The 60,948-nt window shown below is 47.0% G+C and overlaps 3 protein-coding genes, 2 long non-coding RNA genes and 1 other non-coding gene across 10 annotated transcripts; 4 read left to right on the plus strand and 2 right to left on the minus strand.

Moving 5' to 3' along the window:
• Positions 1–7,829: 7,829 nt before the first annotated feature.
• On the minus strand, positions 7,830–20,399 carry LOC115341739. The gene is made up of 3 exons (XR_003923511.2): positions 20,350–20,399; positions 9,378–9,556; positions 7,830–8,194 (listed from the first exon to the last, which is right to left on the minus strand). It is a non-coding gene; the product is annotated as an uncharacterized LOC115341739 (long non-coding RNA).
• Positions 20,400–28,807: 8,408 nt separating this feature from the next.
• LOC115341277 (medium-chain specific acyl-CoA dehydrogenase, mitochondrial-like) lies at positions 28,808–42,693 on the plus strand. The gene is given in 12 exon segments (XM_041123472.1): positions 28,808–28,824; positions 29,621–29,962; positions 30,108–30,221; positions 30,374–30,492; positions 30,668–30,780; positions 36,567–36,691; positions 37,855–37,963; positions 38,873–39,013; positions 39,090–39,185; positions 39,677–39,814; positions 39,817–39,927; positions 42,613–42,693. Coding segments are annotated over 12 exon segments (1,497 nt in total). The 3' UTR covers positions 42,685–42,693.
• Positions 42,694–43,064: 371 nt separating this feature from the next.
• On the minus strand, positions 43,065–45,687 carry LOC121233350. Its single transcript, XR_005932533.1, has 2 exons — positions 45,301–45,687; positions 43,065–44,802 (listed from the first exon to the last, which is right to left on the minus strand). It is a non-coding gene; the product is annotated as an uncharacterized LOC121233350 (long non-coding RNA).
• A 411-nt stretch (positions 45,688–46,098) lies between these two features.
• LOC115341736 (outer dense fiber protein 3-like) lies at positions 46,099–52,329 on the plus strand. Of its 5 annotated transcripts, none has more exons than XM_030015137.2 (5): positions 49,980–50,632; positions 50,856–50,957; positions 51,310–51,431; positions 51,860–52,000; positions 52,084–52,329. In XM_030015137.2, the coding sequence occupies exons 1-5, from the start codon at positions 50,569–50,571 to the stop codon at positions 52,216–52,218; spliced, it is 564 nt and encodes a 187-aa protein (XP_029870997.1). In that variant the 5' UTR covers positions 49,980–50,568; the 3' UTR covers positions 52,219–52,329. The 5 variants fall into 5 exon arrangements, 2 of the variants coding, with proteins under 2 accessions (XP_029870997.1, XP_029870998.1); XM_030015138.2 differs by having other exon boundaries at positions 50,211–50,632; positions 52,074–52,216; XR_005932531.1 differs by lacking the exons at positions 49,980–50,632; positions 50,856–50,957; positions 51,860–52,000; positions 52,084–52,329 and adding exons at positions 46,099–46,407; positions 47,442–47,661; positions 49,384–49,482 and having other exon boundaries at positions 51,310–51,334.
• Positions 48,625–48,709, plus strand: LOC115342354. The gene has a single exon (XR_003923741.1). It is a non-coding gene; the product is annotated as a small nucleolar RNA SNORD45 (small nucleolar RNA).
• Positions 52,330–54,329: 2,000 nt separating the features above from the next.
• LOC115341278 (olfactory receptor 10C1-like) lies at positions 54,330–59,983 on the plus strand. Its single transcript, XM_030013997.1, is given in 3 exon segments — positions 54,330–54,357; positions 58,555–58,674; positions 58,677–59,983. Coding segments are annotated over 3 exon segments (681 nt in total). The 3' UTR covers positions 59,210–59,983.
• The last annotated feature ends 965 nt before the right edge of the window (positions 59,984–60,948 follow it).

Consider the following 60,948-nt stretch of genomic DNA (forward strand, 5'->3'; position numbering starts at 1 on the left):
AGGAGTTTAGAAAGCAAGGGGGTCTTCTCTGGACCTTGTGACTCAGCAGGAGGGTCTCCCCTACCTTTTTGCATCTCCGATCTCTGTGCAAATCGCAAAGAATCAGTTCTAACTCAATTTGCCTTTGTGTGTTTCTCCCTTACCCTTTTGCATCTTTGGTCTCTGTATAAATCGTTCTAGTTTGATTCTAACTTGATTTTCTTTGTACACGCCATCCATGTATTAAGCAATAGAGCGAACCTTGCCATCGAACTTTGTGAAGTCATGCTTGTATAAATTCCTTTTAAACCCCTTCTTGCTGATGCCTTTGACGGTGATTCTTGAAGTGGTCGAAACCACTCATTCGCGACATGCGGCCAAAACCAGCATATGGTTTTCAACTAAAAGGAGGTAGATTCAGCCTAGGTATACGGAAGAACATTTTTACGATGAGGGTGGTGAAACACTGGAAGAGATTGCCCAGAGAGGTGGTAGATGCCCCATCCCTGGAAACATTCAAGGTCAGGTTGGACGGGGCTCTGAGCAACCTGATCTAACTGAAGATGTCCCTGCTCATTGCAGGGAGGTTGGACTAGGTGACCTCCAACGTACACAAAACTGCTTGGGTATCTACCTTGAAGGAATCTGGGGATGCCGCCCAGGATTTTTCCTCCCTCAACAGAATGCAAAACTATTTTGGGAGCTGCCTGGGAGGTTTCCTGGGCATTTACAGGGCACGGGCCTTTCTCCTACCTCAGCTAAACTCCCCAGGTAGCTGCCTCGGAGGACTCTGGGGCTGCTACCCAGACATGTTCCTCCCTCAAAAGGAGGCTAGAAGAAGCTGGGAGATGCCTCAAAGGAGTTCCGGGGAGCTACTGGACATGGGCCTGCCTTCTGTATCAACAGACTCCCAGGGTGGCTTCCTTGGAATAGTCTGGAGCTGCTACCCGGGTTTTTTCCGCCCTCCACTGGAGGCTAAATGTTTGCAGGAGATCACTCGCAGTGGTCCCACGGGGGCTACCACGTGTGGAACCGCCTCCAACATAGACAAAATTCCTTGGGAAGCAACCTTGAAGGAGTATGGGGCTATTACCCTGGAACTTCAGCTGTCTCCAGGGAAAGCAAAAAAGACACCAGGAGGTTCCTGGGAGGAGTCCCAAGCAGCTACTGGGTATGGATCTTCCTCCAAGATACACAAAACTCCGCGGGGAGCTACCCGGAGTTTGGGGACGCTACTCAGGATATTTCCTCCCTCCACCGGAGGCAAAAAGAAGTTGGGAGATGCCTGGGAGGAGTCCCAGGGAGTCACACATCATGCACCTGCCTCCTACAGCAGCAAAGCTATGAAGGCCAGCTATCAAGACGTTCAAAAAGCTAAGTGCCTGTCATTCAGAAGGGCAGGTGAAGGATTTAATTTAACCGAGCAAGATGACGACAGAGGAACTAGAATTGCTGTATGCGATTTTAACCATAGTTCTCCTCAGTGAGAGTGGACCACTAAAGCTCACAGATGAGGCCAGCACAGGAAGAAACATTCAGGAAGCAGCCACTGATGAATTTGGCCTAGCATTTAAAAGGCTTCCAGTCCCTGAAAAGGAAATTCTGCAGGCAGCTCTTGATCAAGGCAATCTTTGAAAACGGAGCTCAAGCCAGTTTGCGGAAACAATTACATACCTGCTCGTCACAGGGTAATTAACCTACGTGGTACAGAGGACTCTTTGTGAGCTGGGACGGCAAGAAAACAACAGGCAAACAGCCATCAAACCTTGAGCCACACTGACAAACGGTGGAAGCTATATCGGGCCTTTCTATAGCCTGTCAGCAAACCAAGCTTTCCAAGCAAACATTTCCTTGTGCAGGCTGAGAAATGGGATGTCAAGGCAAACAACTCAGTTGTGCCAGTGCGATAGAAGGCACCGGGCAAGCTCTTTGTAAGGTTGGAAGTGAAAACGCAGGCCCAGAAACAGCTGTTTTTAAACTGCATCCCTTCAAAAATCATAAGGCCGTTCAGAGAGCGTAGCAGAAGACACGTATTTCAGCATCTCACTGCTGTCTCACGTCTTCTGAAGAAGGTGTTTCCTCCACCCTCAGAGGAATTCTGTAGCATGACCGTGCCGGTAAGATGCCAAGTTATAATCCTCGAGAACAAAAGTAAATGTTCTTGTAAATTGCGCTACTCTTCGGAAGCAGTTAGTTCAGCTACGTTAACATTACAACTAAATCCCTCTCCTGTGTGAAATACACGGCTTATACAAACCAGGAAAACAGAAGAGTTAGTTACTTCTTCTGCATCACTCAACACCCCCAGGTCGCTCTTCTAGAGTCCACCACTTGGCATCTAAGCATCTTCTCTCCTGGCCCTCCATTTTCCGTCACGCCACCTCTGCAGCACTCACATAGGACGCTGACGTAGAAAAGCAAAGAAAGACAGGCAAGTACAAACGCAGGCGTAAAACAGGCCACGCCGTCAGCACGGCATTATAAGATCGCACGCGCAAAGCCGGAGTCGGTGCCGGTGCAACCGGTGCCAGCACCGCAGCCCCAGACGGGTGCAAGAGCAGCCGCCCCCCCAACTCGTGCGCCAAGGGCTCGGCCCCGGCCTCGGCATATCGGAGCCACCCCTGTGAGGCGGTGGCCGTGTCACAGGGGTGGCAGGTAGCCGAGGGCACCCCTGCCCACGCTGGGGCCGCGCGCAGACGGGCGGTGGCGACGTCACGGCGGCCACTGTGACCCATCGCCGAGGCGTGGATGACAGGCTGCTGGGCTCCGGCCGTGCATCCGTGCGACCTGGCGAGGTGAGGAGAGGGCAGAGGAGGAAGGGGCTTGCCCGGGGCTGGCGAGGGAGGAGGGGAGCCTCGCACCTCGGGGCTCTGGGGCCTGTGTGGCAAGCTCGCTGTGTCCCACTGCTCCCTCAGGCTTGGCAGAGGAGCGTCCGGAGGAGAAACCCCGGCGCTGCTGAGGCGGAGGCTCTCCAAGCGCTCACCGTCGCTGTGCACCGGGTTCGCCATGAAGCGGCAGGAACCCGACGCGAGGGGGCAAGGTGAGAGCAAAGTATCCCTCCCCACGGCTCCCCGTGGCTGACGGAGGGGTCGTCGGGGCAGTCTGCCTGCGGCCAAGAGCAGGGCGAGGGGAAGGCAGGAGCTCCCCAGCCGCCCTGGGGCAGGGTCCCTCCTCCCCTCAGCAAGCGGAGCCCAGGCTGGGCTGTGGGCACCTGCTGGGGCACCTGTGCCTGCCATGCCCCCTTCTTCTCCAAAGGCCCCAGCCCTGCCCTTCAGCCAGCTCGGCAGGGACAGAGCAGGGCCCTGGGGGCAATCCCGCAGGGACGCTTCCCCAGCCCCGCAGAGGTGCCCGCTCCCAGCAGCGTCTGCTCTCTCCCCTCCAGCATGCATGCTGTGTCGCCGGGCAGAGGCTGATCCGGCTATCTGTGGGTGCAAAAGAGCAACGAAAGGGCTCTGTGCCCACACGTACTGCCTGGTGAGTTCTCCCTCCAGCTTTCTGCCAGGGATGGTCCCTTCCTTGCTGACCTAACGAGCTCCCGGCCTTCTCTGCTCTGCAGTTTCTTGCCAGCGGGCTTTTTGCACGAGAGAGTGGGAACGGCTTTCTCGCCGAGGACACCAGACGTGCAATCCAGGTGGCAAGCCAGAAGGTGAGGACCTGGCAGGAGCAGGGAGGTTTGCAGCAGGAGACGCTTGCGGGAGCTCCTCCTGGACCCCCCGACAGAAAGCCAAGCCCCTCCACCAGCTCTGGGACAAACGCCTGCTCCCAGCAGCTCCACAGAGGCTCTGGCACAGGCACAAGCCTCGTGCACCACGCAGGTCTGCGGGCTGTGAGCCAGCAGCGCCCACAGCCTGCGCCCTGCCCGGAGCCAAGGGGTCGGCCATGCAGGCCCTGAGCTTGCCCCTGAGAGAGGCTGCTGTGCTCTTTCCAGCGATGCTTCATTTGCGGCGAGATGGGCGCCGCCATCACCTGCGGGGAGAAGGGGTGTGACCGCAGCTTCCATCTCCCCTGCGCCTCACGGGGCGAATGTGTCACCCCAATTCTTCGGGCTGTACAGGTAAGGGCTGCCAGCCCTCCCGCGGGAGCCTCCTTGTCCTCAAGCCCTCTCCCGTCAGCAGTGGACACACAAGTGAGGAACCCACAGGGACACTTCCCAGCAGCCTGCCACAGCCACAGCCAGGGCCAGAGCCCAGACAGGCTCTGGGGCTCCTTCACAGCTCCTCTGCCCTCCTCCCCATTGCGGGGGAAGGACTCAGCACTTCTCGCCTCACCTCGCCCACCCCTTCCATCTTCCCCCCAGGTCCTTCTGCTGGGAGCACCGCCCAGAGCAGGCCGTGAAGGCTAAGCCGGGGCAGAACAGCACCTGCGTCATCTGCCTGGACCCCGTGGAGGACAATAAGTCCTACCACACCATGGTGTGCCCAGCATGCCAACGCGCCTGGTTCCACCGGAGCTGCATCCAGAAACAGGCTATCCACGCTGGCGTCCGCCTCTGCTGCTTGCATTGCCGAAACCAAGATCGGTTTGTGATGGAAATGCTCGCCATGGGGATTCGAATCTCCAAGAGGTGGTTCTTCCTCTTCCCGACTCACGAGGCATCGGGCACAAGCGCGCAGCGCCAGGCCAGGGACGGCCCCAGCAGGCCTGCCCTGCTGTCCCCCGACTCTTGTCCTCAGCTTCCCGGCGGAGCTGGAAACAGGGTGGGGGCAGAAGAGCAGGGACAGCCTGGACCTGCCCGATGCTGGGGCCAGCAGGGGCTCAACGCTTTTCCCGTCCTTCTCCCGCAGACAGCCATCATGGGAGAGTGACCAGGCATTCGGACCGGTCTATCAGAGGCACAGACGCTGCAACGCCAGCAAGTGCCTTTGTCCAGGAGGCAGCGAGCAGGCAGAGGAAGAGGGGTAGGTTGCCAAAGCAGCCAGCTAGGGCTCTGCACGGGATCTCTGTCTCCACACGGGCTCGGGGAGGAAGGGACTAAGAACAAGGGCTCTGCCGGGCAATTCCTTGCTTGCGTCACTTTGTCCTCACGACCAGCAACCCCTTTGCTTCCCCAGGCCCTGGCAAGTGCTCCTGTGCAGCTCCTGTGCTGCCAAAGGCACCCACCGACGCTGCCTCTACTTGAGCAACAGCGCAACCACCTGGGAGTGCAACTGCTGTGCTGGCCCGGGCGCTGGTAAGAGGCAAAGCACCCGGGTTGCCCCTGTGCTGCTATGGCCAGTGTCCCAGCTAGGCCTGGGAGCAGGGGCTATGGGTGGGCTTTGGCTCCAGGAAGGCTGTGGGCACCACGATGGCCTCTCCTTCCCCAGGGCTGGGTGGCCGTGCTGCTGACTTTCCTGCCTCCCCTCACAGCCTCCGGGGACAACTCCGAGCTTGCCAGCCCCAGCACCACCAGCCAGGCGGCATCGGGGCTGTCCCACAGCTCCCTGGGCTATGAGAGCAGCAGGCCCAGCACCATCAAACAGGCGCCACTGGGGCCATCCTGCAGCTCCCCTGTGCCTGAAAGTCGCAGTTGCTCCAGCCACCCTGGGCCAGACCGGATCCGCTACCGCTCACAGTTTCAAAGGCAGGCGCAAAAGCCATACAGCTGGCCTGGAAATCACCGCAGGACCAGCCATGTGCCAGCCCCGAGTGCTGAAAGCAGTGCCTTCGGCACTGCCAGCCAGCTGGCATTGGGACCGTCCTGCGGGTCCCCAGCACTGGAAAGCAGCAGCCCCAGCACTGACAGACAGATGGCACTGGGCCTGTTCCAAGGCTCCCCAGTGCCCGCGAGAAGCAGCTGCTCCAGCCACCCTGGGCCAGACCGGATCCGATACCGCTCACGGTTACAACGGCGGGCGCAAAAACCTTACAGCCGGCCTGGAAGACGCTGCTGACCAGGCATGCGCCAGCCCCAGGTGCTGGCCCCTATCCCCCAGCACAATAAAGCTGGCTGCTCATCTCATCCAACACAGAAAGGGACTTGTGATTGTACCACTATCTGTGTCTCTAATGGTATCTGTAATGGTACCTGTAACTGTAGCTGCACATGGACTTGCAATGCTTTTTGCAAGTTTTGTTTGGTTGTTGTGGTTTAACCCCAGCCGGTAATTAAGCACCACGCAGCCGCTCACTCACTCCCCCCACACCCGGTGCGATGGGGGAGAGAATCGGGGAAAAAAAGGTAAAGATTGTGGGTTGAGATAAGAACAGTTTAGTAGAACAGAAAGGTATCATAGAATCATTTAGGTTGGAAAAGACCTTCAAGATCATCAAGTCCAAACATTAACCAAGCCCACTAAACCATGTCCTGAAGTACCCTGTCCACTCGCTTTTTGAATATCTCCACGGATGGTGACTCAACCACTTCCCTGGGCAGCCCATTCCAATGTTTGACAACCCTCTCAGTAAAAAAAAATTTTCCTAATACCTAACCTAAATATCCCTTGCCTCAACTTGAGGCCATTTCCTCTTGTCCTATCTCCAGTCACCTGACAGAAGAGACCAGCACCCACCTCACTACAACTGGAAGAAACTAATAATGATGATAACAACAGTAATAACATGACAATACTAAGAAAAGGACTGGAATATACAAAACAAGTGATGCACAATGCAATTGCTCACCACCTGACGACTGGTGCCCAATTAGTTCCCGAGCAGCGATCCCCCCAGGCCAACTCCCCCCAGTTTATATATTGGGCATGACGCCACGTGGTATGGAATACCCTTTGGCCAGTTTGGGTCAGGTGCCCCGGCTGTGTCCCCTCCCAACTTCTTGTGCCCCTCCAGCCTTCTTGCTGGCTGGGCACGAGAAGCTGAAAAATCCTTGACTTTAGACTAAACACTACTTAGCAACAACTGAAAACATCAGTGTTATCAATATTCTTCACATACTGAACTCAAAACATAGCACCGTACCAGCTACTAGAAAGCAAATTAGTTCTATCTCAGCTCTGAAACCAGGACATACGTGTATGTATATGTTGATTCTGTATGTATATGAGTAATTCTACCTCTACCTGCAATGATAGCTCTAATGGTATCTGTACCATTATGGGTCTCGGTACGTGTGTGATGTTCTGTAACGCTGTTGCTGTCTCTATCTGCGCTGGTATCAGAATCTGTAGTAGTATTGGTAATGGCACCTGTAACGGTACTTGTATCTGCATCGGTCGGTACATCTAATGCTATCGACAACTGCCACAGGATCAGAATCTGCAATGGCCTTTGCACCAGCAAAGGCATTTGTAGTGCTATGAGTGTCTGCAGTGGCCTCTGCATCTTCTATTGTACCTGCACCTGCCTCTGCATTGGCAATGGTCTTTTCAGAATGGCAGCTGCAGTCCTAGCTGCATCTAGAAGGGCATCTGCATCTGCAGTGGTATTGATACCGAAAAGCCAGTCGAAGAAACTCTCCAAGAGTTGTTTTGGAGTTTTAGAAAGCAGGTATTCTTTATTGCAGTGCAGGATGCACGGGGGATAGTTCCACCTAGCGTGCATACCACAGCTTTAGCACGAACAGGTTATATAGAATAACTAATTGCATATTAATCAGATTAGTATACATATACATAAAAATGATTATAACTGATTATCATAGTACTGCCTACATCCGATTGAGGAGATTGAAGTAGACGGATGCCTGTAATCTTGAGAGCAGACAACAGACGACACTTTATTGCTAGGACATAGGACATAATACCAACTAAAACATGCGAAACTTGTCTCAGTCTAATTGGTCAAGATAAACTGCCGAATTGAGGTTCTTTGTGCCAAGTTCCCTTTATCGTGGAATGCGCACCTGTGTTCTTCTAATTGGCATCTTTCTTTTTTTGTCTTCTTGTTTATTCTGTTCAAGGTCTTCTAAAGGTGTCTGAAATGCTCTTGTGACCGATGTTAGCTAAATATGTGTCCACAATTCCCCCTTTTTTGTTTTTTTTTTTGACAATTAACAACGTGCTGTATTGCCCTTTGCAAAAACCTATGAACACAGTTAATTAAACATGGCAAAAGCAACATTATACCTAATAAAATACATAAGAATAAAAGACACACAAAAAGAGGTTTGATTAATAGCTTTAGCCACTGTCACCCAAACATGCTTACTGTCCCATGGCGTTAAACAATGTGGATCAATCACCAGTGTCACTGCCATGCTGCTTACTACAGTCAGTGTGTTCCATATCAATCTCAGCATAAGGTTTCATCCATTTAGTTGGAATCCACTTTGGCCCATTTTCTGTAATGACACAAGCATAACCTCAACCCCATGTTATTATCAATGCTTCTTTGGCATCAGCGTTATCTATTTGCTTTTCAATAGCATCTTGCAGACGATCAATAGAGGACATATAAGGTTCCGTATTACCCTGCCTTATACTTGTAAGTGATTGTTGTGGCTTTCCAGCTTCAGGCAAGGTTACCATTGTCTTCAGAGCTAAGGAAGCTGATTCTTGTCATGCTTCCACTGGTAGCCTTGCTTGCCTATTAACATCTGCAAAATCACCAGTCCCCATCATTTGTGCAGAAGTGATCATATACCGCGGATCTCCTTCTGGGCGGTCCAAATTTCTTAGTGCCGCTAAATCACATAATTCTGCCCATTTCACCTTCCATAATAGACACTGAGTCAGGGTTAAAATCATTGTAGCCAATTGTGTACAGTCAAAACCTGTGAAAATTTGACCAGAAAATATATTCTCCAATAACGCCTGACTAAACGGAGCAGACAGTCCATTAGCCATTACTGTTTTCCGTACTTCTTTTATTAAATCCCAATTGAAAGGTTGCCACACGTTTGGGGCATTCTGCCTGACTGTAACTGGAAAAGCCACAGGATTTAGACCTTCAGTTAACGTTTTATCATTTATGTCCTTCCATCGCTTTTTTATAGCTTCTCCTGGGGATGTATCTGCCTCATAGGGAGGTGCAGAGGGGATAGGTCTCTGCTCGAGAGGCAGGTTACTTAAAGGTTGATCGTTGCCTCCATTAATGACATCTCCCTCGGTGTTTAATTGTTCATCACTGTCCGAATTATTTACCACCTTGCCACACACACTTTTTTTTTTCCCGGGGTATTTTCAATTGAAATTTTTACAGCAGCAGCCACCTCCTTTTCTGCCTTAAGGGCTTTCAACGTTTCCAGCACCAGTCTCCACGTAGCGGAGATTTTCTGAGCCTTCACGTCCCCACGCGATACAAAGTCCCAAATTACTTTTCCCATTTCTTCCCAATTTTTAATTTCAAAGACTTCTACATTCGAAGTGGGGGCACCATGGTCCTTAAGCCACTTCAGCATCATACGTAAAGTATTTGAATCATATTTAACTCCTCTCATGGAGAGGATATGCGAAAGCATTTGTACAATTGCCCCTTCTTCCACAGACATCTGGGCACCCATTTTAATCCTTCTAGCCACTCACCTCACTTCCAAACGAGCAGGGTGATTGATCTCCCGGGAGAAAGTTGTCCGCTCAGTCCAGCTGGCTAGACGATCATTCGGCTAGAGTCTCCTCCGGACGCACTTCCAGCAATTCCAGCGTTTTCTCGGCCCGCAATCATGTCGGGGTCACCATTTGAGGAGACTGAAGTAGACGGACGCCTGTAATCTTGAGAGCAGACAACAGACGACACTTTATTGCTAAAACACACACATACTTATAGTCACATATTCTGCAAAGTCACTGTACACGCGCACAAGCATAAAATGATTGGTTATATCAACACTGTACACGCGCATAAACATAAGATATAATTGGTTATACTAACTCTGTACACGCGCATAAACATAGGGCATAATTGGTTATACCAACTAAAACATGCGAAACTCGTCTCAGTCTAATTGGTCAAGATAAACTGCCGAATTGAGGTTCTTTGTGCCAAGTTCCCTTTATCGTGGAATGCGTACCTGTGTTCTTCTAATTAGCATCTTTCTTTTTTTGTCTTCTTGTTTATTCTGTTCAAGGTCTTCTAAAGGCGTCTGGAATGCTCTTGCAACTGACGTTGGCTGAATATGTGTCCACATCCGATCAGGCGCAATGAAGGCTCCATTTGAGTCGAAGGGCTGCTTTTACAACCACTGACCCATTTGAAGTTCTTGTTGGCTGTCCTTGAAGTCTTTATTCTTGTCCTTGTTCTTTGATCTTGAAACTTAACGCAGTTTCAGTCACATGTGGTCAGTTTCAACATTGTTCTCATCTAGTGTAGAGCAACATCTAGTCATAAGAGCAAAGAACTGCAAAACTTATGAGTAACTACCTCTACTAGTTAATTGCTTGGCTATACTTTTGTCTATTGTTTCAATCATAGTGTTAGTATAAGATTTCTAATAATTATTTACCAAATCTCAGTTTTACAGTCACCTAGCAGCTAAACCAGTTTCCACGACCGGTACAAAACATTAAAACCATCAAAATATTTAGACATACCATACAGAATGTACGGAAATATGCTATTAGTATGGGCTTTGGTGTCTGCATCTGTGACATTATAAGGAAAGGTATGTGCCTCTGCAATGGTCTATGCAATGGTTTTTGCAACACTACTTGAATCCGCAATGCCATTTGCAATGGTAACTCTGTCTGAAATGGCATCTACATCCGCAATGGTATCTGCATCTGCTGTGGCATCAGCAATGCTATCTGAACCATCAGCAGCCTCTGCAATGATAACTTCTGCAGCAACAGTGTCTGCATATCTACCTGCACCTGCAGTGGCTTCTCCAAGGGTGTCTGCAGTGGCATCAGCACCTCCACTGGGATCTCCGTCTTCAATCGTACGTTCACCTGCAATGCTATCTGCAATTGTATTTGCACCTGGAATGCCATCTGCAGTGGTATATGCGCAGGTATGTGAAATGATAACATTATTCTCATACCAAATCCAAAACATAACACTATACCAGCTACCAGAAAGAAAATTAACTCTATCCCAGCTGAAGCCAGGGCACCATAAAATGTTACTCTGTGCTCTTATTTTCAGAGGTCCTCAGCTTTCATATCAAAGTTTGTGAAGCATAAGGAAGTGATGACTTATTAACGTTCCAGAATGGTTGAGCGTTAAAAGACAATTTTAAGTATTATTGTAGATTTATAAGGAAAATTAAGCCATACACATTTGGATTCTTGCTCAGACAGTTGTCGTGGGTTTTTGATATAGTATTTTGGGGTTTTCCATGCAGTTCACTTAAAACTTTTATTACGGATCAGTTTGGTGCACATAATTCTGCAATAATTCACGGTTGTTTAAAGACAGAACTTCTGTTCCTCAAGATTTTGCATTTTCTTTTCTTTTAGGCTTAGTGTGTAACAGAGCCTGGAGCAGGCTCTGATGTGGCTGGTATAAAAACAAAGGCTGAGAAGAAAGGAGATGAGTATGTTATTAATGGCCAGAAGACATGGATCACAAATGGTGGGAAAGCAAACTGATGTGTTGACTTTTGACTCACATTACATTTTCTGGTATTCTGTTCTATACTGACCTGTGTCTGTGTCCCCAAGTTAGACACTAGTGTTTCTTTAAAGATCTGTTGCCAATCTGAACATTCATTATGTTTCACCACACTACACTTCAATCGGTGACCAGCTTATCAGCACAAGGTAGAAGGAAGCAGTCTCAGTGCTGTGCAATGCCTGAGAAGGAAACCGAGCGGTGACATGAGAACTCTATTGAAGAATGCCTCTCCATTTTTGCTGCTATCAAACAAAATTAATTCCCCTTTCTCTTCAGGGAAGGGCAGCAACAGTAAGAGTTAACTTGCAAAGTACTCGCCAGGCTCATGTTACAAGGGACCTTGCTTTGTGGGTGTGGTGACTGAGATCAGTTGCTTCTGATGCTGCTAGAAACACCTCTCACTTTTGGTGAAGATAGAAAAAGTCTAGGATTGTGGTGTTACATTTTATTTTCTTAAGGGAAGACATTTTCCAGGTGTCAAAGAATCCAGATTTTGCTGTGGTGTCGATGAAGGTGCTTTACAATATAGACCTCTTTCATCATGTCTCACATAATAAGATCATGCTCACCCCCAACACATAAATTCTTTTTAATTCAAGACGAAAAACGTTCTACATTCACGTATAAAGCTGACTTTTCTTGTTATTTGTTTCCTTGTTCAAGGCAGAACCATCAAAGAGAATCTACCTGTTATCTACTGATATTGCTGAACAGCATAAATGTGATTTACAACTGTTTAATTTCTAACAGAAAAAAACTTACTTAGAACTTACACTTGGAAGAACAAAGTTAAGATCTTTGAAATCAGGGGATAACTTAACATTTTGCATTCAATACTCTACTTCCTAAGCATTGATTTCTGCATATATGCTGGGAATAGGTTTCTTTTGTACTCTTTGTGAAGCTGATGGTAATATTAAAAGACTTAGAATACATGGAAAAGGAGGAGAACCTTTGCATGTTGATGGGAAGGAATCTAATTACATCTTGACTTTTGCAGTAAGAGATGCACTGAAGCTTCCTCTCTCTTGCTCCCTCTCAGTTTATTTTTGGAAGGCCCAAGGAAAATTTAAGAAGTCCTACCATTTTTGGGCAATCAGCTGTGAAAGACTTAGAATCCTGGGAAGCCCCGTCCGAGGAGGGGAAGCTGTTGCAGTATGTGGATGATATCCTGATCGCCACCAAAACAGAGAAAGATTGTATGACATGGACATGAGTCTGTTGTATTTCCTGGGACTCCAGAGGTACCGGGTATCCAAAAAAGGCACAGGTAATGCAACGCAAAGTGAATTATTTGGGCTATGAAATTAGTGCGGACAAAGAACTTTGGGACAGCCTGTAAAGAACAATATGCCAACTGAGAGATCTCAGACAGTAAAAGAGTTACGGACTTTTCTGGGAATGACGGGGTGGTGCCGATTGTGGATCTATAATTATGGATTGCTTGTTAAAACCACTGTATGCATTGACAGCCACTGAGCAGGAACACCGTGAGCGCAAAGGAGACCGAACGAGCCTTTGACTTGAAAAAGGCTTTGATGTCGGCCCCGCCTTAGGACTCCCATGTGAGTAAGCCGTTTCTTTCTTTACTCTCACAAGAAGCAGGGCATTGCCCTGGACCCTGAACCTGGGTCCATATCGACGGCAGTTGCCTACCTCTCTAAGCAGTTAGACACGACTGCAAAAGGTTGGCCTTTGCCTGCGGTGGTTTGACTGAACATACAGGAAGCCTGACGTTTACTGTGGCCAGAAAATGACTGTTTTGGTGTCTCACACGTATCAGCAGTACTGGAAGCAAAAGGTGGGACATTGGCTCTCTCCACAAAGATTCCTGAGATATCAAGCTATATTGGTAGAGCAGATGATTGGAGATTGTAGTCACTAACATTGTCAACCCAGCTTCTTTTCTCAGTGGGAACACAGGAGAACTGGTACATCATGACCGTTTGGAAACCATCAAAGCACACTGTGCGAGCTGCCCAGACCTGAAAGACAGCCCCATGGAAAATGGGGAACTTGGTTCACAGACAGAAGCAGTTACGTCCTAAATGGTAATCGACATGCGGGATACGCCATCACCACCAGCCAAGAGGTAACAGAATCGGGGCTTCCCCATGAACCCCTCCGCACAAGGCAGAAAATTGCTCTCAACCCGCCCCCTGGAATTGGCCCAAGGCAAAGTTGTGAACATTTATACAGACTCAAAATATGCCTTTGGAGTTGTACATGCACATGGAGCAATTGGAAGGAGAGAGGACTACTGAGTTCTCAAGGAAAAATATCAAACACGCAGAAGAAATTCTGAAGTTACTGGAAGCTGTCCAGCTCCCTAAGAAAGTAGCAATTATGCATATTAAGGCACACCAGAAAGTGAGCTCAGATTTGGAAAAAGGAACGAGCTGGTGGACAGAGAGGCAAACAAGTGGCCAAAACAAAGGTAAAAATAGAAGGGGCCTAATTCCTGATAGGCAGATCTCCCTAGAAGGTAAGCCAGAATACACCAAGGAAATCAGAAGCTCATTACAGATTTAGAAGGGTCATATAGTGAAGAGGGGTGGGCCCATACCCCACAAGGAAAGCTAATCATTCCCTCTGGCTTACTGTGGCATCTGGTTCGGGAGGAGCATAGGAAAAGGCATGGGGAACAGAGCTCTGTAAAAACATTTAGTAAGAGAATTGTGGCTAGAAATTTATACACCACGGTGAGACAGGTGACTCAACAGTGTGATCTTTGCCTCCAGACTAATCCTAAGAATACCCCCAAGCTGGAAATGGGCCAGATTGGGAAAGGCAATGGGCCTGGACAGCAATGGCAATTGATTTTACGAACTTCCAAGAAAAGGGGGGTATCGATATTTCCTAGTATTAACTGATACCTTTTCAGGTTGGCCAGAACATTCCCAACAAGAACGGCTAAAGCTCGGGAGGTAACGAAAATATTAGTGCAAGAGCTAATACCACTTTCGGGGTTCCAGCAACCATGTCCTCTGACAGAGGACCACTTTTGTCTCAAAAATAGTACAACACAATTAGCCGCCGTTTGGGTATAGATTGGCAGCTTCATACTCCATATCACCCCCAGTCGAGTGGTCAAGTGGAAAAAATGAACCGCTTAATCAAACAGCAAATTGTGAAACTGGGACAAGAGCAAATCTGACATGGCCTCAGTCTCTCCCTAGCCCTTCTGCGTATACGAACAAGACCAAGGGCGAAAGAAGGACTGAGCCCCTTTGAAATCCTGTATGGACAACCCTATGGGATACAGAGAGGGGTGTCTGTACAACGGGGGATGAAATTATGACTTCTTACATGGTAGCATTAGGTAAGCAAGTTAATAAAATCAGGAAGCATGTGGTGGGGACTCGAGGGAGAGGTTTGGATGGCCTGTACATAATATACAACCAGGAGATTATGTGTATATAAAGTCACTTACAGAAAAAACCCTGGAGCCGCAGTGGGAAGGACCATTTCAAGTATTACTCACCTCCTTTACTGCAATCAGAATCAAGGAATGGAACGCTTGGATTCATCACACCAGAGTGAAAAAGACACCAAAACCCCATGGAACGTCACCACAAAATCCGATGGACACTTAGTTTTTACACAGTAATATGGGCAACCGTGGGGACAGAGTGTAGCATGGAATGGGAACATGTTTGTTAAATTCACGAGAGTATTGCAAAAATAGTGAATCAAACTGATTGCTGATATGTTCACATTTTCCTAAGGGTCCGGACAGGGCTACCCCATAATTGCTACAGTCTTTTCTAACACTTCTGTGATAGCAGCAGCTTTTAATAACATGTCCCTCACAAAGTACACTGAATAACCCCCTGAGAACCTTCAATGGCAAACAGATTTGAGCGAATTGTGGAATGAAACCCAAAGGGTTCCGTGTGTTCAAAGGTGCCATCTGAAAAATACAACTAAGAATTCTGGAGGTAATAGCACGGACCCTAAATTGGATCAGTCAAGTTGTTTGTTGGGAGTTACCCCATTTGTACTGAATATATTAGGTATGGTGGCGCAAACATGTGGAACTTCAATCAAACCCGGGTTGCAAGAACCCGGGGCCATAATTCTATTACACCCGGGGGATGGCCCACTCCAGTAGGATTAGGATGGTATTGGATTTGTGGACAGACAGGATATAAAGTGCTGCCTCTAGGCTGGACTGGTCAATGTGCCGTAGGAACCATAGCCCCTAATACCATTATGGTTAAAAATTTGACGGCCATGATTCCCAAAACTTTTTACGGACTTATATGAAACCAGTAATAAGGCAAAAACGCACCACAATCCCCTAGTGGAAAAACCAACTAGCTTTCATAGTTTTGTACGATGGCTCTTCCATCATTAGGAGTTTGAGTTAGAGAAGCTCTGGTAAATCTTTCTGCCCCTATGGAAATTATTAATAATGCCACAATCGATGCTATAAAGACCCTCCAGGAAGGAAACACTTCCCTAGGAAAAATGGTGCTCCAGAATCGACTAGGTCTAGATATGCTCTTCGCTCAACAAGGGGGCCTATGCACTGTATTTAATGAATGCTGCTGCACCTATGTTAACGAAAAGAGACGCATAGAAACAGATCTCTCTCAAATTTGGAAACAAACCCAGCTTTTACATTTAATGTCACAAGATGACACTTCATGGGAATTCACTGAGAATGGGAAAAATTAACCTCCTGGTTGCCAAATTTGGCATGGTTGAAGCAATTCTTTGTCACTATATAAACATTATTCTCTTGTCTATGGTCCTTTGCATAGTGATCGATGTGGCTTTTTGTGCTGTAGGAGTACAGGACACTCTTACAGTGATAGGAAAAAATCAGTTACGATGAAAACTCGAGACCACAAATACTTTGAGAGGATGCTAGATAGGGAAACAATGTTTAGAAGCACTAGGATTAGATATAGTAAAAGAATTTGCTATTTTCTAGAAAAGGGGGACTGAGACAAGGGAGTCAAAAGAATTTCAGTAGACATAATAAAGGGGGATGAAAGGTGATGTTTAGCGCTTACATTGTTGAATTAGCTGACGTGAGGACAGTCCTTGATAAGAAGAGCTGGTCCTAAGAACCACCAACGAGGCAGAGACAGTTCCTGATAAGAAGCAGGAGCTGGCCTCAAGACCAGCTAAGACTGATCTTGCGGCTTGGGTGATACCAAGAAACCACTGAGCCTGCGCAAGAAAGAGGTTACTAGCGTGACGAAGAGGAGTCATCTATCTTCATCTCTGCGACCACCAACACCACCAAAGGAGGCACTGCGCAAGCGCAGTTGAGAGGAGACTATGGAAATGACCTCTCAGAGCTAATTTCAATATGAAGCGGGGATAGGTCATGCATATGTATAGGTGTATTGTGAATATGTAACACTTGACTGATAAACTTGAAGCGAACCGCCGAGTCGGCGCGCACGACTTTGCTGGGACTACCCCCACGTGCTGCCCAGCGCTGAATAACATACCTACTACAATCTCACTGATTGTGCAGTCTGTTTCCGCACCTTAAAAGGACTCAGCACTTTCCACCTCACCTCGCCCACCCCTTCCATCTTCCCCCAGGCCTCTGCTGGGAGCACCGCCCAGAGCAGGCCGTGAAGGCTAAGCCGGGGCGAACAGCACCGCGTCATCTGCCTGGACCCCGTGGGAGACAATAAGTCCTACCACACCATGGGTGCCCAGCATGCCAACGCGCCTGGTTCCACCGAGCTGCATCCAGAAACAGCTATCCATGCTGGCGTCCACCTCTGCTGCTTGCATTGCCGAAACCAAGAGTGTTTGTGATGGAAATGCTCGCCATGGGATTCAAATCTCCAAGAGGTGGTTCTTCCTCTTCCCGACTCACGAGGCATCGGGCCAAAAGCGCGCAGCGCCAGGCCAGGGACGGCCCAGCAGGCCTGTCCTGCTGTCCCCCGACTCTTGTCCTCAGCTTCCGCGAGGAGCTGGAAACGGTGGGGCAGAAAGCAGGAACACCGGACCTGCCCGATGCTGGGCCAGCAAGGCTCAACACTTTTCCCTTCCTTCTCCGCAGACAGCCATCACGGGAGAGTGACCAGGCATTCGGACCGGTCTATCAGAGGCACAGACCTGTAACGCCCAAGTGCCTTTGTCCGGGAGGCACGAGCAGCAGAGGAAGAGGGGTAGGTTGCCAAAGCAGCCAGCTAGGGCTCTGCACGGGATCTCTGTCTCCACACGGCTCGGGAGGAAGGACTAAGAACAAGGGCTCTGCCGGGCAATTCCTTGCTTGCGTCACTTTGTCCTCACGACCAGCAACCCCTTTGCTTCCCCAGGCCTGGCAATGCTCCTGTGCAGCTCGTGCTGCCAAAGGCACCCACCGACGCTGCCTCTACTTGAGCAACAGCGCAACCACCGTGAGTGCAACTGCTGTGCTGCCCAGGTGCTGGTAAGAGGCAAAGCACCCGGGTGCCCCTGTGCTGCTATGGCCAGTGTCCCAGCTAGGCCTGGGAGCAGGGGCTTAGGGTGGGCTTTGGCTCCAGGAAGGCTGTGGGCACCACGAGGCCTCTCCTTCCCCAGGGCTGGGTGGCCGTGCTGCTGACTTTCCTGCCTCCCCTCACAGCCTCCCGGGACAACTCCGAGCTTGCCAGCCCCACACCACCAGCCAGGCGGCATCGGGGCTGTCCCACAGCTCCGGGCTATGAGAGCAGCAGGCCCAGCACCATCAAACAGGCGCCACTGGGGCCATCCTGCAGCTCCCCTGTGCCTGAAGTAGCAGTTGCTCCAGCCACCCTGGGCCAGACTGGATCCGCTACCGCTCACAGTTTCAAAGCAGGCAACAAAGCCATACAGCTGGCCTGGAAATCACCGCAGACCAGCCATCTGCCAGCCCCGAGTTGCTGAAAGCAGTGCCTTCGGCACTGCCAGCCAGCTGGCATTGGGACCATCCTGTGGGTCCCCAGCACTGGAAAGCAGCAGCCCCAGCACTGACAGACAGATGGCACTGGGCCTCTTCCAAGGCTCCCCAGTGCCCGCGTGACAGCTGCTCCAGCCACCCTGGGCCAGACCGGATCCGATACCGCTCACGGTTACAACGGCGGGCGCAAAAACCTTACGCCGACCTGGAAGACGCTGCTGACCAGGCATGCCCAGCCCCAATGCTGGCCCCTATCCCCCAGCACAATAAAGTTGGCTGCTCATCTCATCCAACACAAGGGACTTGTGATTCTACCACTATCTGTGTCTCTAATGGTATCTGTAATGGTACCTGTAACTGTAGCTGCACATGGACTTGCAATGCTTTTTGCAAGTTTTGTTTGGTTGTTGTGGTTTAACCCCAGCCGGTAATTAAGCACCACGCAGCTGCTCACTCACTCACTCCCCCCACACCCAGTGCGATGGGGGAGAGAACGGGGAAAAAAGGTAAAGATTGTGGGTTGAGATAAGAACATTTTAGTAGAACAGAAAGGAAATCATAGAATCATTTAGGTTGGAAAAGACCTTCAAGATCATCAAGTCAAACCATTAACCAAGGCCACTAAACCATGCCGAAGTACCCTGTCCACTCGCTTTTGAATATCTCCACGGATGGTGACTCAACCACTTCCCTGGGCAGCCCATTCCAATGTTTGACAACCCTCTCAGTAAAAAAATTTTCCTAATACCTAACCTAAATCTCCCTTGCCTCAACTTGAGGCCATTTCCTCTTGTCTCTCTTCAGTCACCCGACAGAAGAGACCAACACCCACCTCACTACACATGGAAGAAACTAATAATGATGATACAACAGTAATAACATGACAATACTAAGAAAAGGATTGGAATATACAAAACAAGTGATGCACAATGCAATTGCTCACCACCTGACGACTGGTGCCCAGTTAGTTCCCGAGCAGCGATCCCCCCAGGCCAACTCCCCCCAGTTTATATATTGGGCATGACGCCACGTGGTATGGAATACCCTTGGCCAGTTTGGGGTCGTGCCCCGCTGTGTCCCCCTCCCAACTTCTTGTGCCCCTCCAGCCTTCTTGCTGGGGCGACGAGAAGCTGAAAAATCCTTGACTTTAGACTAAACACTAGCAACAACTGAAACATCAGTGTTATCAACATTCTTCACATACTGAACTCAAAACATAGCACTGTACCGCTACTAGAAAGCAAATTAGTTCTATCTCAGCTCTGAAACCAGGACATACGTGTATTATATAGTTGATGCTGTATGTATATGAGTATTCACCTCTACCTGCAATGATTCTCTATTATCTATACCATTATGGGTCTCGGTATGTGTTGATGTTCTGTAACGCTGTTGCTGTCTCTATCTGCGCTGGTATCAGAATCTGTAGTAGTATTGGTAACGGCATCTGTAATGGTACTTGTATCTGCATCGGTCCATACGTCTAATGCTACCACGACAACTGCCACAGGATCAGAATCTGCAATGCTACAAGTGTCTGCAGTGGCCTCTGCATCTCCATTGTACTGCACCTGCCTTTGCATTAGCAATGGTCTCTGCAGAATGGCAGCTGCAGTCCTAGCTGCATCTAGAAGGCATCTGCATCTGCAGTGGTATTGATACCGAAAAGCCGGTCGAAGAAACTCTCCAAGAGTCGTTTTGGAGTTTTAGAAAGCAGGTATTCTTTATTGCATGCAGGATGCACGTGGGATAGTTCACCTAGCGTGCATACCACAGCTTTAGCACAAACAGGTTATATAGAATAAACTAATTGCATATTATCTGATTAGTATACATATACATAAAAATGATTATAACTGATTATCATAGTACTGCCTACCCCATTGAGGAATTGAAGTAGACGGACCCTGTAATCTTGAGAGCAGAGAACAGACGACACTTTATTGCTAGGACATAGGACATAATACCAACTAAAACATGCAAAACTTGTCTCAGTCTAATTGGTCAAGATAAACTGCCGAATTGAGGTTCTTTGTGCCAAGTTCCCTTTATCGTGGAATGCGCACCTGTGTTCTTCTAATTGGCATCTTTCTTTTTTTGTCTTCTTGTTTATTCTGTTCAAGGTCTTCTAAAGGTGTCGGAAATGCTCTTGTAACCGATGTTACTAAATATGTGTCCACAATTCCCCCTTTTTGTTGTTTTTTTGACAATTAACAACGTGCTGTATTGCCCTTTGCAAAAACCTATGAACACAGTTAATTAAACATGGCAAAAGCAACATTATACGTAATAAAATACTAAGAAATAAAGACACACAAAAAGAGGTTTGATTAATAGCTTTAGCCACTGTCACCCAAACATTCTTACTGTCCCATCCGGCGTTAAACAATGTGGATCAATCACCAGTGTCACTGTCATGCTGCTCTACAGTCAGTGTTGTTCCAATCAATCTCAGCATAAGGTTTCGTCCATTTAGTTGGAATCCACTTTGGCCCATTTTTCGTAATGACACAAGCATAACCTCGGCCCCACGTTATTATCAATGCTTCTTTGGCATCAGCATTATCTATTTGCTTTTCAATAGCATCTTGCAGATGATCAATAAGGACATAAAGGTCCGTATTACCCTGCCTTATACTTGTAAGTGATTGTTGTGCGTTCCAGCTTCAGGCAAGTGACCATTGCCTTCAGAGCTAAGGAAGCTGATTCTTGTCATGCTTCCACTGGTAGCCTTGCTGCCTATTAACATTGCAAAATCACCAGTCCCCATCATTTGTGCAGAAGTGATCATATACTGCGGACTCCTTCTGGGCGGTCCAAATTTTCTAGTGCCGCTAAATCACATAATTCTGCCCATTTCACCTTCCATAATAGACGCTGAGTCAGGGTTAAAATCATTGTAGCCAATTGTGTACAGTCAAAACCTGTGAAAATTTGACCAGAAAATATATTCTCCAATAACGCCTGACTAACGGAGCAGACAGTCCATTAGCCATTACTGTTTTCCGTACTTCTTTTATTAAATCCCAATTGAAAGGTGCACACGTTTGGGGCATTCTGCCTGACTGTGACTGGAAAAGCCACAGGATTTAGACCTTCAGTTAACATTTTATCATTTATGTCCTTCCATCACTTTTTTATAGCTTCTCTCGGGGATGTATCTGCCTCATAGGGAGGTGCAGAGGGGATAGGTCTCTGCTCGAGAGGCAGGTTACTTAAAGGTTGATCGTTGCCTCCATTAATGACATCTCCCTCGGTGTTTAATTGTTCTCACTGTCCGAATTATTTACCACCTTGCCACACACACTTTTCTTTTTTTCCGGGGTATTTTCAATTGAAATTTTTACAGCAGCAGCACCTCCTTTTCTGCCTAAGGGCTTTCAACGTTTCCAGCACCAGTCTCCACGTAGCGGAGATTTTCTGAGCCTTCACGTCCCCACGAGATACAAAGTCCAAAATTACTTTTCCCATTTCTTCAAATTTTTAATTTCAAAGACTTCTACATTTGAAGTGGGGGCACCATGGTCCTTAAGCCACTTCAGCATCATACGTAAAGTATTTGAATCATATTTAACTCCTCTCATGGAGAGTATATGCGAAAGCATTTGTACAATTGCCCCTTCTCCACAGACATCTGGGCACCCATTTTAATCCTTCTAGCCACTCACCTCCTTCCAAACGAGCAGGGTGATTGATCTCCCGGAGAAAGTTTTTCGCTCAGTCCCTGGCTAGACATCGTTCGGCTAGAGTCTCCTCCGGACGCACTTCCAGCAATTCCACGCGTTTTCTCGCCCGCAATCACGTCGGGGTCACCATTTGAGGAGACTGAAGTAGACGACCTGTAATCTTGGAGGCAGACAACAGACGACACTTTATTGCTAAACACACATACTTATAGTCACATATTCTGCAAGTCACTGTACACGCGCACAAGCATAAATATGATTGGTTATATCAAACATTGTACACGCGCATAAACATAAGATATAATTGGTTATACTAACTCTGTAGACGCGCATAAACATAGGACATAATTGGTTATACCAACTAAAACATGCGAAACTTGTCTCAGTCTAATTGGTCAAGATAAACTGCCGAATTGAGGTTCTTTGTGCCAGTTCCCTTTATTGTGGAATGCGCACCTGTGTTTCTTCTAATTGGCATCTTTCTTTTTTGTCTTCTTGTTTATTCTGTTCAAGGTCTCTAAAGGCGTCTGGAATGCTCTTGCACTGACGTTAGCTGAATATGTGTCCCACATCACTGTGGAATGGTACCCCCACAGGACGCCATGGTGCTTGCACTTGAGCGAGAGAACAACAAGGAGCCTAGAGGTAAACTGAGGCGATGTTGTTCGGCATGTAGTATTGGACAAAGATGTACAAAGACAAATAAAATCCATCAGGCACCAGAACAAGATCTAACTGATTTGTTTAAGCCTCCCCCTCGACCACAGGAACAGGATGCAGACTCGGACAGAACTCCGACCCCCCCCCGAACAGACAAGCACCTCTCCGAGAGGCGGTGAGGCCAGATGGTGGGACAAGGTTAATCAAAGTACCCTTTTCTACTGCTGACCTAGGGGAATGGAAAAATGTCGCACTTTCTCCGCTGCGACAATCTAGGGAAAATGACACATCGCCAGGGACTCGCCCTGGGGAGAAAACGGACCAACACAGATACTGTGGATCAAACGATTTCTCTGTTTATTAACTGCGCAACACTCGGTTATATATGTTTCTAGTATCTACTCACGCATAAGCCATTTGTTGATTGGTTAACATGTGCCGTTCACCCTCTTAAACAATAGACTAATTGGATAAAGTCTTCTAATCATGAGAATAGTTTCCTCCACCTGCATGCTGTCTTGCACTCTGTCTTCAGTCACATTGCCCTCCTGTTATCAGTCACGTACGCCCGACCTTGTTCTACTTTTTGTGCATTCTTCAGCAAGCTCATAATAATTGTGCCTTTGTGCAGTTAGTAAACTTACAACAACAGCTGTGCCTTGTGCAGTTTCCTTCGTCGTCCCACAATTTCTCCCACAAATTCTCCCACAGAAAAAGGTTGCAAAAGATTATAGGAGTGATCCGGTAAGTGTAACTAAGCATTCCCAATTTATTGTAAAACAGCATAACCCTGATTGGAAGGATATACAGCTATTATTGGAATATATGACTGAGACAGAGAAACAGCTGATTTTAAAAACAGCAGGGAACCTTGCTGAAGATCATTATAAGATCACAGGAGGGGACATTAAGGAATATTTCCCTCTCCAAGACCCAAAGTGGGATGTTAATAGATCTGTACATATGGAAAGATTGCAGGGATATCAGGATTGGTTTACAAAAGGAATGGAGAGGGCAATCCCCAAAACTATAAACTGGTCAGCTATATATGCAGTCAAACAGAGTCCTTCTGAGTCTCCATCCGAAATCCTGGATCGACTGAGGGATGTAATGCGCCGCAGCACACCGCTAGATCCTGGGTCAGAGGTAGGAGTACAACAATTGGTCTCCCTGTTTTGGGGTCAATCTACAGGGGATATAAGGCACAAACTTCAGAAATTACAGCCTACAAAGAGTAGGAATTTAGAAATATTGTTGGATGAAGCATGGAGAGTATTTAGTAACAGAGAAGAAGGATATAGGCAAGGGCAAAGGAAATTAATGGCTGTTATCCAGGAAGAAAGAGGAAGAGGGCCTAGATGAGACTTGCCCTGACTGGGCAAGGATTAATGTGCTTTGTGTAAGAAATTCGGTCATTGGAAAAAGGAATGCCCAAGGAACAAGGAGGATCAGAGGGCTCAAACAGGAAGAACGGTAGCCCATGTGAAGGGAGATTGACGGGAACCTGGGGAATCTACCCTAGCGGATCCACTGGTTATAATTAAGCTAGGGAAAACACAACAAGAGGTAGAATTTTTGGTAGATACAGGAGCAACATACTTGGTTCTGAATCAAGTTTTGATGCCCCTGGGAGATGATTATGTCATGGTGAAAGGAGCGACTGGCCAAAGTGAAAAGGCATATTTTTGTAAACCTTTAGAATATAAATTAGGAAAACAGTGGGGTATTCACAAATTTTTATATATGCCCAACTCCCCAAAGGCACTTTTGGGAAGGGACTTGTTGGAACAATTGGGAGCAAAAATTGTATTCGAAAAGGGAGAAATTACTCGGGAGGTAAAAGATCAGCAATATATTCAAATATTGAGCCTAACCTTAACCAGTCTCCCCCTAGAAGGAAGCATTAACGAGGACATCTTAAGCCAAGTGTACCCAGGGGTATGGGCTACCGATGCACCTGGAAGAGCGAAAAGTGCTCCACCTGTTGAAGTTAGGATCAAGGAAGGCCGAAAGCAGGTAAGAATTAAACTATATCCCCTGAAGACGGAAGACAGAGAAGGAATCTGACCGGTGATAGAAAAATTTTTGCAGTCGGGATTATTAAAAGAGTGTGAGTCTGAATTCAATACCCCTAGATTACCTGTTCAGAAGCCCGATGGGTCATATCGGGTGATCCAAGACTTACGGGCAGTGAATAAGATAACTGAAGATCTTTACCCAGTAGTGGCAAACCCATATACCCTGTTGACCGTATTAACACCTGAATTGACTTGGTTTACTGTTTTAGATTTGAAGGATGCTTTTTTTTGCCTCCCTCTCCATGAAGCCAGCCAAAACTTATTTGCATTTGAATGGGAAAAACCCCAAGAGTGGTCAAATGACCCAGCTCACTTGGACTGTGTTGCCACAAGGATTTAAGAAGTCCTACCATTTTTGGCAATCAGCTTGTGAAAGACTTAGAATCCTGGGAAGCCCCGTCCGAGGAGGGGAAGCTGTTGCAGTATGTGGATGATATCCTGATCGCCACCAAAACAGAGAAAGATTGTATGACATGGACAGTGAGTCTGTTGTATTTCCTGGGACTCCAGAGGTACCGGGTATCCAAGAAAAAGGCACAGGTAATGCAACGCAAAGTGAATTATTTGGGCTATGAAATTAGTGCGGGACAAAGAACTTTGGGACAGGCCTGTAAAGAGACAATATGCCAAACTGAGAGATCTCAGACAGTAAAAGAGTTACGGACTTTTCTGGGAATGACGGGGTGGTGCCGATTGTGGATCTATAATTATGGATTGCTTGTTAAACCACTGTATGCATTGACAGCCACTGAGCAGGAACACCGTGAGCGGAACAAGGAGACCGAACGAGCCTTTGAGCTACTGAAAAAGGCTTTGATGTCGGCCCCGGCCTTAGGACTCCCAGATGTGAGTAAGCCGTTTCTTCTTTACTCTCACAAGAAGCAGGGCATTGCCCTGGACCCTGAACCTGGGTCCATATCGACGGGCAGTTGCCTACCTCTCTAAGCAGTTAGACACGACTGCAAAAGGTTGGCCTGGATGCCTGCGGGTGGTTGACTGAACATACAGGAAGCCTGACAGTTTACTGTGGGCCAGAAAATGACTGTTTTGGTGTCTCACACAGTATCAGCAGTACTGGAAGCAAAAGGTGGACATTGGCTCTCTCCACAAAGATTCCTGAGATATCAAGCTATATTGGTAGAGCAGGATGATGTGGAGATTGTAGTCACTAACATTGTCAACCCAGCTTCTTTTCTCAGTGGGAACACAGGAGAACTGGTACATCATGACCGTTTGGAAACCATCAAAGCAACATGTGCGAGCTGCCCAGACCTGAAAGACAGCCCCATGGAAAATGGGGAAACTTGGTTCACAGACAGAAGCAGTTACGTCCTAAATGGTAATCGACATGCGGGATACGCCATCACCACCAGCCAAGAGGTAACAGAATCGGGGGCTTCGCCCATGAACACCTCCGCACAGAAGGCAGAAATAATTGCTCTAACCCGCGCCCTGGAATTGGCCCAAGGCAAAGTTGTGAACATTTATACAGACTCAAAATATGCCTTTGGAGTTGTACATGCACATGGAGCAATTTGGAAGGAGAGAGGACTACTGAGTTCTCAAGGGAAAAATATCAAACACGCAGAAGAAATTCTGAAGTTACTGGAAGCTGTCCAGCTCCCTAAGAAAGTAGCAATTATGCATATTAAGGCACACCAGAAAGTGAGCTCAGATTTGGAAAAAAGGAACGAGCTGGTGGACAGAGAGGCAAAACAAGTGGCCAAAACAAAGGTAAAAATAGAAGGGGCCTAATTCCTGATAGGCAGATCTCCCTAGAAGGTAAGCCAGAATACACCAAGGAAGATCAGAAGCTCATTACAGATTTAGAAGGGTCATATAGTGAAGAGGGGTGGGCCCATACCCCACAAGGAAAGCTAATCATTCCCTCTGGCTTACTGTGGCATCTGGTTCGGGAGGAGCATAGGAAAAGGCATGGGGGAACAGAGGCTCTGTATAAACATTTAGTAAGAGAAATTGTGGCTAGAAATTTATACACCACGGTGAGACAGGTGACTCAACAGTGTGATCTTTGCCTCCAGACTAATCCTAAGAATACCCCCAAGCTGGAAATGGGCCAGATTGGGAAAGGCAATGGGCCTGGACAGCAATGGCAAATTGATTTTACAGAACTTCCAAGAAAAGGGGGGTATCGATATTTCCTAGTATTAACTGATACCTTTTCAGGTTGGCCAGAAGCATTCCCAACAAGAACGGCTAAAGCTCGGGAGGTAACGAAAATATTAGTGCAAGAGCTAATACCACGTTTCGGGGTTCCAGCAACCATGTCCTCTGACAGAGGACCACATTTTGTCTCAAAAATAGTACAACAAATTAGCCGCCGTTTGGGTATAGATTGGCAGCTTCATACTCCATATCACCCCCAGTCGAGTGGTCAAGTGGAAAAAATGAACCGCTTAATCAAACAGCAAATTGTGAAACTGGGACAAGAAGCAAATCTGACATGGCCTCAGTCTCTCCCTTTAGCCCTTCTGCGTATACGAACAAGACCAAGGGCGAAAGAAGGACTGAGCCCCTTTGAAATCCTGTATGGACAACCCTATGGGATACAGAGAGGGGTGTCTGTACAAGCGGGGGATGAAATTATGACTTCTTACATGGTAGCATTAGGTAAGCAAGTTAATAAAATCAGGAAGCATGTGGTGGGGACTCGAGGGAGAGGTTTGGATGGGCCTGTACATAATATACAACCAGGAGATTATGTGTATATAAAGTCACTTACAGAAAAAACCCTGGAGCCGCAGTGGGAAGGACCATTTCAAGTATTACTCACCTCCTTTACTGCAATCAGAATCAAGGAATGGAACGCTTGGATTCATCACACCAGAGTGAAAAAGACACCCAAAACTCCATGGAACGTCACCACAAAATCCGATGGACACTTAGTTTTTACACAGTAATATGGGCAACCGTGGGGACAAGGAGTGTAGCATGGAATGGGAACATGTTTGTTAAACTTCACGAGAGTATTGCAAAAATAGTGAATCAAACTGATTGCTGGATATGTTCACATTTTCCTAAGGGTCTCGGACAGGGCTACCCCATAATTGCTACAGTCTTTTCTAACACTTCTGTGATAGCAGCAGCTTTTAATAACATGTCCCTCACAAAGTACACTGAAATACCCCCTGAGAACCTTCAATGGCAAACAGATTTGAGCGAATTGTGGAATGAAACCCAAAGGGTTCCGTGTGTTCAAAGGTGCCATCTGAAAAATACAACTAAGAATTCTGGAGGTAATAGCACGGACCCTAAATGTGGATCAGTCAAGTTGTTTGTTGGGAGTTACCCCAATTGTACTGAATATATTAGGTATGGTGGCGCAAACATGTGGAACTTCAATCAAACCCGGGTTGCAAGAACCCGGGGCCATAATTCTATTACACCCGGGGGATGGCCCACTCCAGTAGGATTAGGATGGTATTGGATTTGTGGACAGACAGGATATAAAGTGCTGCCTCTAGGCTGGACTGGTCAATGTGCCGTAGGAACCATAGCCCCTAATACCATTATGGTTAAAAATTTGACTGGCCATGATTCCCAAAACTTTTTACGGACTTATATGAAACCAGTAATAAGGCAAAAACGCACCAGCAATCCCCTAGTGGAAAAACCAACTAGCTTTCATAGTTTTGTACGATGGCTCATTCCATCATTAGGAGTTAGTGAGTTAGAGAAAGCTCTGGTAAATCTTTCTGCCACTATGGAAATTATTAATAATGCCACAATCGATGCTATAAAGACCCTCCAGGAAGGAAACACTTCCCTAGGAAAAATGGTGCTCCAGAATCGACTAGGTCTAGATATGCTCTTCGCTCAACAAGGGGGCCTATGCACTGTATTTAATGAATGCTGCTGCACCTATGTTAACGAAAAGAGACGCATAGAAACAGATCTCTCTCAAATTTGGAAACAAACCCAGCTTTTACATTTAATGTCACAAGATGACACTTCATGGGAATTCACTGAGAATGGGAAAAATTAACCTCCTGGTTGCCAAATTTGGCATGGTTGAAGCAATTCTTTGTCACTATAATAAACATTATTCTCTTGTCTATGGTCCTTTGCATAGTGATTCGATGTGGCTTTTTGTGCTGTAGGAGTACAGGACACTCTTACAGTGATAGGAAAAAGAATCAGTTACGATGAAAACTCGAGACCAACAAATACTTTGAGAGGATGCTAGATAGGGAAACAATGTATTAGAAGCACTAGGATTAGATATAGTAAAAGAATTTGCTATTTTCTAGAAAAGGGGGGACTGAGACAAGGGAGTCAAAAGAATTTCAGTAGACATAATAAAGGGGGATGAAAGGTGATGTTTAGCGCTTACATTGTTGAAATTAGCTGACGTAGAGACAGTCCTTGATAAGAAGAGCTGGTCCTAAGAACCAGCCAACGAGGCAGAGACAGTTCCTGATAAGAAGCAGGAGCTGGCCTCAAGAGCCAGCTAAGACTGATCTTGCGGCTTGGGTGAATACCAAGAAACCACTGAGCCTGCGCAAGAAAAGAGGTTACTAGCGGTGACGAAGAGGAGTCATCTATCTTCATCTCTGCGACCACCAGACAACCACCATAAGGAGGCACTGCGCAAGCGCAGTTGAGAGGAGACTATGGAAATGACCTCTCAGAGCTAATTTCAATATGAAGCGGGGATAGGTCATGCATATGTATAGGTGTATTGTGAATATGTAACACTTGACTGTATAAACTTGAAGCGAACCGCCGAGTCGGGCGCGCACGACTTTGCTGGGACTACCCCCACGTGCTGCCCAGCGCTGAATAAACATACCTACTTTACAATCTCACTGATTGTGCAGTCTGTTTCCGCACCTTAAAAGGACTCAGCACTTCTCACCTCACCTCGCCCACCCCTTCCATCTTCCCCCCAGGTCCTTCTGCTGGGAGCACCGCCCAGAGCAGGCCGTGAAGGCTAAGCCGGGGCAGAACAGCACCTGCGTCATCTGCCTGGACCCCGTGGAGGACAATAAGTCCTACCACACCATGGTGTGCCCAGCATGCCAACGCGCCTGGTTCCACCGGAGCTGCATCCAGAAACAGGCTATCCATGCTGGCGTCCACCTCTGCTGCTTGCATTGCCGAAACCAAGATGGGTTTGTGATGGAAATGCTCGCCATGGGGATTCAAATCTCCAAGAGGTGGTTCTTCCTCTTCCCGACTCACGAGGCATCGGGCACAAGCGCGCAGCGCCAGGCCAGGGACGGCCCCAGCAGGCCTGTCCTGCTGTCCCCCGACTCTTGTCCTCAGCTTCCCGGAGGAGCTGGAAACAGGGTGGGGGCAGAAGAGCAGGGACAGCCCGGACCTGCCCGATGCTGGGGCCAGCAAGGGCTCAACACTTTTCCCTTCCTTCTCCCGCAGACAGCCATCACGGGAGAGTGACCAGGCATTCGGACCGGTCTATCAGAGGCACAGACGCTGTAACGCCAGCAAGTGCCTTTGTCCGGGAGGCAGCGAGCAGGCAGAGGAAGAGGGGTAGGTTGCCAAAGCAGCCAGCTAGGGCTCTGCACGGGATCTCTGTCTCCACACGGGCTCGGGGAGGAAGGACTAAGAACAAGGGCTCTGCCGGGCAATTCCTTGCTTGCGTCACTTTGTCCTCACGACCAGCAACCCCTTTGCTTCCCCAGGCCCTGGCAAGTGCTCCTGTGCAGCTCCTGTGCTGCCAAAGGCACCCACCGACGCTGCCTCTACTTGAGCAACAGCGCAACCACCTGGGAGTGCAACTGCTGTGCTGGCCCAGGTGCTGGTAAGAGGCAAAGCACCCGGGTGCCCCTGTGCTGCTATGGCCAGTGTCCCAGCTAGGCCTGGGAGCAGGGGCTTAGGGTGGGCTTTGGCTCCAGGAAGGCTGTGGGCACCACGATGGCCTCTCCTTCCCCAGGGCTGGGTGGCCGTGCTGCTGACTTTCCTGCCTCCCCTCACAGCCTCCCGGGACAACTCCGAGCTTGCCAGCCCCAGCACCACCAGCCAGGCGGCATCGGGGCTGTCCCACAGCTCCCTGGGCTATGAGAGCAGCAGGCCCAGCACCATCAAACAGGCGCCACTGGGGCCATCCTGCAGCTCCCCTGTGCCTGAAAGTAGCAGTTGCTCCAGCCACCCTGGGCCAGACTGGATCCGCTACCGCTCACAGTTTCAAAGGCAGGCACAAAAGCCATACAGCTGGCCTGGAAATCACCGCAGGACCAGCCATCTGCCAGCCCCGAGTGCTGAAAGCAGTGCCTTCGGCACTGCCAGCCAGCTGGCATTGGGACCATCCTGTGGGTCCCCAGCACTGGAAAGCAGCAGCCCCAGCACTGACAGACAGATGGCACTGGGCCTCTTCCAAGGCTCCCCAGTGCCCGCGTGAAGCAGCTGCTCCAGCCACCCTGGGCCAGACCGGATCCGATACCGCTCACGGTTACAACGGCGGGCGCAAAAACCTTACAGCCGACCTGGAAGACGCTGCTGACCAGGCATGCGCCAGCCCCAAGTGCTGGCCCCTATCCCCCAGCACAATAAAGTTGGCTGCTCATCTCATCCAACACAGAAAGGGACTTGTGATTCTACCACTATCTGTGTCTCTAATGGTATCTGTAATGGTACCTGTAACTGTAGCTGCACATGGACTTGCAATGCTTTTTGCAAGTTTTGTTTGGTTGTTGTGGTTTAACCCCAGCCGGTAATTAAGCACCACGCAGCTGCTCACTCACTCCCCCCACACCCAGTGCGATGGGGGAGAGAATCGGGGAAAAAAAGGTAAAGATTGTGGGTTGAGATAAGAACAGTTTAGTAGAACAGAAAGGAATCATAGAATCATTTAGGTTGGAAAAGACCTTCAAGATCATCAAGTCCAACCATTAACCAAGGCCACTAAACCATGTCCTGAAGTACCCTGTCCACTCGCTTTTTGAATATCTCCACGGATGGTGACTCAACCACTTCCCTGGGCAGCCCATTCCAATGTTTGACAACCCTCTCAGTAAAAAAAATTTTCCTAATACCTAACCTAAATCTCCCTTGCCTCAACTTGAGGCCATTTCCTCTTGTCCTATCTTCAGTCACCCGACAGAAGAGACCAACACCCACCTCACTACAACTGGAAGAAACTAATAATGATGATAACAACAGTAATAACATGACAATACTAAGAAAAGGATTGGAATATACAAAACAAGTGATGCACAATGCAATTGCTCACCACCTGACGACTGGTGCCCAGTTAGTTCCCGAGCAGCGATCCCCCCAGGCCAACTCCCCCCAGTTTATATATTGGGCATGACGCCACGTGGTATGGAATACCCTTTGGCCAGTTTGGGTCAGGTGCCCCGGCTGTGTCCCCTCCCAACTTCTTGTGCCCCTCCAGCCTTCTTGCTGGCTGGGCACGAGAAGCTGAAAAATCCTTGACTTTAGACTAAACACTACTTAGCAACAACTGAAAACATCAGTGTTATCAACATTCTTCACATACTGAACTCAAAACATAGCACTGTACCAGCTACTAGAAAGCAAATTAGTTCTATCTCAGCTCTGAAACCAGGACATACGTGTATGTATATGTTGATGCTGTATGTATATGAGTAATTCTACCTCTACCTGCAATGATATCTCTAATGGTATCTATACCATTATGGGTCTCGGTATGTGTGTGATGTTCTGTAACGCTGTTGCTGTCTCTATCTGCGCTGGTATCAGAATCTGTAGTAGTATTGGTAACGGCATCTGTAATGGTACTTGTATCTGCATCGGTCCATACGTCTAATGCTACCGACAACTGCCACAGGATCAGAATCTGCAATGCTACAAGTGTCTGCAGTGGCCTCTGCATCTCCTATTGTACCTGCACCTGCCTTTGCATTAGCAATGGTCTCTGCAGAATGGCAGCTGCAGTCCTAGCTGCATCTAGAAGGGCATCTGCATCTGCAGTGGTATTGATACCGAAAAGCCGGTCGAAGAAACTCTCCAAGAGTCGTTTTGGAGTTTTAGAAAGCAGGTATTCTTTATTGCAGTGCAGGATGCACGTGGGATAGTTCCACCTAGCGTGCATACCACAGCTTTAGCACAAACAGGTTATATAGAATAACTAATTGCATATTAATCTGATTAGTATACATATACATAAAAATGATTATAACTGATTATCATAGTACTGCCTACATCCAATTGAGGAGATTGAAGTAGACGGACGCCTGTAATCTTGAGAGCAGAGAACAGACGACACTTTATTGCTAGGACATAGGACATAATACCAACTAAAACATGCAAAACTTGTCTCAGTCTAATTGGTCAAGATAAACTGCCGAATTGAGGTTCTTTGTGCCAAGTTCCCTTTATCGTGGAATGCGCACCTGTGTTCTTCTAATTGGCATCTTTCTTTTTTTGTCTTCTTGTTTATTCTGTTCAAGGTCTTCTAAAGGTGTCTGAAATGCTCTTGTGACCGATGTTAGCTAAATATGTGTCCACAATTCCCCCTTTTTTGTTTTTTTTGACAATTAACAACGTGCTGTATTGCCCTTTGCAAAAACCTATGAACACAGTTAATTAAACATGGCAAAAGCAACATTATACGTAATAAAATACGTAAGAATAAAAGACACACAAAAAGAGGTTTGATTAATAGCTTTAGCCACTGTCACCCAAACATTCTTACTGTCCCACGGCGTTAAACAATGTGGATCAATCACCAGTGTCACTGTCATGCTGCTTACTACAGTCAGTGTGTTCCATATCAATCTCAGCATAAGGTTTCGTCCATTTAGTTGGAATCCACTTTGGCCCATTTTCTGTAATGACACAAGCATAACCTCGGCCCCACGTTATTATCAATGCTTCTTTGGCATCAGCATTATCTATTTGCTTTTCAATAGCATCTTGCAGATGATCAATAAAGGACATATAAGGTTCCGTATTACCCTGCCTTATACTTGTAAGTGATTGTTGTGGCTTTCCAGCTTCAGGCAAGGTTACCATTGCCTTCAGAGCTAAGGAAGCTGATTCTTGTCATGCTTCCACTGGTAGCCTTGCTTGCCTATTAACATCTGCAAAATCACCAGTCCCCATCATTTGTGCAGAAGTGATCATATACTGCGGATCTCCTTCTGGGCGGTCCAAATTTCTTAGTGCCGCTAAATCACATAATTCTGCCCATTTCACCTTCCATAATAGACGCTGAGTCAGGGTTAAAATCATTGTAGCCAATTGTGTACAGTCAAAACCTGTGAAAATTTGACCAGAAAATATATTCTCCAATAACGCCTGACTAAACGGAGCAGACAGTCCATTAGCCATTACTGTTTTCCGTACTTCTTTTATTAAATCCCAATTGAAAGGTTGCCACACGTTTGGGGCATTCTGCCTGACTGTGACTGGAAAAGCCACAGGATTTAGACCTTCAGTTAACATTTTATCATTTATGTCCTTCCATCACTTTTTTATAGCTTCTCCTGGGGATGTATCTGCCTCATAGGGAGGTGCAGAGGGGATAGGTCTCTGCTCGAGAGGCAGGTTACTTAAAGGTTGATCGTTGCCTCCATTAATGACATCTCCCTCGGTGTTTAATTGTTCATCACTGTCCGAATTATTTACCACCTTGCCACACACACTTTTCTTTTTTTCCGGGGTATTTTCAATTGAAATTTTTACAGCAGCAGCCACCTCCTTTTCTGCCTTAAGGGCTTTCAACGTTTCCAGCACCAGTCTCCACGTAGCGGAGATTTTCTGAGCCTTCACGTCCCCACGAGATACAAAGTCCCAAATTACTTTTCCCATTTCTTCCCAATTTTTAATTTCAAAGACTTCTACATTTGAAGTGGGGGCACCATGGTCCTTAAGCCACTTCAGCATCATACGTAAAGTATTTGAATCATATTTAACTCCTCTCATGGAGAGTATATGCGAAAGCATTTGTACAATTGCCCCTTCTTCCACAGACATCTGGGCACCCATTTTAATCCTTCTAGCCACTCACCTCACTTCCAAACGAGCAGGGTGATTGATCTCCCGGGAGAAAGTTGTTCGCTCAGTCCAGCTGGCTAGACGATCGTTCGGCTAGAGTCTCCTCCGGACGCACTTCCAGCAATTCCAGCGTTTTCTCGGCCCGCAATCACGTCGGGGTCACCATTTGAGGAGACTGAAGTAGACGGACGCCTGTAATCTTGAGAGCAGACAACAGACGACACTTTATTGCTAAAACACACACATACTTATAGTCACATATTCTGCAAAGTCACTGTACACGCGCACAAGCATAAAATATGATTGGTTATATCAACACTGTACACGCGCATAAACATAAGATATAATTGGTTATACTAACTCTGTAGACGCGCATAAACATAGGACATAATTGGTTATACCAACTAAAACATGCGAAACTTGTCTCAGTCTAATTGGTCAAGATAAACTGCCGAATTGAGGTTCTTTGTGCCAAGTTCCCTTTATTGTGGAATGCGCACCTGTGTTCTTCTAATTGGCATCTTTCTTTTTTTGTCTTCTTGTTTATTCTGTTCAAGGTCTTCTAAAGGCGTCTGGAATGCTCTTGCAACTGACGTTAGCTGAATATGTGTCCACATCCGATCATGCGCAATGAAGGCTCCATTTGAGTCGAAGGGCTGCTTTTACAACCACTGACCCATTTGAAGTTCTTGTTGGCTGTCCTTGAAGTCTTTATTCTTGTCCTTGTTCTTTGATCTTGAAACTTAACGCAGTTTCAGTCACATGTGGTCAGTTTCAACATTGCTCTCATCTAGTGTAGAGCAACATCTAGTCATAAGAGCAAAGAACTGCAAAACTTATGAGTAACTACCTCTACTAGTTAATTGCTTGGCTATACTTTTGTCTATTGTTTCAATCATAGTGTTAGTATAAGATTTCTAATAATTATTTACCAAATCTCAGTTTTACAGTCACCTAGCAGCTAAACCAGTTTCCACGACCGGTACAAAACATTAAAACCATCAAAATATTTAGACATACCATACAGAATGTACGGAAATATGCTATTAGTATGGGCTTTGGCGTCTGCATCTGTGACATTATAAGGAAAGGTATGTGCCTCTGCAATGGTCTATGCAATGGTTTTTGCAACACTACTTGAATCCGCAATGCCATTTGCAATGGTAACTCTGTCTGAAATGGCATCTACATCCGCAATGGTATCTGCATCTGCTGTGGCATCAGCAATGCTATCTGAACCATCAGCAGTCTCTGCAATGATAACTTCTGCAGCAACAGTGTCTGCATATCTACCTGCACCTGCAGTGGCTTCTCCAAGGGTGTCTGCAGTGGCATCAGCACCTCCACTGGGATCTCCGTCTTCAATCGTACGTTCACCTGCAATGCTATCTGCAACTGTATTTGCACCTGGAATGCCATCTGCAGTGGTATATGCACAGGTATGTGAAATGATAACATTATTCTCATACCAAATCCAAAACATAACACTATACCAGCTACCAGAAAGAAAATTAACTCTATCCCAGCTGAAGCCAGGGCACCATAAAATGTTACTCTGTGCTCTTATTTTCAGAGGTCCTCAGCTTTCATATCAAAGTTTGTGAAGCATAAGGAAGTGATGACTTATTAATGTTCCAGAATGGCTGAGCGTTAAAAGACAATTTTAAGTATTATTGTAGATTTATAAGGAAAATTAACCCATACACATTTGGATTCTTGCTCAAACAGTTGTCGTGGTTTTTTGATGTAGTATTTTGGGGTTTTCCATGCAGTTCACTTAAAACTTTTATTACGGATCAGTTTGGTGCACATAATTCTGCAATAATTTGCGGTTGTTTAAAGACAGAACTTCTGTTCCTCAAGATTTTGCATTTTCTTTTCTTTTAGGCTTAGTGTGTAACAGAGCCTGGAGCAGGCTCTGATGTGGCTGGTATAAAAACAAAGGCTGAGAAGAAAGGAGATGAGTATGTTATTAATGGCCAGAAGACATGGATCACAAATGGTGGGAAAGCAAACTGGTGTGTTGACTTTTGACTCACATTACATTTTCTGGTATTCTGTTCTATACTGACCTGTGTCTGTGTCCCCAAGTTAGACACTAGTGTTTCTTTAAAGATCTGTTGCCAATCTGAACATTCATTATGTTTCACCACACTACACTTCAATCGGTGACCAGCTTATCAGCACAAGGCAGAAGGAAGCAGTCTCAGTGCTGTGCAATGCCTGAGAAGGAAACCGAGTGGTGACATGAGAACTCTATTGAAGAATGCCTCTCCATTTTTGCTGCTATCAAACAAAATTAATTCCCCTTTCTCTTCAGGGAAGGGCAGCAACAGTAAGAGTTAACTTGCAAAGTACTCACCAGGCTCATGCTACAAGGGACCTTGCTTTGTGGGTGTGGTGACTGAGATCAGTTGCTTCTGATGCTGCTAGAAACACCTCTCACTTTTGGTGAAGATAGAAAAAGTCTAGGATTGTGGTGTTACATTTTATTTTCTTAAGGGAAGACATTTTCCAGGTGTCAAAGAATCCAGATTTTGCTGTGGTGTCGATGAAGGTGCTTTACAATATAGACCTCTTTCATCATGTCTCACATAATAAGATCATGCTCACCCCCAACACATAAATTCTTTTTAATTCAAGACGAAAAACTTTCTACATTCACGTATAAAGCTGACTTTTCTTGTTATTTGTTTCCTTGTTCAAGGCAGAACCATCAAAGAGAATCTACCTGTTATCTACTGATATTGCTGAACAGCATAAATGTGATTTACAACTGTTTAATTTCTAACAGAAAAAAACTTACTTAGAACTTACACTTGGAAGAACAAAGTTAAGATCTTTGAAATCAGGGGATAACTTAACATTTTGCATTCAATACTCTATTTCCTAAGCATTGATTTCTGCATATATGCTGGGAATAGGTTTCTTTTGTACTCTTTGTGAAGCTGATGGTAATATTAAAAGACTTAGAATACATGGAAAAGGAGGAGAACCTTTGCATGTTGATGGGAAGGAATCTAATTACATCTTGACTTTTGCAGTAAGAGATGCACTGAAGCTTCCTCTCTCTTGCTCCCTCTCAGTTTATTTTTGGAAGGCCCAAGGAAAAAGGGTTGTTAACTTATTGATAGATTTATTATATGGTACAAACACACATAAAAAATTTAACATGTTCTAGGTATTTTTTGCTAGCTCATACCGATCCAGATCCAAAAGCTCCTGCAAGCAAAGCCTTTACTGGATTAATTGTGGAAGCAAACAGCCCTGGAATCCAAATTGGAAGAAAGGTGAAGAGTACACCTCTTATTTGACAAGCCAGGAATTATTATTCACTGCTAAACCAATAATGCAACAAATTGCCATTAAAGAAAAAAGACTGTGAAGCAACCGAACTTTTTCAATGATCTTTTCAATTTCACAGTATACAGAAGCTATTCATAAGACACACTTAATAATTATATTTTTATTCATTAAGATAAGGAACTATGCACAATGGTCTAAAGTAAGGGCACTTTGCACAGCTGCAAAAGAATGTCTGAGAACCATTCAATCGACAAGTGCCAATTAATGTGAACTAGCATGCCTTGAAAGTGTAAGAAGCAAGGTGGAAAACTTTAACCATAAACACACAGTGTGCTTTAATTTTAGCTCCTCCTGCTCAAGGAACAGGCCTTGGAGACACTGGTGCTAGTCCTCTTTTGGCGGGGGGTGGGGAGGGAAGAAAGAAAACAAAGAAAGAACTAAAGAAAGTACTGGTTTTAGTAGCAGGCAAAACTAGACACTGAACATTAGGAAAGGAATCCGAAAACTTGAAAATCTCATTTATTTATTTATTTATTTGTTTGTTTGTAGTGCAGCTGTATTCTACTATTGCCTGCATGTTAGGTTCTTTACTTTTTCCTCTCCCATCTCAAAGGATATAGATGAACTAGAAAAAGACAAGTGGGTGATTACAGCTACACAATTGATTTCACATACAGAGAAAGTAAACTGCCCAGCTGTGACAAATTAAGGGCATGCTGGTCTGTAAATGCAAAACTGTCATTTGTTGTAGATATGGTGATTTTTAGATAAAAATGAAGTGTTTTGGGGGAAAAAAAGGCTTATTTTATGCTTTGAGTAAACTAAAGAATGAAAATGTGTTGTACCTTGGAAGAACCCAATTTAGTTGCACCTCTGTAAACATCCCCTTTCAGGAAATGAATATGGGTCAGCGCTGCTCTGATACCAGAGGTATTGTCTTTGAAGATGTACGAGTTCCAAAAGAAAATGTATTAATAGCTGAGGGAGCTGGCTTTAAAATCACAATGGGAGCTTCTGATAAGACCAGACCACCCGTAAGTATCAGAAATAAGTTACTTAAAAAATACAATAGGCATTTCTGATTTTCATTCTGTGCTATATTTAATTCAGGTAGCAGCTGGTGCTGTTGGGTTAGCAAAAAGAGCGCTCCATGAAGCTACTAAATATGCTTTCGAGAGGAAAACCTTTGGGAAACCAATTGTTGAAGTAAGTTAAATATATAAAAATAAATATATCAAAAAGAAAACTCCACCCAAACCCCTGAAACTCAGGTACAGACTTAATTCCTTCAACTCTAATGAACAGGGATTTTCAGGGAAGGAAAAAACCTCTGTGAGGTACATGAAACAAGACTCACAGTATTAATATGAATAGAAACCATTGCCAATCACACCGCTTAGCAGGTTTTAAGAAATACAAATAAACAGCAAGCTAAGTACAGATCTCATGAAAAGTAAAGCACAACTTCATAATTCAATACTTAATCCCTGTGCCTAAGTGGATTTTAGAATGAAAAACTTGAAAGTCTAATTCAACTTACAGTTGAGAACCTGATCCAAATTCTGTAGAATTCCTCAAGTACAATTTCCTGAGTGTGTTGGATTTGCAAATTAAGAAATTAAGACAACTATATTCTTCTTGGATGTCACAGAATTTTAAGCCGGCAATGTTAACTTGGCTTATTTCATCATTCGTAGCACCAAGTGGTGTCTTTCATGCCTGCTGAAATGGCAATGAAAGTGGAACTGGCTAGGATGGCTTACCAAAGAGCTGCATGGGAAGTCGATGCTGGTCGCAGGAGTACCTACTACGCTTCCATTGCAAACGCATTCTCACAGGTGATGTTGCAAACCAAGTAGCTACGGATGCAGTGCAGATTTTTGGAGGAAATGGATTTAATACTGAATATCCTGTAGAAAAACTCATGAGAGATGCTAAAATCTACCAGGTGAGTAAAAGAGAGAATGTGACCTTTACAGTCATGCAAATGTTTTCTATCAAATAAACTTAATGGCTACTTATTTGAAATTGTGATGTACACATACTAAAAAAAATTGGAGGATGAGAGCAATAATCCTTCCATTTAAAGAAAGGGCATTCAAATCAGGCAAATTCTTGCATACAAAACTCTTTGCATTAGATCAACAACTTAACCTACACAAGAGAAAGAAACTTAGTGGTGTGGTTTTGCTTTTCTGATGTGGTAACTCTTTGAAATTCTTGGACTCTTCATTTTGAAGCTTTGGAACTCTTAGAAAAAAGCACTGTAGAAAACAGTGATCAAAATACCAATGCTTGCTTTGGTATTCTGTAGGTAGAGATAGATGGTTTATGTATGATGCTGTTCTCTTCATCACTTCTTGCTGTGCTCTAAACCTTCTGTCTGGAACTTTGGTATCCTAAGCTGGGCAGATTACTTCAGTTGAGGTACCACCAGCACTGAGTATTGCGGATTAATTACCTTGCATATGTTGTATTAACAGAAGTGTGGCACAGCCTGGAGTGATTAGTTTGTTTCCGTCCCCGCCTCCCCCAAGAACAAAACATGCTCATATTTACTCATTTTTACCCCATAGTCACCCAGATCTTTTTCTGCAGTATTACGACCAAGAAATTACTCCATGTCATAATTTTTCTCTTAGCATGTACTATGCTACAGTTCTTTATTCAGCAAGAATCGTTTAATTATGTTTAGCAAAACCAGTAATCTTTGTCTTTTCACCTCTTTCTGACATTAATAATGACTAGATAAACCATACCAAAATAGATATCAAGAAAAGCATGGGGACAATGATCTGTAATGTTAGTTAGAACAGCTGTTAAGATTCTAGGTAGTTGAAATTTCTCTTACAGCTGACTTTAAAATTAAAACTATTCTCACTAGCCAAGAATTTTTTCTCTATCTAAGGATAGAAAATTACTGCTTTGGAATCTAAAGGTTCTTAGTCCTAATTGCACTCCTGCAAGTGAGGAAATGAATGAGTAATTGAACTTTGTTACGGTTGGGCTTTTTTCCTGTCAGGTGCCATGCTTTTCTAGAGAAAAAGGGTGGGAGGCTTAGAAGTTTATTTGAAAGTTGACACTGATTTTACAGGATCCCAGTTATTTAGATTTTCCATTGCACTGATCCATCATGAATGCATGGCTAGGTAGACTTTTTTTTTAAATTGTTCAAATTAATCACGTTTATTATTAGATTTTGGGTGTTTCTTCTGCTCCCCTTCATCCCCAAAAGAACACAGGAAAGGCTTCTGTCTTTACAATTATTTCATCCAATGTCTCTTGGTTACACTTCCCTATATTACTGTCCAATTCCAGATGGTATATGCTTTTGGCCATTTGTTTCACGTACAGAAACTTTGTTTTCCACCTGTTCTTTTCTTCCGTATCTTTGATATTTCTCAGTATGACACAATTCTGCTCCTGTGTTTACTGGTAACATTCTTACACGTTCATGCTTTGCTCTGGGTTTCTGCCTGGCTACAAATCTAGGCTACTATGATAGAAAATCTAACTTAGTTTCTCAGATTCGGAAAACTTCCCTTCTTTAATTGTCAATGATGCTTGACACTACTCCCATTGACTTGTAAACCAAAACCCTTCTCGTGGTTACTTAAGAAGGCTCTGGGTTTTGATGTCTTTACACTTGAGTTTCACGGCTTTCTTCATCAGCAAGTAATTTAGACGTGGGGTAAGCAGCAGCACTCAGAGAATTCACTCTGAGAATGAACCATTTCCTCTGAACCAAAACACCAGAGTGACCACAGGTTATAGCGTCTTTATTTTTGAAAAGCTTTGTAAGGTTCTTGGGAAGATTACCCCCATTTTATGACAACAGAGAAAGTGAATTTGCATGCATTGGAGCAATGTGCCAAAGCAAGTTTTGGCAGAACTGGGAGCTGAAACACTTAAACCCCTAAACTATGTTGCCCTTGAATCACGTTGCACTGTACCTGTGGAGTATATGGCCTTCTTTCTGCGTTAGACCCATACACGTCTTCTGTTGTGTAACTCCAACTTTGCTGCCAGCAAGCCAAGCAGAACAGAGGGACGACACAGAATGTTTCCAGAGGAAAATGCAAGAATACGTGGTTTAAAAAAAAAAAGGAAGGAAGAAAGAAAAAAAGAAATACTGTGTTGAAGAGAGTACTATTTAAGAAGAAGCAGTGGGAATAAATGGATGAAGACGAACATTTGCTATGGCCTTGAAAGGCTAGTCAAAGAAAATACAACACTTTCAGCACAGGTCACCTCCTCCCCTGCACCCACTGTTTCAAAACCTACTTTGTAAAACCTAAATTACGTATTTTCTTCCCCAGGTAAGACATTTTCCCCATCCTTCTGCACCCACTATGTCTGTTAATTTCATGAGAACCTTACTGAATTTTGATGAGAGCATCTGAGAGAACAAGACTGTCTCTCAGTATCTTATATGTGGTTTATCGCATTTAGCCCACTGTAGTTCATCAAGTCACACGCAAATTTTTTCAGTTTTCTCTGTCTTTCTGCACATCCTAATCCACACTGGATTAGTGCTATGAAGGTTTACAAGCATAGAGAGATCTCTTAAAATAGTTTAAAAAATGATCAGCTGACATTATTGCAGGTTGGTTTTGTTTTTTTTTTTTTTCAGATTTATGAGGGAACTGCTCAGATTCAAAGGATGATCATAGCTTGTGAACATGTTGGCAAATATAAGGCTTAAAGAAATGCATCAAGCACGTCTGGCACTGCTGCAGTGTTCTGTGTTCTTGTGGAAGAGGATTTTAGTGCATTTCTCAATACAATTAGAAAGGCGCGGAAAAAACCCTTTTCCTTCAAAATCTTTTCATTTTGTACGCAATTAAGCACTAGTTCTGTACTCCCCATCCATTCCTTCTGACTAACAAAGTTGGCGTTTTCTAAACGTTCCTGAATTCCAAAGCAATTGGTTGTTGTCTTTCCCCACTCTCTCTCTTTCACTCATATCATTGGCTTTTGGCGGGAGAAGAGGTAAAAACCTTCCCTGTAAAATTTGTATGATCAAAAAAGTGACCAAAATTCTGTTTTTTTTAAATTTTTTTTTTTTTTGCGCAGGGCGGGGGGGGGGGGGGGAGGAAGTCAGGTCTGTGAAGGCATTCAGCATGTAACAAGGAATTGGATTTTTGGTGTTTCTGTGTTGTTTGTTAACGATACAGATTTGCTCCCACTGTTTATCACCAGGGTTTGGGTGGATATCAAATCAGTAAATCCCAGGGAAATTTAAAAAAGCTATTCTGCTTCCTCAGGAATACCATGTTGCAGCACACGGTCTCTAGGTCACCACTTGCTAAAATAAATATGCCAACAGTGTGGTTTTGTGGCCTTTAGAAACTTGCCTCTTAAAAAAATTGAAAGTGAACACATACTGGCTTCTGGACCTTTCAAAAACATACATTCTCATCAATTAAAACACAGGTTGGTGTTAGTTTTCTCAAACGGAGGCTTGATTACTACTTGCACATTATCTATATTTTACATGCCTTCATGAGTCAGTATGAACAAAAACTAGTTTTCATTTTCATAGGGCTTCTGTTCAGTGACTTAACCATCTTATTCACCTGAACCTAGCAAAGACAGAAATTGCCATTCAGTGCGTTTATCTCTGTGCCTCACAGAAACCTGTAACGTTTATGAAGAAAAGACTTGTTTTCTTGTGCCTTAAGCAAGACTTCTTTACGGACAAACGTTAAGTACAGCTTTTGAGAAATACAGGTACACGGTTTTATCATAGTGGGGAAAAAAGAACTACAATTGTTCAATTTTAAACATGTTTTCATTTTAACTGATCCCATGCAAAAGAACCTGTAGGAAACTGCCTTATTTTCAGTTCTAACAATGCTGTTCTAAACTTGGCTATTATCCCAAACGCCCAAACACAGTAAAGGGCAGAAATGAGAACCTCACAACATAATGGTTTTTCACTGTAATATTAGATTATCAAAACGTTATTTCTGACAGTCATCGCTGCATTCTGATTAAAAAAAAAAAGTATAAGCAGAGAGGTGCAGTTGCTTTTATTCCCTTTGCTCGTCACATCATTTAAATTGTATTTCAGGTAAGTTGTCCAGTGTCTGAAGGATGTTATGGCTGTACTGCTGTTCTCACTACGCTACAGCCCCCAGCAGCTGAACAGCCCTTCCAGCTCAGCAATACCAAGGCCTGCGTTGCTGCTGTCTGCACGTGTGTCAGGTTTAAGGATTTAGATACTACCCAGCAGTAATGGAGTATCAGCTTCAGAGAGAGTGGCCTCTCTCACTACTACGCTTCTTAAGCAAGTAAATATTCCATTAGGATGATTCAAGTGAAAGTGTGTAGCTTTTCCTCAAGAATGACTTACAGCACCGCATTCATTCCAAATCCAGTACATTTAAACCTATTATTGCTTTCCATCAGTATACATACTTAACTACGTTTCCCGAGAAGGAGGAATTTGTGTGAGGTGTTTTTTTACCCTGGACAGGCCCTTTTTTCAGCGCTGGCAGAAGGCACCTTCCCCAGCTTTCCTGGGGAAATCGCTCAGCGCTGGCGAGGCCGCACCTGGAGTGCTGCGTCCAGTGCTGGGATTCCCAGTACAAGAGAGGCATGGACATACCAGAGAGAGTCCGGGGATGGGCCACCACGACGACGAGGGAGGGCCTGGAGTCTGAAGGAAGGCTGAGAGAACCGGGGCTGTTTAGCCTGGAGAAGAGAAGGCTCGGGCAGACCTCTTCTACGTGCACGAACACCTCATGGGATGGAAGCGGAGGCAGCCAGGCGCTCCTCGGTGGCGCCCACTAACAGGGCGAGAGGCAAGGTGCGCAAACTAAAAGACAGGACACCCCATCGGAACACAAACAACCGCCTGTCTTGTCCCGTAAGGGTGGGTCAAACGCTGGCACAGAGAGTGGTCCCGGCAGGTTGTGGAGTCTCCGTCCCCGGAGATACTCCAAACCCACCTGGACGTAGGCCAGGGCAACCGGGGGGGCGGACTAGGTGGCCCCCAGAGGGCCCCGCCGGCCTGAGCCCTTCGTGAATTCATTTGCAGCTGCTCAGCGGGTCGCCCTGGCTTCCCCGCGGTCCCTGTCACCCACCCCCCCACGTAGAAACCCTGTCACCAGCTGTTAAGTTTGCGTTGCTGCTTGACGAAGCGCCTAACGGCTGTAAACCGCCATCTTATTCACCCGCCGGCAGACCCACGCTGCGACGTGCGGGACAAGCGCATAAAAAGGCGTTTACTCCCCCCCCAAAAAAAAACCCAGCGCACCCCCATCACCCCTCAAAGCCCTCCCCAGACCCCCGCGCCCCTCCCAAAGCAAGAGACCTTTTGTTCAAATGCTCTACGCCAGGCCAGCACTGTCCGCGCTCGTTCCCGCCCGTTCTCCAGCCGGTGTTCCCGCCCGGCACGGATCGCGTCTGCCAGGGCGCAACGTCGGTAGCGAACAGCGCGGCCACAGCAGCCGCTCGCATTCCGGGAGAGAAGAGGTTTATTTCCGAAGGGAAGAGCAGTCGCGGCCGCAGTCGCCCGCTCCGGGGCCGAACTCCGGCAGCTCCTTCTCCAGACGCCGTTTGCGGGAAGAGTCCCGCCGCGCCGAGACGCAGGAGGTTCCCACCTGAGCGCCGGGTCCTGCCCGGCGGCGCCGCCGCCGCCTCAGTCCGCAAGCGCGGGTCCGGCGAACAGCAAAGGCAGCTCTGGCGGGGCCCTGCCGGGGCTCCCTCTCGCCCCGCCCCGCGGCAGGACGCTCTTGGCGGCAGGACGCTCGCGGCGGTGGCGGAGGCGGCTGCTGCTGCTGCCGCATGGCGCGGGTAGGACCTGGCCCGGCCCGGGGCTGCCGGCGTCTGCAGCCCTGGGGCGGCGTGGGGGCTTCGGCCGCGGTCACTCGTCCCAGCGGTGCGGTGGAGCCGGCAGTGAGGCTGAGCCCGCCCGCCTTCCCCCCCCCCGCGCCGGGCCGCGCTGGGCCTGGCGGCGTGGGCCCCGGGGGAGCGTCGGTGGGGGGCCCCGGCCCCCTCGGCGGCATGGATCTCGGTCTCCCGCTGGCGGGGGCGGTCAGCGGCGAGCTGGCGCTTCGGTTCGCCTCGCCTCGCCTCAGCCTGGGAGGTCGGGAGGTTTCCTTCACGCCCCTTCCCTGGGGAGGGTTTGGCCAGGCCGGGAAGCGAGGCGGGAACGTGCCCCGCGGTGAGGGTGGACGGAGAGGGGTCTGTGTCCAGAGAGGCACTTAGTGCTGAGGAGCTGCCCGAGTTGCCCCCGGGCACGGACCCCCCCCCCCCCGAGCCGCTGCCGCCACCTCTGAACTGACGTTTTGTTGGTGCTTTTTGCAGGGAATGCTGCGCCGGGAGGTGAGAAGAAACGCTGATGCCCCCCCCGAGCACATTTCTTTTGGAGAAACGCGTGGCCTGTAGAGCTTCGTTTGGGACAAGGAGAGGTGACTGGGTAAGTGTCGACTTGTTTCAGCACAGCTGTGCTTTTCTGAAGGGTAGCAACCGCCACATCCCGTGTGGGGAGTTAGGGGTCACGTGCGTGCTCCCCAGCCCCTTCTCTCTTGCCCTGCGGTCCCCCGTGATGTACAAACGGGAGCTGCTTTGTTAGTTCCCCTGGGCCTGGGGTGGGTGTTGGCATGTGTTATCTGACCATAACTCTGAAGGTGGCCAGTTTACCTCTAGAATCACCGAGGCCTGGCAAGCGAACTTGGCGTGGCTCCTTTAAGTGCAAGGAAGCTGTAGCTCTATTTCCACGTGGCTCCCTTGATAGGAGCCTGTACTGAATCTGGGCGCAGCGCTGCCCTGTGCTTGCTGGGGCTGATAAACGCTGCGACGAGCAGCGTCGGTTTTAGAGGCGTAGGTTACCAGATGTAGCCGCCAACAATTGGATTCCAGTTCGAGGAGGTGAAAAACATCCGGAACGGCTTGCGTCAGATCGTCCCCAAGTAACTGGAGGCACTCTTACTTAGGACTGTTGATGCTGTGCAGAAAGCCGACGGGTTGAAGTACTGCCTCGCGATAACGTAGATGGCAATATGAGATACAGATCTAGAGAGATCTGTAGGTATGTGCATCTGAGAATTCCCTTCCTAGTGCAGCTTCCGATTGTGACAGCTTTGGCACTTGACAGTAAGTTTTGTTAAATGTTAGGCTTGTTGTTTTTGCGACTCGTGGTGGTTTGAGCGGTCGTTTGGGTGCCAAGGTAGTAACCGATGATCTGAAGTGAACTGGTACCTTCCTACTTGCCAGTGCTTCATTTGACCTTGAGCTTGATGCTTCTAGACTAGAAGATAGAGGGGAGGAGGGAAATGCAGTAGCATAGGCGTATGTGTACACGCACGCGCGCAACGCAGGTGGTATTCATGAGCGGTTCGTACGTCCGAGGTTGTTAGCGGGATGGGAAGCATTTGACGTGCTGCAAACTTTGTAAACGTTAACTACGGCATTTCCATTGCTCTGCTTTGATGCTGCGCTTCTCTGATTAAGGACTAAAGCAATGCCCTGCTTAGGGGCGCAGTCCCTCGGAGTGTTTGAGGACGAGCAGTGTCACCTGGGGGCGGACAGCAGTGGCTCTCGTGGGACGGCCGCGCCGACTGAAGGCAGACGAAATTCTGGCGTTCGTCAAATCACGTCAGCACGGTTGTGGCGGAGCAAGTGCCAGCACAGGTCACGATCCTCGTCTCCTGTCGACCCTCAGCGCATCCTGGTAAACGGAACAGGGTAGCTGTCGAAACAACCACCTTTAGTTGACGATCTTGATGACTGCTGACTTAGGAACCGGGCGCTGTTGGATACCAACGGCAAAAACTGTTTCACCACCTAATTAAAAAAAAAAAAAAAAATAACGTAAGGGGCAAAACTTTAGGATTCGTGTCCTAAAAGAGCTGTCAGATTTGGGAACGTTGTGCTTTTAATGTTCCTTAACTGGTGGTGGTGTCTGCATTCCTGATGAATTTTGTAGCAGTCGTCCTGAAATACTTCTTAGCTACAGGTTTCACTGGAATTTTGTAGATAATGACTTGCGGATTTTACGATGCTTCTTGGTGTAGGTTGAGGTGAAAGGTGTGTATGGCCAGAGGAAGAGTAAAGGTTTGGGTTTTATAGGTATTTATACACACAGAAATAGACATTAGCGTATACGAAAACGTATGTAAATAATGATGTAATGATTACAGGAACCGTACGTTCACGTAATACACGCGCTTTTTACGTACGTGTAGTGGCTTTAGGCTTTCGTACTATACAAAAGAAGTATTGTGGTGGTCAGTTCTTATGCTGTGTTCCTCAAATCTGCTGTTTTTTTTCCCGTTCAACGTGAACTGTACCGGTCTGTTCATCAATTATTTATTTGGTGCGTGCTTTTCCCCTGAGAAGGAGGACTTGGTCTCGGTCGTACTTGTTGGCCGTAGCTATCTCCATGGTAGGTTAAATTTCTCGCCGTCTGTTCTGCGTTTTGGTTTCCTTCTCACGCAAACCGTGGTGACAAACAGTACCCAAAAGGCTCTGGTGCTTGCAGACAGTGGCTTGATGGCCTGCGTAACCTACCTCTAGCCTCATCTCAAGGAGCGTCTGAATGGCGTTACAAGTAAATAAGGTAGCGTCCCGCTTTAGGAAGGAAGCGTGTTGGTTTTGAAACCCTTGGGTAGGACAGGAGGAGCTTGCCGTCTTGGGTCAGTGATGAGTGTTGGCATGTATTATCTGACGTAGAGTTGATGCCTATCACCGCTTTAGCTCTAGAATTACTCTGAGACCCAGGAAGCTCCAGTTTCCTTAGGCTGCGCCCTTGGGCTCTTCCAAAGCACGGCATCAAACTGCTGTCACAAACTCTAACCCGGCGTACGGAGAAGGGGGCGCGGTTTGAGTTTTCTTCCGTTTACGCGCGAGGGAGGTGGAACGAGCATGCCTGTTCTTAATTGACAAAGAGCGTTTAGTCCCACCTCCACATCCAGAATGTTTGAAAGGTCGTGTCACATCTTCCCTTGGTCACAGTTAAGAGTCAGGTGTTCAGATTTTCTTTTCAAGGAGCATGCTGTGGTTCTGTCTTTTCTGTTGGGGTTGGTTCTGTTATTTCTGAAATGCACTTACAGCTCAACTGAAGGAGTCTGCTACCTGATGTAGCAGAGATGACGACGTGGTTTATTACTTCCGTTTGCGGGATTTCTTAGGGAGAAATGACTTGCGTCAGTGTGACCCCAGAATTAGGTTGTTTCAGAGTTTGTGGCTAGGTTCCACTGGAAGTGTTGACCTTGGTGTAGTAATGACTCAAAGCGTGTGGTAGGAGAGCTCTGTTGGTGTGGCTGCGCCGAGCAATCGTTCAGCTGCACGTGTAGCTTCTTTGGTTTAGCTTCCAGGTGTGAGCATGCCAAAGAAAACTTGCGACTCTAGTCAGCCTTGCTCCAAAACCAAAATGCTTTCTGCTTCTGCCCAGGTATCCGAGAGAGCCCTGAACGTTCCAGGCAGGCCAAGAGTTGTGCCCCAGTATCTCTGAGAGTCCACAGCTCTGCAGTTCTCCAGTAGGGCACTACAGGTAAAGTTTAAGATCACGTAGCTCTTTGCAAGATACGCCATTGGAGTTTATTTGGCTCTCTGGCTATCTACACCAGCTGAAAAGGTATCGTTTGCTTTTATGCGCGGTAAACGCACGGATCGCTCGAGTTGTCACGTGCGCTTGTCGCTTATTGAGGGAATTATCCGTGGGATGGAAAAGGAAATTCTAAAGTACGTGGACGCTTTGTAGTTAGGGTTTTTTTTTTGTTCGCTGTAAAACCTGGGGTTTTAGCATGTTGTTCCATGTTTTCAGTGGTGATCTGAATGTATTTTTGTTATAAAAAAAATGTATTTTGTTATTGTGACTATGCAAAAGAGAGTCCTTGTACGTGGGTAGCGTGATGTAATCCTTCAAAGTTAATTGATCTCAGATCATGAAATAAAACTGAAAGAATTATGGGCCATATTACACGTTCCCTTGTTGGGGAATACGTTGGGATTCCACGATACCTCATTGTATCTTCTGTTCTTTTTCTTCTTATTCATCTTTTCCTACTTCATCTTCTCTTTCTGTTCTTCTTCTTCTACCCCTTTTTCATCTTCTGTGATTCTTCTTCACTGTCGTCTTCTCCTCCTCCTCTATAATAGTAGTAAGGTTTCAATTTCTTTCCCACTTGGTCTCTGGGAAAGCAAAACATGACAAAGGCCATCTTTACATTTGCTTTAAGTTAGTTTAGCAACTGTTTTGGGATTTAATACTTCATAACAATTGCATTTTGGTGGTGTTCTGATTAATTGCACAGTGCCTACACTGTTCTTGCTGGAAGTCATTGTAGCATTGTATTGGCCTGCCGCTTGTATTTTTGCAGGAAAAAAAAATACACAGGAAGGGAAATTTTTGAGGCCAGCAACTCCAACTACTCTACTTAGAAACTAGCTTTAAATATGGAGTTGCAGGCAGGTGTCCTTTCACAGGCTTTTCTTCCGATGTTACCTGGTTCACAATCCCACCAAAACCAAAGCCCCTGCATACACTTTTCAAAGGGCCAAACCTCCCGTCACAGACAGCTGCTCTCAGGGCCCTCAGTACTATATCCAGCCCTCCGTCACCAGGAATGGGAAGTACATGGCTCCAGCACAGCATATGGGCGGACTTCCCAAGATAATGACCGAGGTCACCCCTGGACCAAGTGAGTACCATTTCTTCAGCACTTCTTCCAGGCAAGGCAAGCACACCTGCCTTTTTGCCCTGTGCTACTGGGGTACGAAACCATCAGCTCATGCCCTGAAGGAGCTTCACAGCTTTCCAGACAGAAAGCAAACATGGCTGAGCACCTCCTCCTGACCTTTCCTCTTTGGCTTGAGGAAGTGAGCCCAGCTTCACTGCTTTTCTCCTCCACTTCTCTGCCCTAGATGACTACTCCACCAACAAGGCCAACCAACACATCTACAAGTGCGCGCCGGCACACTCCATGGCCTTCCGGCACAAGGCCGTCAAAACCAATGAACATCCAGGTAGGGGAACTCAGGGAAATACACACACTTGCAGCCTGCGTATCCTCCAGGGAAAATCTGCTGGACAGCTTTTTTGACAGGCCTAGGGAAAAGCGTACACAGCAGGGTGCAACGGTCTCTTGATGAACTTGCTTGATGTCCCAGAGCACCAGCTTCTCCCATCCCACAAAAGAACTGGCAACTCAGGCTTGGAGCTGCTGACACATGCTCTGTGTGACAAAAGACAGAGGCATTGGGAGGAGGGACAAGACATCCTTCCTGCTCCTTGCAGCAGGCTTGGCAGGCTGCTTCTCTCCCACCCAGGCGCTGCTCTCCCCGCAGGATTCACACACTCTTCCCATTCCTTTTCCAGGTCCTGGCACCTACACCCTGCCTAGGCTGGCAGGACCCAACACAGCCTACACCCACGCCAGCCCGTGCTACTCCATGAAAGGGAAGAGTAAGCACAATGGCTTTGCTGAAGACCTCTCCAAGGTGAGCTACACTTCTCTGCTGTCTCGTGCCAGCAGCTGAAGCTCAGCTGCTCTCCTCAGGGCTGAAGGGCTCCAACACCTGCTGCAGCCTCTCTTAATGCACACTTTCCTGCACCAGCAGCAAAACCCAAGAAGCCATGGGTCCCATGGCGCTCCTGCTGTGAACAGCAGGACTGACACCTGCAGTCCCTCGCTTTCCAACACTTAACAGATTTGGTGGGGAAAAGCTCATTGGCACTAATGGGAATCTCCCTGTCCTCTGTAAAATCTGCCCCTCTGTAGGGGAACAGGAGGTGCCCTTGTTCCAATTGCTTCATGCCTCTCACACCACTTCTGGCCAGCCAGCTCAACTAGCGCAGCCCATGTGGGCACGTGGCAAGAATCAACACCTGCCTTTTGTACCCAACAACCTCCCTGCCTCTCTTACAGACACCAGGTCCTGCTGCATTCCCCAAGGTGGAACTGGACATCTACAAAAAAAGGGCTCCCATGTACACGAAGGGAGCCAAAAGCAGAATTGGAGGCGACAAAACAGTGAAGCCAGGACCAGCAGACTACTGCCTGGGAGAGGTAAGGCAGCCTGCCCGCCTCTCCTCCTCTGCTTTGCAACAACCAGCCCTTAAGCATCTCCCCCTTCCAACAGGGCTTCTCAGAACTCACGACCACCTTACTGGAGTGATAAACCGCAGGACAGCAGGCCTGCTCCCTTACCTTGGCCCAAAGCCGAGCAGAGGGAGGCCAAAGAACACATCTTTGCCTCTCTCACTAGCTCAGACGTTCAGTGCTGACACGCACTCACACATTACAAGCTCTTCAGGAGGACACACTGCTGCAGAAGGGACAAGCCAAGAGCAGACCTTTCTCATGCACTGGGGATCAGCAGGGAGGGCAGGGGCATCTAGCAAAGTCTGGCTGGAGCTAGAAGGGCTTTGGACTTGGAGCAAGTGCCAGTGCCAGCTCAGCTCCAGCCATGAGCTTGCCCTGCTGGGTGGAGTGGGCATGTGTCCTGGTTTCAGCTGGGACAGAGTTAATTGTATTCCTAGTAGCTGGTACAGTGCTATGTTTTTTAGTTCAGTATGCGAAGAATGTTGATAACGCTGATGTTTTCAGTTGTTGCTAAGTAGTGTTTAGTCTAAAGTCAAGGATTTTTCAGCTTCTTATGCCCAGCTGGAGGGGCACAAGAAGTTGGCACAGGACAGAGCCAGGGCAGATGACCCAAACTGGCCAACGGGGTATTCCATAACATGTGACGCCACATCTAGTGTATAAACTGGGGGGAGTGGGGGCGGGGGATCGCCGGCTGGGGACTAGCTGGGTGTCAATCGGCGGGTGGTGAGCAATTGCACAGCGCATCATTTATACATTCCAATCCTTTTATTATTGCTGTTGTCATTTTATTAGTGTTATCATTATTAGTTTCTTCTTTTCTGTTCTATTAAACTGTTCTTATCTCAACCCATGAGTTTTACTTCTTTTCCCAATTTTCTCCCCCATCCCACTGGGTGGGGGGGAGTGAGTGAGCGGCTGCGTGGTGCTTAGTTGCTGGCTGGGGTTAAACCACGACCGTCCTTTTTTGGCCCCCAACGTGGGGCACGAAGGGTTGAGATAACGACAAACCTGACCAGAGCTTGTTAAAACAAGTTTGTTATAAGCATTCATTATATTGGTCTAATAGTCACTGGTCATTATGTTGATTTATGTGTTCTTAGAGTTGTTGCTCTGGTTTTTAAAGTTCTGTTATGTATCACCTCGCATGCTGTATGTAGTCCCTCTTCTGCTGCTTATCCTCCGTGGGAGGTGGATTAAGGTTTTCGCTTTGATGTATTGTTTAACACTGGTTTGTGGTATGATGAAGTCATCAGTTGTGGGATTAATCCGGTATTTGCACTCAGCATTGTCACCTTTATACTCCGGGAGCCATCTGTGGGAAACTATTAATAATTACACCATTTACCTTTCCTCCTCGGAAAACCAGTCTATGGGTGGGATACCTCTCTTCCCCTCTCCTTTCTCCTTTGGTCCAGTTACAATGGTGTTTGAGAATTTTGAAAAATTTGAATACTCTTGGGATGTTGAGACCAGCACGGTCCTAGCCCTACTGCTAGGAACTAGCATGCTCCTGAATGTGGTTCAGCTCTTGTTTAAGGTTAAACAGCTATTTAAGAAGATCACCCAGAGGTCTGCCCTGAGGCTGGATAATTATGAGTGGCAGGGTGTGTGGGGTAGTATGGGCAAGTACCTAGAGAAGTGGGCATCTGCAATGTTTTGGAAATTCACCCCTGAACAAGTGCAGAATCCGGAAGAACTAGTAAAATATTTGGAAAAGGTATGCTGTCACCCCGGCAGCTCCAGAGAGATACAAATCACTGCAACATGCTGGGGCCTGGCCCGTGCCTATCGAACCCTGCTCAACACCACTCAGTACCCTCAAGGGGAAGAGAAGGTCTCTGGACCTAACAACAAAACGATGAGCACCGCGGTCACCGAAACCTTGGCAACGGGCGCCGTGGCCCCTCCAGCCCTGGCAACGAGGATTGCGGCCACCCAGACCTTGGTGACAGGCACTGCAGCCCCTCCAGCCCCAGCAATGCGCACGGCAGATACCCAAACCTCGGCAACGGGCACTGTGGTCCCTCCAGCCCCGGCAACGAGCATTGCGGCCACCCAGACCTTGGTGACAGACACTGCGGTTATCCAAAATGCGGCAAGCGGTACTGCAACTGAACCAGCGGACCAACCGGCAGCAGTATCAGTTGCCCCCATACAGAAAAAGAAATATACAAAAAAGTCAGCTCGCTTAGCGAAGGATGAAGGTGAACCAGGGTCATCACGGGAACAGGAGGAAGAGGCAGAACCAGAGGCAATAACCCGGTCCCTATCCTTGAGTGAGCTGCGGTATATGCAAAAAGATTTCGTCCGCTGTACAGGTGAGCATATTATCACCTGGCTCCTCCGATGCTGGGACAATGGAGCTAATAGCTTGGAATTAGAAGGTAGGGAAGCCAAGCAGCTGGGATCGCTTGCCAGGGAAGGTGGTATTGACAAGGCAATTGGAAAAGGGACACAAGCCATCAGCCTCTGGAGGCGACTCCTGTCAAGTGTGAAGGAAAGGTACCCCTTTAAGGAAGATGTTATATGTTAATCAAGCAAGTGGACCACCATGGAAACAGGTATCCAATATCTGAGGGAATTAGCTGTGCTAGAGACGATTCATTATGACCCGGACAACCCACAATTACCCAAAGATCCAGACAAAGTCCAATGCACACGACCCATGTGGCGGAAGTTTGTACAGAGCGCACCGTCATCCTGTGCCAACTCACTGGCAATAATGACCTGGAAAGACGAAGAGGCACCGACAGTAGATGAAGTGGCTCGCCAACTCCGTCAATACGAAGAAAATCTCTCCTCCTCCCTACAAGCCTGCATTTCGGCTGTGGAGAAGCCGTCCGAGGGTTTCCAGCAATTCAAAGAGGATATGTCCTATTGCCCACCTGTAAGGACCAATGTCTCAGCTATTAGGAGTGAGCGCTCCTCTGCCCAAGAGAGAGAATATAGAAGGTACACACCGCGAGGTGCCCTGTGGTTTTACCTATGTGATCATGGAGAGGACATGAGGAAATGGGATGGAAAACCAACCTCGGTCCTAAATGCACAGTTACGTGAGCTGCGATGAAAAACCACCACAAAAGGGGGTTCTACCAGGAAAAGTGCCGCTCCAGTTTCCAAACAGAGTAGAAGGGCTGATCTTATTTCTGATCCTCTTGAAGGGACTTCTGAGCCAATTTTATGAGAAGTGAATACTGGATACTCTGACCAGAATCAGAGTGGCCGTGCCTCCAGCCAGGTGGAGGAAAGGGATAACCGGGTCTGTTGGACTGTGTGGATTCGGTGGCCTGGCAAGTTAGACCCACAGGAGTATAAGGCTCTAGTAGACACCAGTGCACAGTGCACTCTAATGCCATCAAGTTATAAAGGGGCAGAACCCATCTGTATCTCTGGTGTGACAGGGGGATCCCAAGAGTTGACTGTATTGGAAGCTGAAGTAAGCCTAACTGGGAATGAATGGCAGAAACACCCCATTGTGACTGGTCCGGAGGCTCCGTGGATCCTTGGCATAGACTATCTCAGGAGAGGGTATTTTAAGGAACCAAAGGGGTATCGATGGGCTTTTGGTATAGCTGCCTTGGAGATGGAGGGCACTGAACAGCTGTCTACCCTGCCTGGTCTCTCTCAAGACCCTTCGATTGTGGGGTTACTGAGGGTTGAAGAACAGCAAGTGCCAATTGCTACCACGACGGTGCACCGGCGGCAATATCGCACCAACCGAGACTCTCTGATTCCCATCCACAAGTTGATTTGCCAACTGGAGAGCCAACAAGTGATCAGCAAAACTCGCTCACCCTTTAATAGTCCCATATGGCTAGTGCGAAAGTCTAACGGGGAGTGGAGACTAACAGTTGACTATCGTGGCCTGAATGAAGTTACGCCACCACTGAGTGCTGCCGTTCCAGATATGCTAGAACTTCAATACGAGCTAGAGTCAAAGGCAGCCAAATGGTGTGCCACAATTGACATTGCTAATGCGTTTTTCTCAGTCCCTCTGGCAGCAGAGTGTCGTCCACAATTTGCCTTTACTTGGAGGGGTGTCCAGTACACTTGGAATCGATTGCCCCAGGGGTGGAAACACAGCCCCACCATTTGCCATGGACTAATCCAGACTGCACTGGAAAAAGATGAAGCTCCGGAACACCTGCAATACATTGATGACATCATCGTATGGGGCAACACGGCAGAAGAAGTCTTTGAGAAAGGGAAGAAAATAATCCAAATCCTTCTGAAAGCCGGTTTTGCCATAAAAGAAAGTAAGGTCAAGGGACCTGCACAGGAGATCCAGTTCTTAGGAATAAAATGGCAAGATGGATGTCGTTAGATCCCAATGGACATGATTAACAAAATAGCAGCTATGTCCCCACCGACATATAAAAAGGAAACACAGGCCTTAGGTATCGTGGGCTTTTGGAGAATGCATATTCGAAATTACAGTCTGATTGTAAGCCCTCCCTATCAAGTGACCCAGAAGAAGAATGATTTTAAATGGGGCCCTGAGCAACAACAAGCCTTTGAACAAATTAAGCGAGAGATTGTTCATGCAGTAGCCCTTGGACCAGTCCAGGCAGGAGATTGTTCATGCAGTAGCCCTTGGACCAGTCCGGGCAGGACAAGATGTTAAAAATGTGCTCTATACTGCAGCCGGGGAGAATGGCCCCACCTGGAGGCTCTGGCAGAAAGCACCTAGGGAGACCCGAGGCCGACCCCTGGGGTTTTGGAGTCGAGGATACAGAGGATCCGAGGCTTGCTACACTCCAACTGAAAAAGAGATATTGGCAGCATATGAAAGAGTTCGAGCTGCCTCAGAATTGGTTGGTACTGAAACACAGCTCCTCTTAGCACCCCGACTGCCAGTGCTGGGCTGGATGTTCAAAGGGAAAGTCTCCTCTACACACCATGCGACTGATGCCACGTGGAGTAAGTGGATTGCACTGATCACACAACGGGCTCGCATAGGAAACCCCAGTCGCCCAGGAATTGTGGAAGTGATCACGGACTGGCCAGAAGGCAAAGATTTTGGAATGTCGCCAGAGGAGGAGGTGACATGGGCTGAAGAGGCCCCGCTGTATAATAAACTGCCAGAAAATGAGAGGCAATATGCCCTGTTCATTGACGGATCCTGTCGCATTGTGGGAAAGCATCGGAGGTAGAAGGCTGCTGTATGGAGTCCTACACGACAAGTCGCAAAAACTGCTGAAGGAGAAGGAGAATCGAGTCAGTTTGCAGAGGTGAAAGCCATCCAGCTAGCGTTAGACATTGCTGATCTCTTTCAGCAAAGTGGCCAGTGCTCTATCTCTACTGACTCATGGATGGTGGCAAATGCCCTGTGGGGTGGTTACAGCAATGGAAGCAGAGCAACTGGCAGCGCAGAGGTAAACCCATTTGGGCTGCCGCACTGTGGCAAGATATTGCGTCCCGGCTAGAGAATCTGGTTGTAAAAGTACGTCATGTAGATGCTCACGTACCCAAGAGTCGGGCCACTGAAGAACATCAAAATAACCAACAGGTGGATCAGGCTGCCAAGATTGAAGTGTCTCAGGTGGACCTGGACTGGCAACATAAGGGTGAGCTATTTATGGCTCAGTGGGCCCATGATACTTCAGGCCATCAGGGAAGAGATGCAACTTATAGATGGGCTCGTGATCGAGGGGTGGACTTGACCATGGACACTGTCGCACAGGTTATCCATGAATGTGAAACTTGTGCTGCAATTAAGCAAGCCAAGTGGTTAAAGCCCCTGTGGTATGGAGGGCGATGGCTGAAATATAAATATGGAGAAGCCTGGCAGATTGACTATATCACACTCCCACAAACTCACCAAGGCAAGCGCTATGTGCTTACAATGGTGGAAGCAACCACCAGATGGCTGGAAACATATTCTGTACCCCATGCCACTGCCCGGAACACTATCCTGGGCCTTGAAAAGCAGGTCTTGTGGCGACATGGCACCCCAGAAAGAATTGAGTCAGACAATGGGACTCATTTCTGAAGCAACCTCATAGACACCTGAGCCAAACAGCATGGCATTGAGTGGGTGTATCATATCCCCTATCATGCACCAGCCTCTGGGAAAATCCAACGATACAGTGGACTGTTAAAGACTGCATTGAGAGCAATGCGGGGGTGGAACTTTCAAACATTGGGATACACATTTAACAAAAGCCACCTGGTCAGTCAATGCCAGAGGATCTGCCAATCAGGGTGGCCCTGCCCAGTCAGAATTTTTACGTACTGTAGAAGGGGATAAAGTCCATGTAGTGCACATAAAATATATGTTAGGGAAGACAGTCTGGGTTACTCCTGCCTCAGGCAAAGGTAAACCCATTTGTGGGATTGCTTTTGCTCAATGGCCTGGGTGCACTTGGTGGGTGATGTGAAAAGATGGAGAAGTCCAGTGTGTGCCTCAAGGGGATTTGATTTTAGGTGAGAATAGCCAGAAGTAAACTCTGCTACACCCTGCACCAGAGTGCTGGTCAATCTTTTCTCAAGTGATACGTCCGTCTCTTTTGCAGGTTGTGTTGCACAGATGTATTTCTTTCTGTTCTTTGGGGCTACTGAGTGCTGCCTCTTAGCTGCTATGGCGTATGACTGCTACCAAGCCATATGCAACCCTCTGCATTCCATGGATATCATAATAAGAAGGTATGCATGCAGCTGGCTGCTTCCTCATGGATATGTGGCAACCTTGTGGTCCTTGGGCACACTACATTTATCTTCTCTTTGCCTTTCTGTGCGTCCAACATGATCAACCATTTCTTCTGTGAGATCCAACCAGTGCTGATGCTAGTATGCAGCGACACTTACTAGAATGAGCTACAGATCATTCTGTCTGCTGCCTTTGTCATCCTGATGCCTTTTCTGCTCATTTTGGTGTCCTATGGCCTCATCATTTCCTCCATCTGCAAAATCAGGTCTGCCAAAGGAAGGTATAAAGCATTCTCCACTTGCTACTCACATCTCACTGTAGTGACATTATTCTGTGGGACAGCTGTGTTCATCTATATACGTCCCAAATCCAGTTATTCCCTGGATGTGGACAAAGTGCTCTCTCTGTTCTATTCTGTGGTGACCCCTATATTGAAACCTGTTATCTACAGTCTTAGGAATAGAGAGGTGAAAGGTGCTCTCTTTAATATGAGAAAGAAGCTATTTCACCCTAACTCCTAGGTCAGTTCCCCTCAGCTGAACAACCATCCACAAATACCTCACCTCAGAAGAAGAACCGGCAGATTGCCAGAGTGATATAGGAAAGATCAGTGACGGGACTTTAGGATAGGAAGGCATTTAGCTCACCTGAGTTCAAAAATAGTAATTAGGTGTCTAAATAGGAGTATCTGGTGGCATTTGAAGTGCATAGTTTCCAGCTGCCATTATAGAACATGTGCATCTCCATTGTTATAGTTGCCAGTACCAGTTGAAGATCTTGGATACAGAGGATGTCTCACGTGATCCCAGGCACATACCTTTAGGCATAAGAATTACTCCCCAGATGTCTGTGACATGCTAGAGGGAAGGGATGCCATTCAGAGGGACCTTGACAGTCTCTAGAAGTGGGCCCATGTGAAACTCATGCAGTTCAAGAAGGCCAAGTGCAAGGCCCTGCACCTGGATCAGGGCAACCGTCAATATCAATAGAGACTAGGGGATCAATTGATTGAGAGCAGCCCTGCGGAGAAGGACTTGGGGATCCTGGTGGTGAGTGAAAAATTGGATATGAGCTGGCAATGTGCACTTGCAGCCCAGAAAGCCAATTGTACGCTGGGCTGCATCAAAAGAAGCATGGCCAGCAGGTCGAGGGAGGTGATTCTGCCCCTCTACTCCGCTCTTGTGAGACCCAACCTGGAGTGCTTCATCCAGTTCTGGGGTCCCCAGTTTAAGAAAGATATGGACCTGTTGGAGCAGGTCCAGAGGAGGGCCACAAAAATGATCCAAGGACTGGAACACCTCTCCTATGAAGAAAGGCTGAGAGAGTTGTGTTGATCAGCCTGGAGAAGAGAAGGCTCCAGGGAGACCTTACTGTAGCCTTTCAATACTTAAATGGGACTCGTAAGAAAGGTGGAGAAAGACTTTTTATCAAGGCCTGTAGTGACAGAAAAAGGGGCAATGATTTTAAAGTGACAGAGGGTAGGTTTAGATTCATCATAAAGAAGAAATGTTTTATGATGAGGGTGATGAGACACTGGAAGAAGTTGCCCAGAGAATTTGTGGATGCGCCATCATTGGAAGTGTTCAAAGTCAGGTTGGATGGGGCTTTAAGCAAACTCATCTAATGAAAGATGTCCCTGCTTATGGCAGGGGGTTGGAACTAGATGATGTTTAAAGGTCCCTTCCAACCCAAACCATTCTATGATTCTATGATGTTATGATTCTATGAGACAAGTTAATCTGGCTGGCTTGATTCAGTTGTGCATATTCAGAGGCATCTACTACCACCTAAAATCATCTGGGACATTTCACCTATACGCATAGGCTTGGAAATATGACATGGGACATACAGAAGACATGTTGCCTTCTGCAGTAGTGGCTTGGGAGCAGGCAGGATGCCAGTGGACATCTCCAATAGCATAGACACATGCTACGATGTACATGGTTTGGGCCATGGCCAGTGGAGTCTATGAAGTGATGCATGTCTCTTCTTTATAAACAAAGGAATCAGTCTCTGAATTCCAGTGACTCACTGTCTGTCTACTCTCAGACAGACATCTAATGTCATTTGAAATGCTGTAAGGTTTTGGAACTGAACTCCTGACTATAATTTAGGAGGTCATGGACATCCCATAGTGTCATCTATGGGCTATCATCCATATCTGTGTCATCTCTGGAAGACCCATAAGGACGTCCTGAACATGCCTGGGCATCTCAAATAGCACTAAACACACATGTTCAAGTAAATTAATCAAGCTCAA

The sequence above is a fragment of the Aquila chrysaetos genome, chromosome 5 (assembly GCF_900496995.4).
Source record: "Aquila chrysaetos chrysaetos chromosome 5, bAquChr1.4, whole genome shotgun sequence".
In the NCBI taxonomy this organism is placed as follows: domain Eukaryota; kingdom Metazoa; phylum Chordata; class Aves; order Accipitriformes; family Accipitridae; genus Aquila; species Aquila chrysaetos.

Bases quoted from the DNA above. Each gene is read 5' to 3' on its own strand.
- LOC115341736 (XM_030015137.2), top strand. From the start codon at position 50,569: ATGGCTCCAGCACAGCATATGGGCGGACTTCCCAAGATAATGACCGAG. The intron at 50,958-51,309 runs GTAGGGGAACTC...TTCCTTTTCCAG, and splicing joins CAAAACCAATGAACATCCAG to GTCCTGGCACCTACACCCTG. The intron at 52,001-52,083 runs GTAAGGCAGCCT...AGGGCTTCTCAG, and splicing joins CAGACTACTGCCTGGGAGAG to AACTCACGACCACCTTACTG.